General features: G+C 42.2%; 4 protein-coding genes and 1 pseudogene across 4 annotated transcripts in view; 4 read left to right on the top strand and 1 right to left on the bottom strand.

The window, feature by feature from the left end:
- Positions 1-13,651: 13,651 nt before the first annotated feature.
- Positions 13,652-14,896, bottom strand: LOC115550733 (uncharacterized; annotated as a pseudogene).
- Positions 14,897-35,292: 20,396 nt separating this feature from the next.
- Positions 35,293-41,631, top strand: LOC115550731 (uncharacterized). The gene is made up of 5 exons (XM_030366013.1): positions 35,293-38,055; positions 38,172-39,156; positions 39,399-39,557; positions 39,848-39,943; positions 41,344-41,631. Exons 2-5 carry the CDS (start codon positions 39,055-39,057, stop codon positions 41,629-41,631), a joined length of 645 nt encoding a protein of 214 aa, XP_030221873.1. The 5' UTR covers positions 35,293-38,055; positions 38,172-39,054.
- Positions 41,632-46,641: 5,010 nt separating this feature from the next.
- On the top strand, positions 46,642-48,110 carry LOC115551488 (interferon-inducible GTPase 5-like). Its single transcript, XM_030367271.1, is given in 3 exon segments — positions 46,642-46,909; positions 47,095-47,477; positions 47,647-48,110. Coding segments are annotated over 3 exon segments (807 nt in total). The 5' UTR covers positions 46,642-46,907; the 3' UTR covers positions 48,069-48,110.
- A 977-nt stretch (positions 48,111-49,087) lies between these two features.
- LOC115551487 (interferon-inducible GTPase 5-like) lies at positions 49,088-52,385 on the top strand. The gene is made up of 3 exons (XM_030367270.1): positions 49,088-49,841; positions 50,556-51,097; positions 51,354-52,385. Coding segments are annotated over exons 1-3 (1,209 nt in total). The 5' UTR covers positions 49,088-49,839; the 3' UTR covers positions 52,019-52,385.
- Positions 52,386-61,300: 8,915 nt separating this feature from the next.
- The window catches only part of LOC115550730 (uncharacterized), a 12,404-nt gene continuing 1,615 nt past the window's right edge, over positions 61,301-72,089 (top strand). The window contains exons 1-3 of the mRNA XM_030366011.1: positions 61,301-61,890; positions 62,132-62,710; positions 64,211-64,558. Of these exons, the coding sequence (XP_030221871.1) occupies positions 61,383-61,890; positions 62,132-62,710; positions 64,211-64,558 (1,435 nt within the window). The 5' untranslated portion in view covers positions 61,301-61,382. The remainder of the gene's footprint in view (positions 61,891-62,131; positions 62,711-64,210; positions 64,559-72,089) is intronic.

Raw genomic sequence — 72,089 nt, 5'->3', positions numbered from 1 at the left:
CCAGCCAAAGGCAAAGCCGGGCTTATTCCGCTTGGCCTTGCTACTTTCAGATAGAGTTACGTTCCATTACCGTGCCTTAAAGGTCAATTCCGGTATAAAATGGATTTGGGATATGTTTTGTATGATAACGAGTTGGAAAGTTCGTTTGAGTACAATAAATGCATATAGACACATTCTTCAGTTTGCTATTATTATCCGTGTCACGACACAGAACGGGAATCAATAGCAGATCAAAAAGGGTTTATTTCCATACAGTCCAGCGGGCAAATCAGATTCCAGGTACAGGCAGGGTTCGTAAACAGGCAGGCAGGCAGACAGATACTGGCGGACAGGTACAGGCAAGAGATCCAAAACCGATAGGCAGAAGGCTTAGTCCAAAACAGGCAGGGTTCAAAACCGGGAAGAACAGTAAACAATAGTTTCTCTTTAAAGAGCTTCACGCTAGTCGCACTCACGTGGCAGTCGGGTAGCAAACAGTACCTAACGTGACGATCTGACAAAGTGAGCAGAAAGGGCAGCGTTTAAAAACTCCACCAATCAAAGCAAAATGAGGGACAGGTGGACAGAGAAAATGGAGGGCACAAACAAAAGGCAGGAAGTCGCCCAAATAAGGACATGGGCGTCACCCCGGACACATGACCAACACATGGCTCCAAACATAAACGAAGTCCAGAACTATCACACTCCAACAGGTAGGGGGAGACAAAAACAACAGTCCATGCGAGGATCCTGACAGTACCCCCTCCTCTACCAACGCCTCCTGGCGTTGACCGAGGTAGGAGCGGGATGCTGACGGTGAAAGTCCTTGATGAGCGAGGGGTCAACAATGTTCCGGGCAGGGACCCAGCTCCTCTCCTCGGGGCCGTAGCCCTCCCAGTCCACCAGGTACTGGTGGCCCCGACCCCGACGGCGGACGTCGAGCAGGCGGCGAACTGTGTAAACCTCAGACCCATCAACGAGTCTGGGGGGTGGTGGGGGTTTGGGGCCGGAGTTGGAACCCGGACGGCAACCCCGGAAGGGCTTGACACGGGACACATGGAAGGTGGGGTGGATGCGGCGGAGGGCAGGAGGGAGGTTCAAGCGAACCGCAGAGGGGTTGACCACCTGGGAGATGGTGTAGGGGCCGATGAAGCGTGGATTCAATTTTGGGGAAGTCACCTTCAGAGGAAGGTCACGCGTGGAAAGCCACACCCGCTGACCCTGGGTGTAGTGGGGAGCTTTGATGCGGCGACGGTCAGCCTGACTCCTCATTCTGGTCTGTGAGCGAAGAATGGCGGCCCGGGTCCGCCTCCACGTTCTGCGACAGCGTCGGATGAATGTCAGTGCTGAGGGAACCCCAACCTCCTCCTCCTGGGTCGGGAACAATGGAGGCTGGTAGCCGAGGCAGCACTGGAACGGAGACAGACCAGTAGACGCAGAGGGCAAGGAGTTCATGGAGTACTCCACCCATGGCAGCTGAAGACTCCAGGCTGTAGGGTCCTGTGACGTCAGGCACCGCAACGCTGTCTCCATCTGCTGGTTGGCTCGTTCCGACTGGCCATTTGACTGGGGATGAAAGCCTGAGGACAGACTGACCTTCGCACCGAGAAGGTTGCAAAAAGCACGCCAAAAATTAGAGGTGAACTGGGGACCTCTGTCTGAGACCACATCCACTGGGAGCCCGTGTAGCCTGAAGACATGCTGCACGAGTAAGTCCGCTGTCTCCTTGGCAGAGGGTAACTTGGGTAAGGGGACCAAGTGCACAGATTTGGAAAAGCGATCAACGACAGTGAGGATTGTAGTGTTACCGTGAGAAGGTGGCAAACCAGTGACAAAGTCCAGGGCAATGTGGGACCAGGGTCTCCTGGGTACTGGTAGGGGTTGTAGAAAGCCAGCAGGTGGAAGGTTTGATGGTTTATTCTGGGCACATACAGAACAGGCTTCCACAAACTCACGCACACTCCGCTCCATAGCAGGCCACCAGAAGCGTTGCTTAATTAACGCAGTGGTACGTCTGACACCCGGATGACAGGCCAGCTTGGATGAGTGACCCGATTGCAGGACCTGGGAGCGGACGGATTGTGGTACGAAAAGACAGTTAGGAGGGCAAGCGCTGGGGCCGGACTCACCAGACAGGGCTGTGCGGACAATGGTCTCAATATCCCATCTAGCAGCTCCTATGAGGCACTGTGGTGACAGGACGGTGCTAGGTGCAGGAGCAGGATCCGAATCTGGGAACTGACGAGACAGGGCATCCGGTTTACCATTCTTGGATCCTGGTCGGAAGGACAGACAAAAGTCAAAACGGGTGAAAAACAGAGACCAACGAGATTGCCTGGGATTTAAGCGTTTAGCCGAACGTAGATACTCCAGATTCTTATGATCCGTCCAAACTAAAAATGGCTCCTTAGCTCCCTCCAGCCAATGACGCCACTCCTCTAGGGCCAATTTTACTGCCAACAGCTCTCTGTCGCCAATGTCATAATTGCGCTCAGTGGGAGTGAGTTTGTGGGAGTAGAATGCACAGGGGTGGACCTTCTGATCTGCCCCAGACTTCTGAGAAAGAATAGCCCCCACCCCAACATCTGAGGCATCCACCTCAACGATAAACTGACGGTCAGGGTCGGGTTGGCTCAAGATCGGGGCCGATGTGAAACGACTCTTCAGGTCGTTGAACGCCGCCTCGGCAGCTGGTGACCAAGAGAACTTCACCCTGGAGGAGGTTAGAGCGGTTAGGGGAGCAGCCAGAGAACCGTAGTTGCGGATGAACCGCCGGTAGAAGTTAGCAAATCCCAGGAATCTTTGTAGTTCCCGCCTAGATGTTGGACGTTCCCAGTCGGTGACTGCTTTTACCTTCGGGCCATCCATCTGGACCCCTCCAGCTGTGATGACATACCCCAGGAAGGAAACAGTCTCTTTGTGAAATTCACATTTCTCCGCTTTAACGAACAGTTGGTTCTCCAAAAGGCGCTGCAGGACACTACGGACATGTTGGGAGTGCTGGGAAACCGACGGAGAAAAAATCAAAATGTCATCTATGTAAACAAAAACAAACTTGTTAAGCATATCCCTCAGGACATCATTAATCATACCCTGGAACACAGCTGGGCAGTTGGTGAGACCAAAAGGCATGACTAAATACTCATAGTGACCTGAAGGAGTATTAAATGCAGTCTTCCATTCATCCCCCTCCCTTACTCGGACCAGATGGTAAGCACTGCGGAGATCCAACCTGGTGAAAATCTTGGCCCCCCGCAACAACTCAAAAGCTGAGGACATCAAAGGCAGAGGGTAGCGGTTCTTCACAGTGATGTTGTTTAGGCCCCTATAGTCTATACAAGGACGCAGGGTGCAGTCCTTCTTCCCTACGAAGAAAAACCCGGCACCAGCAGGCGAGGAAGAGGGGCGGATAATACCGGCAGCTAGTGATTCACAGATGTATTTGTTCATAGCTGCGGTTTCGGGGGAAGACAAGGAATAGAGACGGCCCCTAGGAGGTGACGTACTAGGTAGAAGCTCGATGGCCAGGTCATAGGGTCGGTGCGGTGGCAGGGAGGTTGCACGGGCTTTACTGAACACAGCCTTGAGATCCAGGTACTCAGGTGGTACTTCAGACAGATCCATGGAATCATCTGTGGCTGGTGAGACTGCAGGCGGGGGGGTAAGGGCACTCTTAAGGCAGTTATTCAGACAGAATGTGCCCCAGCCAAGGATGGTGTTATTAGCCCAATCAATGTGTGGATTGTGCTTTACCAGCCAGGGCCGGCCGAGGACGATGGGAGCAGTTGGTGAGTCTAACATATGGAACACTAGGTCCTCTTGATGATTGCCAGAAATGAGTAGACTCACCGGGGGCGTGACATGGGTTATCTGGGAGAATCTTGCTCCGGTTAGTGCTCTTGCCTCCAGAGGGGACTTCAGCTGGGCTGGGACGAGGTGTAGCTCAGAGACCAGGGAGGTGTCCATGAAATTGCCATCCGCTCCCGAGTCAATAAGTGCAGACACGAGGTGGGAATGAGCTCCTGTAATGAGCGTGACAGGGACAAGGGTACAGGTGGTAGCAGAGGGATGAAGAGGAGTGACGCTCACCAGTAATCCCCCTTCTACGGGTGAGCGTTGCCTTTTGCCGGGCATTGGGCGGAGTAATGACCCGGTTTACCACAATACATGCACGAATTGGTGTCCCTTCTTCTCTGTCTCTCGGCTGGGGACAGATGGGTACGGTCCACTTGCATGGGCTCTGGTAGGCTGGGGTAAGCTGGCGCAGGCAGGAACGCGAGAGGGGCCTCCGAGGCGGGTGACCTCGGAGGAGGGCGGAACTCTCGCTCCCCGGCGCGCTGCTTCAGGCGTTTGTCCACTCGGATGGCAAGCTCAACGAGGTCATCAAAGGTGGAAGGCAGCTCACGGGTGGCGACCTCATCCTTGATGGCCTCAGAGAGTCCATAGAGGAAGGCATCATACTGGGCATCTGAATTCCATCCACTGGTGGCGGCGAGGGTGCGGAAGTCTATTGCATAGTCAGAAGCAGACCTCTTGCCTTGACGGATCTGCAACATCACTCGGGCGGCCTCTCCCGTGCACCGAGCGATCAAAGACCTTCTTCATCTCATCTATGAATGACTGATAGCTGAGACAGGCTGGGGAGTTGGAGTCCCAAACCGCAGTTCCCCACTCTCTTGCACGGCCCGCCAAGAGGGTAATGACATAAGCAACCCGGGACTGATCCGACGGAAAGGTGGCGGGCTGCAGCTGGAACACCAGCAAACATTGTGAAAGGAACGATCTGCAGGTTCCAGGTTCCCCGGCATAAAGTGCAGGAGCCGGCAGACGGGGCTCTCGGAACAGGTTACCAGGTGGAACGGGGGGGTCGGGCGGTGTCGCCAGTTGAGGCTGGGGTGGCCGCACCAGGGCCAGTTGGACCTGCTGCAGCTGGGCCGCCAAGTCTGTGATGCTGGTTGCGATGGCCCCCAGAGAATCTTCAACTGTCTGAAGCTGGGCTTGATGTCGACCGAGAAGCGCTCCTTGCCTCTCCAGCACAGCTTTCACCTGATCCAGATCTGCTGATTCCATCTTGGTCAGATCGTACTGTCACGACACAGAACGGGAATCAATAGCAGATCAAAAAGGGTTTATTTCCATACAGTCCAGCGGGCAAATCAGATTCCAGGTACAGGCAGGGTTCGTAAACAGGCAGGCAGACAGACAGATACTGGCGGACAGGTACAGGCAAGAGATCCAAAACCGATAGGCAGAAGGCTTAGTCCAAAACAGGCAGGGTTCAAAACCGGGAAGAACAGTAAACAATAGTTTCTCTTTAAAGAGCTTCACGCTAGTCGCACTCACGTGCTAGTCGGGTAGCAAACAGTACCTAACGTGACGATCTGACAAAGTGAGCAGAAAGGGCAGCGTTTAAATACTCCACCAATCAAAGCAAAATGAGGGACAGGTGGACAGAGAAAATGGAGGGCACAAACAAAAGGCAGGAAGTCGCCCAAATAAGGACATGGGCGTCACCCCGGACACATGACCAACACATGGCTCCAAACATAAACGAAGTCCAGAACTATCACACTCCAACAGGTAGGGGGAGACAAAAACAACAGTCCATGCGAGGATCCTGACAATCCGATTCTATCAAAACGCTATAAACTTGGAATGATAGGGGCATGTGTTGCACAGAGCTTGCGTGTTGCGTGCTGACGGAGGGTCACAATCTCTGTGTTCGTCAATCTACCTATCGAGTCTTAAAATCAAGATGGCGTTGACGGGTGATCTACTGATGGTATTGCGTGTATAAAATGTCCTTATTAATAAACAATCTCTACACCGACAAAGTTATCAATGCCTCGTTTTATATGTAAAGACCCTTATTATACTACCAAAGAAGTGTCTGGCTACTTGTAGCCTTTTAAGTGGTTTCAAAAAAATTATTTAGTTTTTACCATAACACATGCCCCTATCGTTCCAAGTTTATAGAGTTTTGATAGAATTGGCTAAAAACAGCCAACTAAAGATGCGTCTGTATGTGGTTTTTGTGCTCCAAAAAGAATGTTCCAACTCGTTATAATACAAAACATATCCCAAATCCATTTTACACTGGAATTGACCTTTAAGGGAATCTCCGCTAAATAACCATGGAAATGTATCCAACCAAACTAACCTGGTCGGTACCAGGCTTACTGTCATGCTTACTTGATCGGTTTTTCAGAGAAGTTCATCTGTCGGAAACAAGTGTACCATCAGAAGTTTAAATGATGCAAATAAAATAATGAAATGAATTGCTATCGATTGTTATCTTGGATATTTTCTCAACACATTTTTATCAAAATCTATGTTTTAGACCCTAGTCGGACACCAGCAGTTGGGTGAGTCTATCGCTGCTGCTGTGGTTTCGGGCGATCCGAATTTGCGCCCCGAGTATGCCATTTAATTCTTGGCGTTGGCTTATTTTTGTAATTCCCTTTATGTCAGAGAAAGTAGGCCGAACAATTTACTTTTCATACAATAAAAATGTCTTACAATTTCAGTAGAACCCAAACATAACTTCCGAAAAACCCATGTTAAAGTCAATATTAGTATTAATGTTACTGATTGTAATAACAATAATAATTGATCCGTTTTTTATAACGCTTTTCTAAAAAAGGAATACATACAGACAGTACAGACACTCAAAGAAAAGGAGAAATAAAAAACACCACAACAATAGACAACACATTAAGAGAGAGAGAGAGAGAGAGGGCGGAAGATGACAGATGACGATTTTTCAGATGTTCTAGGACGGTGGTCCTGAAGAGATAGGTATTAAGTTGACATTTGAATGAACATAGTGTATCGGAGTTTCGGAGCCCGGGGACAGAGCCTTCACCATCGCCGCCCCTACCCTCTGGAACTCCCTCCCTCTGGCCATCCGGTCCATGGTGCGATACTCGGTCTTGGTGATGGGGGGGAGAAGGTTGGCATCAGCGGAGCGTAGGCGGCGAGTGGGGGAGTGGCGATGGAGAAGATCTGTTATGTACGACGGTGCAAGGTTGTTTAGCGCTTTGTAGGTGGTCAGGAGAATCTTGAAATTGATGCTTTGTTTTATGGGAAGCCAATGAAGTCGACGGAGGATGGTGAAGTCTTTGTCACAATGACAAAGACACTGCTGCATGGGAAATTGTCATCCACATAAATTCCATTCAGGTGAGTTTAACAGGTTCATTAAATGTATAAATTGATTGGTAGTATGGGCTGACAAGAGTACTAGGGTATATAAGCAGGTCCATGTATGTCCCCGTTAGAGTAAACAAACATCTGCAAGAATGGCATGCCCTTTTATAGATGAAGAGCCAATTTATCTGGGTGCTGAGATGATAAGGTTAATACAGTTACTAAATTGATAGCAGAATACATTTCCACTATGTACTTTTCCTTTCTAATTCACTATTCTGTCTGTTCTAGCGTGTTTCGCTGACTGGACTGGATGCCTGGACTCTCCTCATGGTTAACTGGCCAGCAGCACATCACCATTTTAATATGATGTGCATGCATTTACCTGTATGTCTATTATGGCACCCACTGCGTGTGTAAGAATAAGTACCCAGCCTGTCAAGAATCGGTGGCCGCTTCATTCCAACCATATTCCGACCTGTAAGCAGACCCACTGACGGTCAAAGTGAAGGGTTTTGTTCCCGATAGAGCATCGGCCCTGGAGGGAACGTCTCCCCTGTGCTCCTCGGTCTGGGCGCCGACAGCAGGAAAGGTGTAATGGCGTGTTCCTGAATCCTCGGATACCAGCCTTCCGAGTTGCGTTTTTGACCTCTCTTCCGGTCTCGGAGCATTTATAGCATGATTTATAGCCTTTTCGTCTTTGTGATTGTGTCATGGAATTGTCGTTGTTTATTGTTAGCTACATTAGCCTCTTAGAAAACCAGGTAAAAAACAAGCAACACAACTTTACATTGTATTGCACACACAGCAAGACCATGCAATGCATAAATTGGTGACCGGAATTAAGTAGCAATGTTAACAAGTGTGTAAGAGCATTCAAATTACATTCAAATGACCAACGACTACTTAATTACTAACTTACTTGCTTGGCTGTGACTGTCTGTTATTTTTAAAGGTGTGGCAAGGAAATGGTTCCAAGGGACGGTTGACCGGAGCTTCAAAATCATAACCTTTACACTCCACCTATGATTTTATCAACAAAGCTTATTTCTTTTGGATTCCTGATGGAAAGGTTTGTTGCTAGGGTTAGTAAGCAGAGAACCATTCTGCCCCATTGGCAATTTAGCCCACAATGCAATGTTTAGCAAATTGCCTTGTGTACAACCACCTAACTTAACACTTATAACGTTAATTTGGTTGCATTCAAGTCTTTTTTATGCCCACGCATTGGCCTTCTACTTGCCTATTTTGTGTGTTATGCTTCAGCTCATTGGTGTAAGCCACATTTTCTACTGCTGTTAGTGTGATCTTTAACCAGTCCTTGTGAGTTGTGCGTGCGTGTGTATGAGAGATAGATTATAATTAATAATAGTTAATAATTAGGTTGTGCTTATTTGTATATTTGTGTATTTGCCATTGTAAAAGTATATGGTTGATCAGTTTTCTGGCAATATAATTTCTGGGCTGCTTTTTGGTTGATTGGGAGGCTTTTTGACTGTAGTTTAGCTGGAAATATCCGATCCGATCGGGCAACACCAGTGTAGTGCACGGACACACTTTAAGAGCGGCGTTCATTGAACACGCTCATATATTTGATTAAAGTGAACATGAGTGACGTTCACTCTCGCGATATTGAACGATGATCACCAATTGTTGAACGGCACCCAAGGATTCACTAACTCTTAAAACAATAACAAAAACTAGCTCCCACTGAAGCTAATAGTGCATATGTATATTTGAAAGAGTTTTATAAACAGACGAGTGCAGGTTTGAATGGGAAAAAAAAAAGATTTATGCAAATTGTGTCTTCTGGGTCTGAGGGGAACAAGTCTGAACGTCAGCCACATCGGCAACAAATTCAAAAGACATATCGAATGGAAGCATCCGACCAGTCTGGGGAAATTCACAAGAAGAGTAAGCCATCACGCCAACAGCCGCAATGGTCCTCCACCTCAGTCTAACTGACTGCACAGATGCAGTTAGCTTGGTTTTTCACTTTCTGCATAATATAACACAATGTTTAACATTCTTGCTTTATTCTTGGCTTTTAAGAGTAATCTTGATTATTTGGTAGGATACAGTAATTCATTTACTTTGGGCAGTGGAAAGTGGCAATGATTGGGGGCTCGTGGATGGGTAGGAGGTTCTACTGAATAATAATAGAATAGAATAAAGATTAAGAAATTAGCGCCAACAGTTCATTTCCTGGAACTGTGTGCTTAGTTCCAAATTCTAAATTGTGAACTATGAACATGAACCAGTTAATTTTAAACTCTCTGAACTGAACTTTGAACTAGCTCAAAGTTCAGTTCAGAGAGTGTGAACTTGCACGTCACTGGGCAACACTGACCTTATCTGCTCCCAACGAGCTGGCTGTCGCCATTAGTCTGAATGTGTGTATTAATGGTTGTGAGACATTGATCTCTCAGAATAGTTGCTAGACTGTGTCTGTGACATTCTTTGTAAGTTGTGGTGAGGAAGTGGGAGGATTGATGGCAGCTTCCAAAGGAGGTTTTTTACAATCACCTGCACATTCCACCTTTGAATGCTTTGGCTAACATTAATTACCTACAGTATTCCTGATAGACAGGATGATTGCTTTTGGTAAGCAGAAAACAATTCTGCTCTAGCCATAGCCAACAATGGTTGTTTTTCACCTGTTCTCTACCTGGTAGGCAAACATTCAAAACGTTGAACTCCCCAACCTAATGTGTAAGAACTATCGCTAATCGAAACAGCTGTGAAAATCGATACCGCTAGAAACTCTAGAACAGGCCTATTCAACCACCGGCCCGTGGGCCAAATGCGGCCCCCCCCTTTTTTCTGGCCCGCAAGAGGTTGCATGCAAAAAATAAAGGAGAAACATAGTTGCATGCAAATCAGGTTTCTGTGTGTAGCCGGTGATACTAGCCAGTATCAGTACCCAACAATCAGGAACTTGCATCACTTATTCTGACAATGTTTGGCTCAACCGATATGTATGAGTCTAGTTTTTTGTCATATGAATGCCATTAGAACAAGGGCACGTTGCCCGATGACCTATGAGAAGCTGCATGAGTGTCTCAGGATGAGCCAATCTAGGCAAACAAGGCAGTGCAATCTTTCTCACTGACTCACTGGCTCAAAATGTCTCATATGTACAGTAGTTCTGTTTTGTGATGATTCAAACAACATTGTTGAATTCTAAAGACGTGTCCAAAATATGTGAGAACGAAATCTTTTATAATGATACGATTAAAAGTGAAGAAGGAAGGAATGCGTCTGACAAGTTTATTCCATGTCGATGTACTATATATATTAAGTTAACACTACTTTAAGTACGATTTATTTGCAGCGATTCATTGACGTAGCTTTACTCTGTGTGGCCCATGAACCCCCAGTGGTTTTCCTTTTCAGCCCACTTGTTAAGGAGGTTGAATAGCCCTGCTCTAGAATATGCTGATTATCCAGATACATCCGATTTCCCCAAAACTCCTAACCATTGTTGCCAGATTGGGCGGTTCCCTGCCCAATCTGGAACCACTGACACTAACTGCTCCCGATGATCTGGCTGTCGCCGTGGGTTGTTGACACCAACATCAATCTGAATGACTGTATGAATGGTTGTAAGTCGCTTTGGACAAAAGCATCAGATAAATGCCCTAAATATACTGTAGTAACCTGACCAAAGACACGGACAACGGAGAACGATGTATCCACAGGTTTTTTTACTCATGCATTCACAGGACAGGGGAAATGCATAATGCCAGTGTCACTTTATAGTAGAGCCCCGCCTGGTGGTACAACAGAGAACTACTATCTTAAACATTACAACACTCCTCCCCCACTAAATTCCAACATTCTCCGAATACAAATCAACTTGTTAATTTAAGCTAAGTTAGTGTCATTGTCTTTTACCCCTTAACTTTAACAACAATTATTTTAGGCATATACACTTACAACTAGCAAACTAAACAATTCAGCACATACAGTGATTAACTATAAATCAGTCTGTCTGGTGGTTTTCGAGCACGCCTGACCTGCGCACCATCTCCGGGTCTGTAGCTGGCAATGCTGGAGTAGGTGTTTGGGGAGGTTCAGGTGGCGAGGTCACAGGAGGCGCCTGTGAGTCCATAGTCAATTGACCTTCCTCTCCAAAGGGTGCAGACTCTTCCCCGAGTGCCCTTCCCCCTGGTGACACTCCCACAGTAGCTTGGCTCACCATGGGAAACTCTGAGGTGCTGATGAACTCTGGGCTGATGTCATGACGTAGGCGGACGTGATCTTGATGTCTGCGGAACACTCGACCATCCGTTAGCAAAACCACAAATGAGAGAGGACCTCTCTGCGCCAGGATAGCCCCAGGTAGCCATTTCTCATTAGAGTTACTGAAGTTTCTCACATAGACATCGTCACCTGGTTTCAGCTGTCTCTCTTGTGCATGTTGATCTGGTCCCTCCTTCTGCTTTTCCTGCTTCCTCATCAACGTGGCCTTCATGTCTGGACGCAACAGGTCCAACTTTGACTTGGGCCTGCGCCCCATCAACATCTCTGCGGGAGCACGTCCCGTAGTGGTCTGTGGGGTAAGACGGTATTTAAACAGGAAACGTGAAAGTCTGGTGCTTAGAGACTCACCTTTCATTCTCTTCAAACCCTCCTTCACCGTCTGGACAGCTTGCTCCGCCAATCCATTCGAGGCTGGGTGGAAAGGAGCTGTGCGAACATGGCGAATTCCATTCTGTTCCATGAACTCACCGAACAGCTCACTGGTGAACGTTGGGCCATTATCCGTGACCACCGTATCAGGCAGCCCATGAACTGCGAATATTTGTCTGAGCTTGTCTATGGTTTTGGGGGCTGTTATGTTGCTCATGATGTGCGCTTCTATCCACTTGGAGTGGGCATCCACCATGATGAGAAACATCTCCCCCATGAACAGGCCAGCAAAATCCAGATGTAGTCTAGACCAGGGGTGGTCTGGCCACACCCAGGGATGCAAAGGGGCTGGTGGTGACAGGTGCTGATTTAACTGACATTGTGTGCAGGACTTCACCTTGTTCTCCAGGTCTAAATCAATCTTTGGCCACCAGACATAGGACCTTGCCAGGCTCTTCATTCGTGATACCCCCGGATGGGCCTCATGTATCTCCTCCACAATCTGTGAGCGACCTGGGGGAGGGACGACTACCCTTGCACCCCAGAAAATGCACCCATCCTGTAGGCTGAGTTCAGTCCTGCGTTTGGAATAAGTTTGCAGGTCCTCACTGTCAACCACACTGGGCCAACCCTGTAGCAGGTAACTCTTTACTTTGGCCAGCACTGGGTCTCTCTCTGTCCACTGCTTGACCTGGGCTGCTTTTACAGGTGTCTGTGACAACTTTTCTAACGAAAAAACAGTCTCTGGAGGCACATATGTTGAGACCGGTGTCTCAGGCAATGGCAGGCGACTCAACGCATCAGCATTGGCATTGTCCTTCCCTGCTCTGTACACAATGCTGTATTGGTAGGCTGACAAGATAAGTGCCCAGCGTTGGATTCTTGCTGACGCTAGCGGCGGAATGCCGCGTGTTTCACTGAACAGGCTCATCAATGGCTTATGGTCGGTATAGATCTTGAAAGCCCGGCCATACAAATACTGATGGAACCTCTTTACGGCAAAAACAATGGCTAGACCCTCTTTGTCCAACTGTGAGTAACCCTTCTCTGCAGCCGTTAATGTTCTTGATGCAAAACCAACAGGTTTCTCTGATCCATTTTTCATGACATGGGAGAGGACTGCCCCCACTCCATAGGGCGAGGCATCACACGAAAGCACAATGTCTTTTTCTGGATCATAATGCACTAGCAGCTTTGCTGAATGAAGGAGTTCTTTTACCTCTTTAAACGCTTGCTCCTGCTCTACACACCACTGCCACTTGGTGTCATTGTGCAGCAGCTTATACAGTGGGGCTAACACCTTCGATAAATCCTGCAGGAATTTCCCATAGTAATTCACCATACCCAGGAATGAGCGGAGTTCTGTGACGTTCTTAGGGCTTGGAGCTTCCTTGATAGCCCTCACTTTGTCTTCCACTGGACGGAGACCCTCTGCGGTGATGGTATGTCCCAGGTAAGTCACCCGTTCTGCCATAAACACACATTTTTCCCTTCTCAGGCGCAGCCCAGCGTCTGAGAGTCTCTTGAGCACCTGCTCTAAGTTTTCAAAGTGCTTAGCCTCAGTAGCCCCTGTGATTAATATGTCATCTAGGTACACGGCTACATGTGGAATCCCTTGCAATAGTGTGTCCATCGTCCTTTGGAAAATGGCCGGGCTGGATGCCACTCCGAACACCAGGCGGTTGTACTTGAATAATCCTTTGTGGCTTTCAAAACAGGAACAATGGGCGCTGCCCACCTTGAAAACTGGACAGGCTCCACAATGCCCATCCCCTGCAAACGTTCCAGCTCTTCCTCTACTCTGCTTTTCATTGCATAGGGGACCACTCTGGGCTTTAAGAAACGCGGCGCTGCATCTGGGTCAACATGAAGCTTCACAGTCACGCCCTTAAGTGCGCCCTCTCTGTTCCTCTCTGAACACATCACTGTAGCGCTGCAGAATGTCCTCTGTGGTGTGAGCATACTTAATCTCATGCCAATCCAGCTTGATTTTGCGAAGCCAGTCACGACCCAATAAACTAGGTCCCCCACCCTTGGCTATTACAAATCTGCCTTGAGCCCTCTGACCTCCAACTGAAATGCTCACATCTAACACCCCCAAATGAGGTATAGCCTGACCTGTATATGTCCTCAGTCTGAGCGTTGATGGCTTAATAGGAGGTGGCTTGTTTCCCCATGTCCTCTTGTAGGTCTCCTCGCTTATGACCGATGCCGTAGCCCCAGAATCAATTTCAAACATTATGTCCTTTCCTTCAATAGCCACGGTTGCATAATAGGGCATAGACGGCTCCTCATTGGTATCCACAGCGAACATGTTGAAGGCACAAGCTGCCTCTCCTTCATCTCCCTCAAGATAATGTGTGGGCGCTTGATTCTGCTGGGCTTTCCATTTTTCATTCTTTCCCCTATTTTCCACACTCCTGCATTTTTTAGCTAAGTGCCCCTTTTTATTACAGGTATGACACACTGCTTCACGAAATTTACAATCATTAGCATAGTGTGCCCCTCCACACCTAAAACATTCCACTCTCCTTGCTGGTTTTACAGCTTCTCTCTTTACATGGTGTACAGCCTGTGATGGCGCTCCTATCTGACAACTTTGGATGTCTTTGACATTACTTGCCGCCATTTCCATTCCTTGTGACATTTCTAGCGCCTTTTTAAAAGTCAATGGTGGCGTTTCCGCCAGCAAACGGCGCTGGAGTCATTATTTATTCCACAAACTAATCTGTCACGGAGCATGCATCTAAGTATGCCCCAAACTCACAATTCTCTGAAAGCTGCCGCAATTCTGCCACAAAGTTAGCTACAGACTGACCCGACTTCCTGAACTGGTTGTGGAATTTGAAGCGCTGGACAATTTCCGATGGCCTTGGATTGTGGTGGTTCCCAACGAGCCTGACTAGATCCGCATATGGAACTTCCCCCGGTTTCCTCGGTGTGGTTAAGCTCCTTATCAGTCTGTAAGTCCTTGCTCCACACACACTCAGGAGAATGGAGCGCTGTTTAGGCTCCTCTGTTACTCCATTAGCAGCGAAAAAGTGTCCCAGCCTTTCCTCATACTCCGTCCAGTCTTCGTTCCCCTCGACGAATTCCCCGATCGTTCCAAACGTAGCCATCTGAACGCAAGGCTCTCCTACCACAATCTGTTGATTCCCGTCTTCCAGCTCCTCTTCACTGGCTTCACTCATGAAGATAACGCAGGCTAGCTTGCACACTTTTTCTCTTTTCTTCCTTTTTTCAAACAAAAACGGAATGTAAAAAAAAACTCTTCCAATTCATCCTCATCGCCAAAAATGTAGTAACCTGACCAAAGACACGGACAACGGAGAACGATGTATCCACAGGTCTTTTTACTCGTGCATTCACAGGACAGGGGAAATGCATAATGCCAGTGTCACTTTATAGTAGAGCCCCGCCTGGTGGTACAACAGAGAACTACTATCTTAAACATTACAACATATACGTTATTTGTAAGCTGTGGCGAGGAAATGGTTCCAAGGTACAGATGAAGGTAGCTTCCAAATTAGTTTTTGTGATAGCCCTCTTGGAATGGTGCCGGTGACGTCATCACGCTCTAAGCAGGGCTCAATGGAACTCAATGAGACCAACTGAAAATATAAAAAGCGGGTTTTAAACTAAAACGGTTGAATTCAACAAGGTAATTATATCTAATGTAATTGTTAGTTTTATTATTCCTCCACGTTTGACTGACAAAGCCTAAACCGCTCGGACGCTTTTTATGAAACTTTCTACAGTTGTTTGACTTAGGATCATGAAGGTTTGTTCACCCATATCCAACCTCAGACTATTCCAGCGTTGTCAACCGTATGCAAACTAAAAACCTCTTTATGGTCTTTGTCAGGGTCTTAACTCTTAATAGTCTACGTCAGGGTTTGAATGGTCTGTCAGGGTCATAATGGTCTAGATCAGGGTCTTAATGGTGTAGGTCAGGGTCATAATAATCTGTCAGGGTCTTAATTGCCGGAGTCAGGGTCTTAATGGTCTGCGTCAGGGTCTTAATGGCCTAAGTCAGGGTCTTAATGGTCTAGGTCAGCGTCTTAATGGTCTGCGTCAGGGTCTTAAAGGCCTAAGTCAGGGTCTTAATGGTCTGCATCAGGGTCTTAATGGTCTGTGTTAGGCTTGGCCCCCTTAAAATGCTGCTTGCAGCTTTAATTAGGGTGCGAAGCAACCTATTGTATTTAGGGTGCCTAGCACAAAGTGCGAAGGCACCTAATTGTTTCTGTAACGTTTTATTTTTTCCTTAAATTCTGTAAAAGTCATACTGCAGCTTATACCATAAATCGAGAACTCTTGAAATTTTCCGTTGACCAAAATCGGCACGTAAAATCTTTAGACCTAGCCTATCAAAAATCATCAAACAGAATTTGTTTAATTTGGATCCATTTGAGAAATATTGGCCAATAAAGTTCGAGCAGTTAGCCCATTTTTCTTATATGAACATTTTGTTATTGTATAAAAAAACATACGACTATTATTAGGTGGATATCAATACCCCCCACTACCCATAAACCCAAATTGTGGTACTGCGCCCAAAGGTGAAAAACTAGCCTTATTTCTCCTTGACCTGGACTCAAAGTTCTTTCATCATATTAATCTCTAAAATCAGATGCATCTTTTTCACCCAGGTCTTCTGCTCAAATTTTTTTTACTTTTCACACAATTTCTTAGAAAAGCCAAATGTCCACAGTCTCAACCCATTATGCCCTTATGTCCATTTTGTTATTCTATAACTACCATACGGCCATCATTAGGTGGATACTATTAACAGTGCAAATTTTCAGATCTGTACTAATTTAAGAAAGCCCTTAATTCTCTGTAGTTTGGCTCATAGCTACAGACAGCCAGTCTGAGACAGTCTGTGAGGTGTCTGTTAGTGGGTTGGCTCCTGTGCTTAGATTTTATTATTTAATCAGGCATATTTATATTTTATATTTGTATTATATTTTCGTATGTTGTCACATATATGGTACTGAAATGTATTTTACACCATTGCAGGTATTTTACATATTTGAAAAGATGAGACTACGGCAAACAATCTTTATCCCGTCCTGCATCCTTTTGGAATGCAGAGGACAAGGACAGAGACCAATGTCTGATGAGACATATGACGTAGTTCTCAAGGCACTGAAGGGGGTATTCACTGTTCCAGTAGCAGAGAGGTCAAGGATTCAGTGCTCTGCACTTATTCAACTGTGGCGGAACAGAAAGCATTACACCCTTAGTGAAGATGGTCAGTCCATAATGTTTAAAGGAAAATTGGTTCCCCGAAAAGCCACAATCTCCCTGGTGGTGAATGAGGCACTGGACATTACAAAAGGCTATGGTGTATGAAAAATGTATATACACCTCAGGGATAAGTACTCTGGCATCAGTAGTGCAAGGGTGAAAGAAACCTTGGACCGCTCAAGGAGGTACCAGCTCCACAAGGCCTCATTCCGCAACAAGCCTGCACCTAAACCTATCATTACCAAAGCTGTTCAGGATCGTCACCAGGTGGACCTTGTTGACATGGGCGAATGGAGGGTTAAGTATGGCAGAGTCACTTATAGGTACATCCTGACGTTAATAGATGTGTTTAGACGATATGTATGGCTTAGACCACTGAAAGGTAAACACAGTGAAGACACTTCTAGACACCTTGAAGAAATTTACAATGAGCATGGCCCACCAAAGATCTTACAGCATGACCAAGGGAAGGAAGCTGGTCAAAGGTGCTGTACATCCCCAGAGCCAGGGTAAAGACGAGAGAAGCCACCGAGTCCTAAGGAAGAAGATAATGTATGACCTAGTCCAAGGGTGGGCAAACTTTTTGACTCGGGGGCCACATTGGGTTCTAAAATTTGACAGAGGGGCCGGGCCAGGAACAGATGGATGGAGTGTTTGTGTGAACTAATATAAATGACGTGTAAAAATCATCACACGAAAGGATTTGGCCTTTAACAGGTAACATTTTTTATTTGCAAGAACATGAACAATGCAAAAACATGTCGTAACGTGACTGATCAAACATCTGAGGCCTGCGCCCAAACAAAAATTGTAAATAATAAATAATAATAATAATAAAAAAAAATGTTACCTCACTGCGCCCAAACCAAAATTGTAAATAATAAATAATAATAATTAAAAAAAAAAAATGTTTTTACCTCATCTTTATTATTTACATTAACAGCCACGCAGGCTGTGTGTAGGAGATTTGGCTCCTACCTCGCTGCAGCAGCACATCATCTCTTTCAGTTTCAGTGGGAACAGTGTTGTTGATCTCCCAGTTTTGCCAGTGCATCCAAGTCTGGAGTTATTTTGGTTGTGGCAATTCTCAGGATAGAGCTGAGGTGCTGATCCGTTAACCTCGATCTGTGACGGGATTTGTTGGCGTTCATGACGCTGAATGTCTGCTCACACACATAAGTCGAGCCAAACAAAGTCAGCATCTTCTGGGCAGCCCTCCGGAGGTTTGGAAATGTGGCTTTGTTAAGTGAAGCAAAGTCATTCAGTTTAACAGAGTTGAACTTCTCCTTCAGGACGGCGTCAGACTGAAGATCTATCAGTTCCAACTGCAGCTCCTCTGGTGCTGTGTCAGGGTCATGTGACAGGGGACAGGACACCAACTGAAGTGATGGTTCAATTTTTTCGAAATCAGAGAACCTACGGCTGAATTCTCCATGCAGGTCCTCAAGTGATTTGCAGTATTTTTTTGCGTTTCGCGGTGCCTCTTCCTCCATGGCAAGTGTGGGGAAATGAGCGAAAGTTTTGTTCGCAATTTGTCTGGAGAACAAAGTGAGCTCTGAGATGAAGGCTTTCACATGTTTGTACATGTCGTGAACAAACAGATCTTTCCCCTGTAGTTTCACATTCAGCTCATTCATGTGTGACAATATGTCCACAGCAAACGCAAAGTCACTAAGCCAGTTCTTGTCGCTTAGCTCAGGGAACTCGTCAGATTTCCCCATCAACTCCAAAAATGCAATGATGTCATCTTTCAGCTCCCACACTCGTTGTAACACTTTCCCCAAACTTAACCAGCGGACGCGAGAGTGGTACAGCAAGTCCTGATGATCCACATCAGTTTCCTCCAGGAACGCGATAAACTGACGGTGCTGAAGTCCCCTTGCTCGTATAAAGTTCACGAGTTTTACGACTGGATTCACGACATGATTAAGCTGCAATACAGACTTGCACAGGGATTCCTGATGGACGATGCAGTGAAGGAAAATAAGATCCTGGTCAGGGTTTTCCTCTTTCACTTTATCCGTGATTCTTCTCAGCAGCCCAACATTTTTGCCAGTTAAATTTGGCGATCCATCCGTTGTGACATTGACAAGTTTACTCCAAGGAAGCTTCATTCTTTCGATGACAGCAGACACCTGGTTATACAAGTCCTCTCCCCGCGTTGTTCCTTTCATTGACTCCATGGTCAAAAACTCCTCTGTTATTGTAAAACTGTCGTCAATGCCTCGGATAAAAATGAGGAGCTGAGCAGTGTCTTTTACGTCCGTACTTTCATCCAGTGCTAGTGAATATAACTCAAAGGAATCAGACTTTTGTTTAATTGGCTGACTATATTTTCATCAATCAGTTCCACACAGCGAGTCACAGTCCTGCGTGATAAACTGACATTTTCAAATTTGCTTTTGTTCTCCGGGCACAAGATATCTGCCGTCTGTACCATGCATTCTTTCACAAACTCGCCTTCAGATAAAGGCTTGCTAGCCTTTGCTATTTCGTATGAAACCAAAAAACTTGCCTTGGTAGCTGACTCTTGAATCGCAGTTTGTCGGTGAAAAATGTTTTGCTGAGTCTTTAAATTAGCCGCCAACCTCTGAGCCGTAGCCACCCGTTCTTGCGTTGACAGATTACTAGCGTAGTTCGCATGTTTCGTAGTAAAGTGACGGCTGATATTGTACTCCTTGAAAACCGAGACAGTTTCTCTGCATATCAGGCATACAGCCTTCGATTGGAATTCAGTGAAGAAGTATTTTCTTGTCCACTCCGTGTTAAAAACTCGGCACTCATTGTCAACTTTTCTTTTTCGTGATCCACTCATTTCACAGCAGGGAGAAATATAAACAAACCCTGTAACTGGCGCTACGGCCCACACATGCATTGCGAGATCATGCGCCATCTAGAGGGGAAATGGGGGCATTACAGGAGAAAGGTAAAATGTAATTTAATAATAATAATATTAGGACAAGTTCCGCGGGCCGGCTTAAAAAGCCCAAAGGGCCGTATACGGCCCGCGGGCCGTGGTTTGCCCATGCCTGACCTAGTCCAATCTCAACGAGGAGGAGTCAATCGGGTTAAGCATTTGAAGAAGATAATGTATGACCTAGTCCAATATCAACGAGGAGGAGTCAATCGGGTTAAACATTTGCCAATTTATGCAAAAGTGATGAATGAAGACCCAAAGGAGGTTTTGAGTTGGATGTCACCTTTTCGGGTTTATTACGGAAGAAAAGTCATGCATTATCCAACCGGTTAACTTCTTCTCAGGACGTTCCTATAGAACACTGTCCATCAAGCAACAAAAGACTGCCCTTCCAAAAGCACAGATTCTTGTTTCAGGTTGAACAAATTAACATCAGAAAAAAAGCACAAAAGGCTACACCAGTGGTTCCCAAACTTTTTTTCAGGGGACCCCCTTTTGGACTTGAGACTGTTTTCGCGACCCCCCGCCCCGCGCGACAGCACCCCCCCCCCCAACTTAGTGCATTAATGTTACTATGCATAATAATAATGTTCAAAATCATTATTATTATTATTGTTATTATTATTATCATTATTATTATGCAGTAGTAATCATCACCATTATTATTATTGTTATTTTTAATAATGTTATTATTACTATGTAATATAAATCTTCAGAGACAGCCATGTAAATATGCAAATATAGCCTTTTGGCTTAAGTTTTATTATAAAACAATAAAAAAATTATTCATGACAGTCAATGATAAACAGTACCCCCACAACCCATCCCAGAACATATAATATTTTTCACCTTGTAGCAATATATGTATATACCGGTATATTAAAAAATATATATATATATATATATATATATATATATATTTTTTTTTTTTAATATGCAAACTGGCCCATCTCTCCGCGACCCCCCTGACGGTGCTCCGCGACCCCCCGGGGGGTCGCGACCCCCAGTTTGGGAACCGCTGGGCTAACCAACGCTGTGCAGGCCGACAGAATCTATATGGATGTTTTAAACCCTCTATATATAGGGTAGACGATAACATGTTTGTCAGGGTGAGGAGTGGCCATCACAGAGTCTCACAAAAACATTTTGTGATACCAGGTGTATTGAAAAGAAGCTTAGAGTTGCAAAAATACAAAACTGAGTTTCAAATGACAAATAGCCCCACTCCAACACAAAAATGGATCTCCGTTTCTGACATGACCAATGTGACAAGACAAGAGGAAAAGCAACGCCCAAAGTCCAAAAGAGTTGTAAATATTGACCTGCGAATGCCTTACTCACATGAGGACAGATTGGAGGATTTGGAATCCATCAACCTGAACATTCGCTTTGACCCTATCCGGGATGGCTGCTGCCAATTTGCTGCTATTTCTGATCAATTGGCCACTATCGGAATTTTCCGTTCTGCAGAAACATTGAGTGGAGAAGTAGTTGCTGACCTAACATTTCATCTAAATGGAATGGATGGCACACCCCTTTCGGAGTAAGTTGAGGAAACATAGGAGGATTATTTACAGAGCATGGCACAACTAAAAAAATGATTTGCAATTGTTGGACTAATTATAGTTTTCAAGTTAGTCAGACTCCGAAATAAGGTTTTGCTATGTTTAACTACCGAAACAGAGTCTGGCCAGCAAACTTCCCCCTATCGTTGCCTCAAAAGCTATTTTCATAACACTACAACTAAGATTTTGGAGTTGCAAAAAGGTAGACGTATTTTTGTTGGAAACCCCGTGGATTTCGTTTCAGGGGTGGGGGCGGGGCAGTCTGGGCTGCGCTCGTGAGTGAGTGGATGTCAGTTTGGACAGAGGGAATCTCATTGTCGACATTGGTGCCAGATCTTGGTGATAACGAGCATGTTTGGGGGATTCGTCGAACATTTGTTTGGCTAAAAAGGTAAGTGTTTTTATTTTATTTTGTTTTCGAGATGAGGGATGTTAACGGCAAAGTGCACTGTACTATTTTAATGGAAATATTGTGTCCAACTACTTAAGTTAGCTTTGCTAGCTAGACTACTGATGTATGGAGTCAGTTTCCTGCCATAATTCAAACCTGAAAAAAAAAGTTTCAAAGGCTTGTAAGTCTGGGTTTGAAAACTCAACACCTTGTAAAAAAGGTTTTGCAACACTGAAAAAAGAGATTATAACCTGAAAAAAAATAAAAATAAAATTCAAACATCTGTAAACATGATCTTGTGTTCGATTTTATCTTCTTCATCATTTTCACCAACACATTTTCAAAGTTCAAACAATTTCACCAGCGCATTTGCAGAGTTTCAAATCTGGCACTGTTCTAACAGTGTATTTCATTGTTGCCCGGTTTTGAAACCTTGTAAATGGGATTCTGCAAACAGGTGTTCATACATTGAGAAATACGTTTTGAAAGGTTGAATATTTAGTTTTAAAAACTTGTAAAGGTGTACGTTTACGACATTGCAACGTATTTTTTCAGAACTGGCTTTTCAGCACTGACTTTTCAGAGATTTGACCACACAGGCGCAAGCTTTGAGTCACGTGAATATTGGCAGTGTTCTGACGCCACTCGTTTTGAAACTCCTGACAGTCGAATCTGAAAAAGAAAAAAACGTTCCTGGGGGCGGGACCATTTAGCTCTAAACCTATTGGTTGCTCTCGGCTGACGTACATTCCAATCACATGTGCCGTTCAACGGGCTGTGCGTGATTGACAGTGCTCTGCCGATGACACGAATAACAATCAACTTTCGCGGTTGATTTTGATTTCCATTTTCTGGAACCATGGCTGTTTCCCAAAGTGAAGGCTGCAGCCTTGCTAGGACGCGTCCTTGCTAGTCGCGTCCTATGGAGATGAGACTCTTTGTAGGGTGTTCGAATTCTCAGTGGTCCACTATATAGTGGACTTAAAATAGGGTACATACGATGTTCCCTACATGTTACTCCCGTATACCACAATGCAATGCGGTTGTATTTTTCCAGGGGAGAAGAAGAAGCTGAATAACCGCGAAAACGAATGCATTTAATGATGGAGTCTCCGGCTTGTGTTTAGAAATGTCAACAATTCATTTGGGATTTAACATTCAAAATTAATTTAAAAAAACTTGAACAAGGAAATGTAACATTCAACATCAATACAACCTCCAGCCCGGTTTGTTTAGATGATGTCGGCGCATCACGTCACACAAATACCAGGCGCATTTACTGACGCAAATGACGTTTAGAAATGTTAGGCGTAGTGTCCGAATTCTCGTTCCCTATTCCCTATATAGTGCACTATATCATGTACACTATATAGGGAATAGGGAACGATTTCGAACACAGCTTCTGGTTCCAGAAAATGGAAATCAAAATCAACCGCGAAAGTCGCTTGTTATTCGTGTCATCGGCAGAGCACTGTCAATCACGCACAGCCCGTTGAACGGCACATGTGATTGGAATGTACGTCAGCCGAGAGCAACCAATAGGTTTAGAGCTAAATGGTCCTGCCCCCAGGAACGTTTTTTTCTTTTTCAGATTCGACTGTCAGGAGTTTCAAAACGAGTGGCGTCAGAACACTGCCAATATTCACGTGACTCAAAGCTTGCGCCTGTGTGGTCAAATCTCTGAAAAGTCAGTGCTGAAAAGCCAGTTTTGAAAAAATACGTTGCAATGTCGTAAACGTACACCTTTACAAGTTTTTAAAACTAAATATTCAACCTTTCAAAACGTATTTCTCAATGTATGAACACCTGTTTGCAGAATCCCATTTACAAGGTTTCAAAACCGGGCAACAATGAAATACACTGTTAGAACAGTGCCAGATTTGAAACTCTGCAAATGCGCTGGTGAAATTGTTTGAACTTTGAAAATGTGTTAGTGAAAATGATGAAGAAGATAAAATAGAACACAAGATCATGTTTACAGATGTTTGAATTTTATTTTTATTTTTTTTCAGGTTATCTCTTTTTTCAGTGTTGCAAAACCTTTTTTACAAGGTGTTGAGTTTTCAAACCCAGACTTACAAGCCTTTGAAACTTTTTTTTTCAGGTTTGAATTATGGCAGGAAACTGACTCCATACTGATGGCCCCAAAAATAATTATTTCACGAACAGGAATAAATGGTCTAGCACTGAGGGCGTTTAAAACGTGATTTAGTGTGACTATGGCATAATGTATTTAGCAGAGAAAGGTTCCACTCGTGCGCTGTAAAAAGACGGGGGAAAGGTTTCGGTCGGGACTGTCAGTCATACAAGAAGCGTAGGGAACGTGTTTGACGGTGAGGCTCGCCACCGGAGCAGAGACTGTTAACAGGTTGTGTGTTTAAGTCGAGTTATAGTTTGCCACTGTGACGCTAAGAGTCAAGATTTTGACCGAGGTTAAGTGTGTGTCATGTTTGTAGCCTTGTCTCAACCCAAAGTGGCGGTCGCCGATGCAATTTTCCGTCTCGTAAACGGTCGTTGCCATTTGAAACGGTCGATGCCATTTCCGACCATGTCCGATTGCGTCCGCTCTCCGATCTTGAATTCCGAATGCTTTGTGAAACGGTCGATGCCATTTCCGACCATGTCCGATTGCGTCCGCTCTCCGATCTTGAATTCCGAATGCTTCGTGAACGGAATTAAAACATGGCGGACGTAGAGGAGCCAGGACCTGCAGCAGGTCACTTGGAGTCAGTTAAAAACAGCACAGGGTGGAATGTTTTTTTTCCGCTCAGTTGCCGTGAGTAATTATGAAACTAGTTAGCAACCATTTGAATTTAAGGGATGATATTTGAATAAAATAAACTTACATCTGTCAGCTATTCATCAATACAATTTAAGGATGATTACCTTAAGTACATTATTCACAGTTGGCCTTTGAATGTAAGATGCCAACAGCAACTGTCCCCGTAAAGACACCCATGATAAAAACTGATATGCTAGCTTATGATGTTCACCGTTATCAATGCTAATGGATAGGGATTCAAATGCCCTGTATGCCGAATAACACATTTAGAAAGGACAATATCACAAAAACAACATTGAGGGAAAAATTACCTATTCAAACTGCTAACCCAACTCACACACACGTATGAAATTGTTAGGGTGTTTGTGACAGTCTTTCGTTTGTTTACATCTACAGCCAGCTGTCATGGCAGAGCTTGGAAAGACCTGGGGCCTCATGTACTAAGGTTGCGTACGCACAAAAACGTGGCGTACGTCCTTTTCCACGCTCACGTTCAGATGTACAAAACGTGAAATGACCGTAAAAATGTGCGGTCCCCACGCCAGCTCCAGAGCTGTCGTACGCACGTTTCTACAGCTATTGTTCCTTTGGCGACACTTAGAGGTGATGCTGGGAAGCTGGGAAAAAAGGTGAAAACAATGACTCAGAGTGATTTGCACATCAGAGACACACTAATGAACAATTAACACACCTTGCAATTATATGGGTGGCTATAAAAGCATGCGCAATGGATGAAGAAAATTGTTTTAAAAATGGCTGCGTTAGGGTTGTTAGAGGACATCGCAAATGGTCCAATCCGAAGGGCGCTGGAGACGCCGGGGCCGACGGAGCAATCCGTGCCCTCTCCTTGCTTGTCTATTCAAAAATAAAAAATGTAAGTTAATAAACACGAGTCAAAGTCTTTAATATCCTGGCATCTTTACGCACGACTTATGTGTATTGCAAGCAGCCAATTGTATGACCAGTATAATTACAGCATTTATGACTTCAGCATATTTACCTTGGGGATGATCGGTGTCCCCTTCATGGGCTCCCACCACTCCGGTGAGAGCTGTGTCACCGATCAAAGCGGCCACTCTCAAATCGAAGGGGGAGAGTTCCCCCACTCCCGTCCCCCCACCTGTTGCGGTCACGCTTCGGCGGTGGGCAGAAACCCTCCGCTTCACCTCCACCTTGAGGTCTGACCACTTTTTTTTAATTTCAGAGTGTGTGCGCTGCTGAGACCCCACTGCATTGACGGCCTCGCAAACACGCTCCCACTCACTTCTCTTTTGTTTTGCATTTATCCCTGTTGACAGGGTTCCAATAGCATATGCTTGCGCATTTCTACCTCGTGGAGCAAAATCTCGAGCTCAGACTCCGTGAAGTTTCGTTTTTTGCCTCTGTTCATGGTGCCAGGTGATCGGATTAAGAGGTGAATCTCAGGTCCAGAGGCCTATTTAAATGAAATTGCATATTTAAATGAGGGCGTGGACAGGGAGGAGTTTGGCACCTCGGCATGTGCGCTCAATTCCACGTTGATCGAGATGTACAAAAGAAACGTGCTTGGATCCATGCGTTCGCACACTTTGATACATCTGAATTTATTTGTGCGTAAGACAATTTCTGGGTTTTGGCGTACGCCAAGTTTCAGTATGAAATCCACGCAAGTCTTAGTACATGAGGCCCCTGGGGTCTCATTTATAACCGTTGCGTACGCACAAAACGGGGCTGAAATTGGCGTACGTGACTTTCCACGCCAAGGTTGTGATCTATAAAAAACCAACTTGACGGGAAAATGTGCGCAGCCCTAAGCAAACTCTGACCCATGCGTACGCATGGTTTGGAGGAAAAGGAGAATTTGCGACACAGATGGTGTGGTGGTGAACTGAAGTCAGACCGAAGAATTGTAGAGTGAGAAGAACGATTATGTTTTATCATCGCCCTTCATAAATTTAATTTCAACCCGTATCATGCGTTAAATCTATGTAATCAGAATAATTTAAGTCAACTGCGTTATTTCTCAGTTATAACTCCAGAAACATCTCCATAGAATAGAAATAAAATAAAAAATCTCTATATTTAGTCCCGTCACTCCATACTGTCCACTGACGGCGCGACTGCATGGAATAAAGCATCCGTCCAACATGTGTCAATAACATAATATTTTTATGTGACACTGTAAACACATAATCAAATGTCAATTAAATCCCATGTGTGGAAAACCAAGCCACACTCCTCATCACAATCGTTGTCCGTTACTCTTGATGCTTTTCATGACAAATCAGGCATTAAAAGGGGTTATGTTCAAGAACATTTTACGTGGATGATTACAAACTGATTATCCAAGGTGTTCTCGGTCAGTCTTATTACCGTAACCCTATAAATGCAGAGGTGAGCGCCGTGGTTAATGCTGCACCATATGGCACTTCTGGCGGACCATGCAAATGACAGGTTTCGGAGGGAGATGGTCTTTAGGGACCATAACGATTTATTGGTAGGCTACATAAAAATATGTAACTTTATGTCAGACCACTTCTTTTTTAATTCTGGGACTGTGCGCTACTGCGCTCCTTGCTACTGACAGAGTTCACTGCTGCAGCAACATGTTGCCCCTCACTCTGCTTTTTGTTGTTGGCGATCCCAATCCCGTGACCGCCGAATAAAACTACTTTTCGGGCCTCCATCTCACCCACAAGTGTCTCCACTTCAACCTCCATGAAATTTCGCTTTTTTGCTTTTCTCAGTACTTCTGCCATTGTTTCCGACAAGACATAATACTTGCATCTGAGTCTGTTTTATATGCAGATCGAATTCATGAGGTCATTTGCATTGACCATTTATGGTTAAAAAGGGGCGTGTACAGGGCGGAATGTGAAGCTGATTCAGCTGCACACACTTGTAGGCAGTCTGTGATTTATAAAGCAAAGATTGCATACGGTGTGCGTACGCAGGGTTTTATAAATCTGAATATTTTTGGGCGCACGCAAAACTTGGCGTTTGGGCGTACGCACATTTTTAGTTACGATTCCACGCACAGTTTTATAAATGAGACCCCAGACCAGTTGGACAGGTGTCCACTGTAGTGAGCAAAATGTGGAGAAATCTACCAGCTGGCAGGCGAAAGGTTTGTGTATAAACTATTAAATGTAACTATCGAATATATATCCACCTTTTTCAAACCTTAATCACATTTGGTAATTCATTGGTTACATATGTCTGCTTACATGGGCATTTTTCATTGGTTACATATGTCTGCTTACATGGGCATTTTAGCTTCACAGTAAGATCAAGGTTTTCAACCTCCTTGGTAATATTAATATAAACAACAACCTTCTCCCCAAAACTTTCTGAGCTAGTATTAAAGTTACCATCCTGTATTTTGAATGCTTTCAACATAAAATTCTGTCCATGTCACAGTTATACATTGCTCTTTGCTATGTTTGGCTGATTAACAACAAGGAGCATCATAACTTTCAAATTGCACCCGCAGCCATCTGGCATATTTATATAGAATGTGCTTATGCAAAATATATTTCTATACTGTACCTTCCTAGGACTGGGAAGCAAAGGCCCAGCGCCAAAGAGAGGACATGGACACAGGACTGGCCGAGCCAAAAAGGTGTCCCACCTGCAACGTACAGTACTCCAGGGAGAAGGACTTGAAGTACCACCAAAAAAGTTGCCACCCGTGTGTATGTGATGAATGTAAAGTGACTTTTAGTCATGAGCAAAAACTAAAAAGGCATATTGCCAAAACTCACGGAGAGGGATTCAAATGCCCTGTATGCAAGAAAACCTTTGCGGAGAAGAGGAACCTCAAGAGACACCAAAAACTACACATAAAAAAAGTAAAATAGCAAAATAGTTGGCCATTAGATCACAATAAAAACATTTATTTTTCCTGCATTCCACTTTGCTGTTGTCTTCTTTATAATTGTACACTATGTTATGTGATTTTCATGGCTATGTACCAGTGTTTAGACCCCAAGGATAACAGGAGGGTTAAACACTTTCTCAAACAGGAATAAAAGTTTACCCCTGGCAGTAATAATCAATGTATATAGTATCAACACTCAAAATAGTAACATTCAATGTCTGATAATGATACCTCACAACACCTGACAGATTTAAACCACAGCGGTAAGCACACTTCACAGTGGGTTAAACGAGAACATGAAGTTACATGAGAGCGGGACACATTATAATCAACGGGACCTTTACGGTAGGGAGTGGGCTGTGCAGCGCACAGTAACGTGTGTGTGTGTGTGTGTGTGTGGCGGAGGCTTGCTCACGGCTCGACAGTCTCTCCTTATACCAGTGTGTGTCTCTCATTTCTTTGCACATGTCTTGTTTTTGATTTCATCACATGAGACCCTGACTTTTTGCTTGTATTCGTGTTGGCCTGTACAGCATTAGCCAGATTGTGGGTACGCTTTTGCCTTTTGTGAGGCACCTCCAAACTTAGTTTTGTTTCCTGCAGCTTTGTAGGCCTACCCTTTGAAACAGCTTGGCGGCAGCCATTTCCACATGCCCTTTTCCTATTGGGCTGAACCCTGATTTTTTTTCCTGAGCCTGTTTTCTGTAGCTCATTTGTGCCAAAGTTATGAAGTGCTGCTATGAGATTTGATTGCATTGTTGTGGGTCCAGTTAAACTTGTGACTCGTTTTGAGAATTTGATGATAGCTCTTGCCAGATTTGTGTCGTTGGTTGAATGGAGTTTCTGTGTGATCTGCTCAAAAGACTTGTGTAGTAGATTTGATGCTGATTCAACAGCTGGGTCAGTTTCTATGTGTGCTTCCTGTCCTTCGTAGGCCTGCCCCTCAATATCTCTGGTTTCTGTGCACAGCTCAAAATCATCATCTGCATGTGCAACAGCTGGTGCCTCTGTAGTAGTTTGAGTACCCATGCATGAGGCAGTTCGCAAATTGCTGTAGAATGACAGTGGCAGTGTTTCCCCAATGGCAATCTTAGCTAGTTTCTGTCTTTCTACCGAATCTGTGACAGAAACAAAATTGGGGCAATGAGCTTTCTTTGCTGCCCATAACACATACTGGTGCTTGCAGGGACTGCCATCCTTTCCAACTGCACAGCTGCACACTCCAACGGTCATGTCCACGGTGTTGCTGTACAAACAACAAGAGTAAAAGGAGTTGTAAACAAATGTGTAAATTGTATGAAAAAAGGGAGATTCCAAGGCACTCTCATACAAAATTAAAAGGCCTTAATTCTATTGTCTTGGTTACAATAACCTATTAAAAGACCCCAACGCATTTCATCAGGGAGTCAAACAGTTCACACAAGAAGGAAGAGGGTTTTTAAAAAATGTCCACCAATCAGAAACTTCCACATTACAGATGAGGTGTGCTTCTCAGGTAACAAGTGTCATACAAAAAAACTCCACCATGTGTCATCCTTACTAAAAAAGAAGAAGAAGAGACCTTCTTTTCTTCTGTTTTGTTTGTCAATATGAGATCCTGAATTAAGCAATGTTTGAGTTTATATCTCATTGTTTTTGCTAAGGATGACACATGGTGGAGGTTTTTTTGTATGACACCTCTTACCTGAGAAGCACACGTGTTGGGATCTTTAAATAGGTTAAAAATAATAGTACCTTTGCTCTGGGCTGGATCCACTTGCAATTGTGAAGACGTTGTTGTCAAACTGTTGTACAGATGAGAGGTAGGTGCTCTGTTGTTCAGGTGTTGGGGTTGGGAATCCTGTTGCACCATCTTTGCCCTTTCCCATGAAGCGATGTCGATAATGGCCATCAAAGCTTCCATCTGCTAGGAATAGCAACTTGGTTTTGTAGTGGTCTTCTAGGTCTGTTGTTATCCTGTCTAAAAGGCCCACTACATTGTATTCCTTCACTCTCCTTAAAATGGTGTCTTTCAGGACAAGAAACTGGGCCTCCACGAAATTGTTTGTGTGGTTTCCTCTTACTGGCAGGTGAGTACGGAAGCAAAGTGCAAATGCCTCCTTCTTCTCGCAGAGGTTGGACACATAACTTGTCAAATTTGCATACTGTTTTATGTTGTGGTTTTTGTCATGAAGCCACCTCCATACTTGTTGTAGTACATGAAATGCACAGAGCAGAAGGGTGGCGCCTGGCCATGTTTGGGTAAGAGCGTTGCGTTCTTCATCACAGTTATCAGTTAATATGACAGCAGGTCCTTCATCAGGTCCATGCCCGTAAAAGGCTTGGGGGGGCAGAATTGACTTCAGTGTCTGGAAACCCTGACATAAAGTGCTTTGTTTTTCGTCACTTGTTATCAGGATGCCCAATGGTAATGCACCGGCCACATGGTGTGTGCATAACATGAAGACTTTTAAGTTGTGTTCTTCTGTATTGGAAGTGGCATCTATGAAAACAAGTTCTCCTGATTGCTGTACTTCTTTATGCACCCTCTTCATCAACGGTGTCACAAGTGCAATTATGTGTGGTTGACTGTCCCCCTCATAAAGCTGGTAGCTGGTGCTGGCCTCGGGATTCTCTTCTTCATATGACTTAAGTCTTTCCACGAGTTTGGCAAACATCTGTTTGTCTTTCCCCCCATACTTGTCCTTTGTGAACTGACTGTACAGATGACTGAAATCCCTTCTCCTGGGTGTTATGGAGCGATCTGCTTTTCTTTGGTGGTAGGTGATGTCATCTTCACAGTCACATCTGATGTCTTTTAGGAACTGTTGTCTAGCTGTCGATGGAGTATGGCCTGATTCAAAAAGATTGTTCACTTTGGCGATAGTTTCTTCAGACAGATCTTTGAAGTTAGAAGCCTCCAACGTGCAGACTGAATGGTTGTGCTCCCAGTGGATGTCAATTGTGGTGCAACCTTCTGTCGATATCTTCAGGACCAACTGGAAGGGACCGTTTGTGTTCTTCACCCTGGCTGTTGGATTTGTGGCTAGGTTGCGCTGAGGGTCTTTGCTTGGGGACCATTTTCTTGTATTGTGCTGGCATCTGTAGTCATTTTGCACAAAATAACCGGACGTCTGGCTCTTGATAGTTTTCAGCCTCATGCAGGTGTTGTTAATGGCATCGTACTCGGCTAACCAGTCCTTATAGTTGTATTTGGTCAGGTCAGTTGTTGATATCCTTGCCCGAAACTGTGTTGAAGTGCCACGAAGAGATGAGATGTTGTAGGTGTAATTATCGGGCAAAGTGTCAAGCAAAGTTTCTTTATCCAAGCAGTTGCTGTCATATAGTTCCTCCAAGCCGTCCACCTCACTTATGGCTGATTTGATGAGTTGTGCATATGGTGAGGTAGAGTCTTGTTCACTTTCACCTGGCACCTGAGCAGAAATAATAATAAAGCTATTAGTCATTTATATTTAAAAACAAGCAGGCTTTAACCAAATTTTTTTCACCATGCAGTTCTGACTCATTGTACCAAGACATATTACAATCTACACCAGTGGTGTGTGGCTGGTAGTCTGTCAAACAGGGGAGGCTGGTCAAAAACAATATGGCAGATTACAAAGAAAATGAGCAAAAAAATATTTCAATTTTGACATTTGCAACACATTTGTGTGAAAGTTTATGTTTCTAACAGGTAAATTGTTCTTAATGACAATCATTTGAATGCAGCTCTTTTGTAAGAAATACTTCAGCAGAGTTTTCTAGAATAACCAGACCTGTGGTGGGGAGTCTAACATAGAGCTGGGTGCGTGCCACTGTCACACATTTACACTGTGCAGAATTATTAGGCAAACATGTTTTTTGACCATATGGTCTTTTTTATGCATATTTTCCAACAGCAATCTATATGAACATGAAAACCTATTGGATTTAAGCATTCCACATCATGCATATTTGTATAATAAGATGGGGTGTGGTCAAAGGAGCCATGACAGCTGGCTGTAGATGTAAACAAACGAAAGACTGTCACAAACACCCTGACAATTTCATACGTGTGTGTGAGTTGGGTTAGCAGTTTGAATAGGTAATTTTTCCCTCAATGTTGTTTTTGTGATATTGTCCTTTCTAAATGTGTTATTCGGCATACAGGGCATTTGAATCCCTATCCATTAGCATTGATAACGGTGAACATCATAAGCTAGCATATCAGTTTTTATCATGGGTGTCTTTACGGGGACAGTTGCTGTTGGCATCTTACATTCAAAGGCCAACTGTGAATAATGTACTTAAGGTAATCATCCTTAAATTGTATTGATGAATAGCTGACAGATGTAAGTTTATTTTATTCAAATATCATCCCTTAAATTCAAATGGTTGCTAACTAGTTTCATAATTACTCACGGCAACTGAGCGGAAAAAAACATTCCACCCTGTGCTGTTTTTAACTGACTCCAAGTGACCTGCTGCAGGTCCTGGCTCCTCTACGTCCGCCATGTTTTAATTCCGTTCACGAAGCATTCGGAATTCAAGATCGGAGAGCGGACACAATCGGACATGGTCGGAAATGGCATCGACCGTTTCACGAAGCATTCGGAATTAAAGATCGGAGAGCGGACGCAATCGGACATGGTCGGAAATGGCATCGACCGTTTCAAATGGCAACGACCGTTTACGAGACGGAAAACTGCGTCGCCGATAGCAATTACCGCTAAATGTAAAGCTAGTCATTTTCTGTCTGGGCTAAAACCATAGATGGTATATAAAATGCTAAAACGAGGGTAATAAATGTTCATAGCTATGTATGGTTAAGACATGGTGGTGACGATAAATTGTGTGAAGCATTGTGTATTGACAGACTAGCTAATCCCAGCTAGCATGCTAATGCTATAGCGGGAATTTCCTCACCGTCATGAAGGTAGAAGTTGACTATTTTGAAAAGAGACTGCCATAGCCCGCCTTTTAAATGCTTCATACGTGTGTGTGAGTTGGGTTAGCAGTTTGAATAGGTAATTTTTCCCTCAATGTTGTTTTTGTGATATTGTCCTTTCTAAATGTGTTATTCGGCATACAGGGCATTTGAATCCCTATCCATTAGCATTGATAACGGTGAACATCATAAGCTAGCATATCAGTTTTTATCATGGGTGTCTTTACGGGGACAGTTGCTGTTGGCATCTTACATTCAAAGGCCAACTGTGAATAATGTACTTAAGGTAATCATCCTTAAATTGTATTGATGAATAGCTGACAGATGTAAGTTTATTTTATTCAAATATCATCCCTTAAATTCAAATGGTTGCTAACTAGTTTCATAATTACTCACGGCAACTGAGCGGAAAAAAACATTCCACCCTGTGCTGTTTTTAACTGACTCCAAGTGACCTGCTGCAGGTCCTGGCTCCTCTACGTCCGCCATGTTTTAATTCCGTTCACGAAGCATTCGGAATTCAAGATCGGAGAGCGGACACAATCGGACATGGTCGGAAATGGCATCGACCGTTTCACGAAGCATTCGGAATTAAAGATCGGAGAGCGGACGCAATCGGACATGGTCGGAAATGGCATCGACCGTTTCAAATGGCAACGACCGTTTACGAGACGGAAAACTGCGTCGCCGATAGCAATTACCGCTAAATGTAAAGCTAGTCATTTTCTGTCTGGGCTAAAACCATAGATGGTATATAAAATGCTAAAACGAGGGTAATAAATGTTCATAGCTATGTATGGTTAAGACATGGTGGTGACGATAAATTGTGTGAAGCATTGTGTATTGACAGACTAGCTAATCCCAGCTAGCATGCTAATGCTATAGCGGGAATTTCCTCACCGTCATGAAGGTAGAAGTTGACTATTTTGAAAAGAGACTGCCATAGCCCGCCTTTTAAATGCTTTTATTATAATGTTAATGTTAATATTGTGAAATATTACAGCAAATAAGCTGTTTTAGTTTGCCACTGTGACATTAAGAGACATTGCATTTGACCTTGGTTTATAGGTTAAGCGTGTGTGTGTGTGTGTGGCCCCCCAGTGCCCTAGATGGCAGGCCGTGATTAAGCACATGTGTCGCCTCCCCATTGCCGAATGGCGGGCGCTGCTAGCAATGTCTCTGCAAAATGTAAAGCTAGTCACTTTCTGTGTGGGCTAAAACCATAGATAGTATATAAAATACTAAAACGAGTGTTATACATGTTCATAGCTATATATGGTTAAGACATGGTGGTGACAATAAATTGTGTGAAGCATTGTGTATTGACAGACGAGCTAAGCTAATCCCCGCTAGCATGCCATAGCCGTAGGCCGGGTATTTCCTCCCACTTGTTCAAAATGTTTTGTGATGGTACCAGAGTCCGTGTTTTAATGCTTTTATTATGTCTGAGAATACTGGAAGTATTACAGTAATTGGCTGTGGGTTACAGAAGTAATACTAAGTTAATTCAGTTAAGTATTAGTTAATACAATGATTCATTCTGAAGTAATGGTGTATTACTGAACTGTCATTTTCGTGTTTGATGTAATTCGAGTTTTTGCATTACTTACCTGCAGTGCACTTAAAGGGGTGATTCTACACTAAACAGACAGTGTTTCCATAGCTAATGTTACTTGCCAATACTTACCCGTAGGCCCTGTTGAGCAAAGTTTACATGTATTTGAGTACTTGCATGGGTATTTAGACAATGTAAAGTGATATAATACAGAGTATGGTACTAAGGATAGCTTGTGGAGGATATGTCTATGTGCAGTGTAGCCTTATACGATTTATGTGTATTATAAGGTGTATGGAGTATGTTTAAAATAGGGGTGGGGGGGAAAAAAACAATTGTGAATTATTGTCTCTGCAGTTAAATGTTTTTAGTGAAACTAAATATTTCCATATCTTGTGTTTCAGGGGAGGATCACATGCAGTGCAAATTTTGCAAATTCTCAAGCTCCAGTCAAGAGGCTCTTCTGAAGCACTGCCGACTTCGTCACGGAACAGGTGCGCACTGGCCCTGTGTTCACACAGACTGTGTGTGTGTATTTAAAACACTTGGTGCATTAAAGTTGCACCTCTCAAGATCACACAGAACTGTGAGAATCCAGGAAAATTCCACATTTCAATTTGAATTGTGTGATTTTAAAGAGATTTGCAGTGAAAAAGCTTTTTGGAACCACCTCGGGCATCATATAAAGCAACGAGAAACTGTACCATGTCCCATTCTAAGATGCAACTTTAAAACAAACACTTGCTCAACCTTCAGTTCTCACAGAAGTCGAATCCATAAGAATTGTACGCTTAGGGATTTTCGATCAATAGCAAGAGCCGATACTGAAGATGTTGGAAATGATGGCGAACAATCTGATGGTGAAACTGGGACTGCATTGGACAATAGTCTGAGACCAACAGAGGTTGAAGAGATTCCGGAAGATGTGGATAGTGAGACACTTCAGCATAAATTGGCCTCTCTTTTTCTATGTATGCAAACTGTTTTACATGTGTCAAGGAGTTCAACACAAAAGATTGTAGAGGATTTGCATAACCTGCTGTCTTTTTCTAACATTCATACTCTCAACAGTGTGAAAGATATCCTTTCAAAGCATAACATTGAAGTAAATGATTCTGTTCTGCAAGAAATTTCTAATGCTATAGTTCAAACTAATCCACTCCTTCTAACAACATCAGAGAAAGGTTTGCTATCTACAGATTACAGAAGGAATTCATATTTCAAGGAAAATTTTTGTGTTATAGAACCCATAGAATATCTTTATAACAGAGATCATAAAAATGCTTTTGTTTATGTTCCTGTCACTAAGGTACTTGAGACTTTACTAGGAAGGGCAGATTTTGGACCAAATTGTATTTGATCAAGAAAGTTTATCCGGACACTTTAAGTCTTTTCAAGACGGCATGTATTACAAGGACAATAAGTTACTGGGACAGCAAAACATATGCATAAGTTTGGCATTGTATATCGATGATTTAGAAATTTGCAACCCTCTGGGTACATCTAGAAAACTTCATAAAATAACTGCAGTATATTGGGTTGTTCTAAATTTACCAGCCAAATACCGTTCAAGTCTCACTTCAATACAATTAGCTCTCTTTGGTAAAAGTGAGGATGTCAAACGACATGGTTATGAAAAGTTTCTAGAGCCATTGATCAAAGATATACAGTGTCTAGAACAAGAAGGAATCTTTGTTGAAATTTTAGGTCAGTTTGTTAAGGGTGCAATATTTTGTGTGTCTGCAGATAACCTTGGAGCACATAGTCTTGCAGGCTTCTATGAAAGTTTTAATGTTGAAAAGTTCTGTCGGTTTTGTTTGATAAGTCGGGACAAAATTGCAACCACTGAAGTGAATGATTTTCAATTGAGGGATATTGATGAACATGACACCTTTTTGGAAGAGCTTAGGCAAAATGACAACCTCCAAAGCATTAATGGGGTGAAACGGGAATGTGTTCTGAGCAAACATCTGGCGTTCTTTCATCCAGTCACTGGATTTCCTCCAGATGTCTTGCATGACCTTTTTGAAGGTGTCATACCTGTCGAATTGTCTTTGTGTTTAAAAAAGCTGATCTCAAGACGCTTCTTTACATTTGATGCATTAAACGACTGCATTAAATCATTCCCATACAAGGACTCGGACAAAGTTAACAAACCACAAAAAATTCCAAGAGCGAGCTTTGTTAAAGGAACTGTTGGTGGTAACGGACATGAAAATTGGACTCTAATGCGCCTACTTCCTTTGATAATTGGATGTAAGATACCAGAACAGGAGCCTGCATGGGAGATTTTAATGGACCTTAAGGAAATTGTTGACATTGTTGTGTCTCACAGACTCTCAGAGGAAGCATTGTGTTATTTATCCTGTAAACTACTGGATCATCGCAAGTTGCTCACAACTACCTTTCCGGACTTCAGATTGAGGCCAAAACATCACTTCATAGACCACTACCCACATCTCATTCGCTGCTATGGGCCTTTAACGGAGTTGTGGACGATGAGGTTCGAAGCTAAGCATAGCTTCTTTAAAGAAGTTATCCACGACACTCACAATTGGAAAAATGTGCTGCTCACTCTTTCCTCAAAGCACCAGCAAATGATGGCCTACCATCTGGATAATGAGAACCTTTTCAAGACAAAACTGTATGTTGAAAAGGTGAAAGTCATCAGGGTCTCCGAATTGGATCCACTACTAAAGTGTGCAATACAAAAGAAGTACCCACATCTAGTCAGTGTGTCTCTGTCCAAATCTGTTCACCTGCATGGAACACAGTATGCGGAGGGCATGATTTTAGCTGCTGGGCAGTGCAGTGGCCTCCCAGAATTCCATAAGATTGTGACTGTTCTTGTCAACTCCAATGATGTGACATTCATTTGTAAATTACTTTCATCCTGGTACATTGAACATCTAAGGTCTTACGAGCTTGTTGAACCCCACTGTGCAGAATTAGTGGCCCTTGATCCAGATGTGCTGACAGATTACCGCCCTCTTACAGCGTACAAAGTTGGTGGAAAGCTGAAGGTCACTACAAGATCATTCATTCTCCATTAAAGAAGCCAAAAATGGTATGCTTTTTGTTTACACTAAAATGGTCTATTCAATAATGATTTTATTAAGGATTTATCAAGTAAATGTTCTAACCCAAGTTTTACATATATTTTCCACCTCTTTTCTCTTTCAGACTTTGTTACTTCGGGTCGTTGTCTCTTCCAAAAATGCCAGAAGAATCCAGCTTTTCGAAGTACCGGAATCTGTGAACAATCTGATCGAAATACTAAGAGAGAGACTCGAACTTGAAAGTGACTTCTCACTACAGTTTGAGGACCCAGAGTTTGGAAATGCACTATGCAACTTGACATCAATGTCTGAGTTACCAGCTGAGCGTGCAGTCTTGCATATTGTCTGGGACAGTGATTCATCTGTTAACCAGTCCTCTATTGCTTCAGTCTCCTCTCTGGATACAGCCAGTGTTCACTCTGAAGATTTCCAGGATAGGTCTCCAGATGATATCCAGAGCAATTTAAGGCATGTTGCTAAGTGGCCCATTCCGTTTATTATCCCTAAGTTTAAACAGGATGTTGAACTGAAATTGCGTAAAGGCAATGCAACATATGAAAAGTCCAACAAGGGCTTTGATTTGACAAGAGACATAAAAATGGAAATCTTGGATAAATCGCAGAGGCGATTATTGAAATCAAAAGCTACCCTGAGAAAGTTGAAATTGAATCGGTTGCCTCTTCACTGGTTCTCAAGTATCCGTGCCTGAAGGAGCCAGGTAGCATCACAGGCTACGATGGTTGGAAAACAAGCATCAAGTATAAGCTCGGAAACTTCAGGTCAAAGCTGCGCGAGGCGGGCTGTAATGAAGTGGATGTTAACAGGAAAAGAAAAGCAGGAGATGAGGATGACACTCCATTCACCCTGAAAAGGCCCAAACGTGGAGAGGTCAACCATGTTCCAGATTATCCACAACACCATGACGATTCTACTCTTGAAGGGGAAAGAGTTGCTCTGGTCGATGAAACAAAAAAGAAAAAAAGAACACGACATTGATACGGCAGAAGATGGAGCTGAGATTTCCCCTTAGGCGGAGAGAGGTAGTAGAGGTGCAGCCTATGGTATCCGAGGTCCAGCAGAGATGGCCTGCACTGTTTTCCTGTGAAGAGGTAAGGCTGTAATTTATTAAGTAACTGTCTTATTAATATGTTCATTGCATTGTATTTAATAGGTGAAGGAGCGTATTACATTGATACATATATTGACACACTCTACTATTCCCTGCATTACCACTCCAATACATGCTCCTCCAACACAACTATACCACTATACCATCAGTCCTGAAATTTGAAGTCAAAACCTCACATTGTGATTAAAGTTAAACTACATTGTTCCGCAGATTGTTTTTCAGATATCTGAAGAATTTCGTCGAATCACCAGCAAAGACCTCCTGGAGACTTTCAATGCGTCCCTTGACAAATATGTTCCTCGCCTGCTCAGACTGTACCGGACAAGAAAGGGAGCTCTTGGTCAGCAAATGGAAGACATCCTGGATAAGCTTGATGAACAGGTGAGTGATGGACAGTAAAATGGATGTTATGAGTCATTGCTTTATGTTCTTGGTTTTTTACATTTGATAATTCTAACAGTATTTTTAATTTGCAACACTAGAAAATGAACTAGTCCGAAGGCTTGCTGTGTTTTTATTTCTTTCTTTTTTTTCTTTTTTAAAGCGTGCGGCTGATCAGACCTGCACTTTATCCTCCATTACTAAAAATAATTTCTGATTTTGCAATTTGTATAAATCCACTATGGCACTTATGTGCCATATGCTTATATTTTCCACTGTATACTCTTTAGACATCAGACATTCTGTCTCACCGAAAGACTGCAGCACTGAGATGCCTCCCTGTTTTTGTCCGGTATGACACAACCAAGTTTTTCCTGCAGCCTTTGGTAAGTAAGAGCAACAATAGGAAATGGACATGTTCTGACTTCAATTAATCGTTGTCAAAAGTGTTTGATTCATAATATCGTCTGGAGGCGCACACAGCTTTTGGCCATGATAATATGTATCATTTGATATAGATATCTATGTATTATATGATATTATTTAGATATAGAGCTCCAGGACTGTAACGCAAGAGTTGTACACTTCCTTGTTATTTGGATAACCGTTCTGCTGTTGGTGTGATGGCGCATAACACGTCGGACTCTCGTCTCTGGTATTTCTACAATGAGACTCGTAGTGGGGGTTATCTCAGCCATGGTTGAGAATGAATTGGGGGAAAGGAACTTTGGCTTTGACTCCCTGAAGTAGGTATGAACCACGACATGGAGGAGAAAGGGATTGTTGGCCGCGAATGTCTCCCGCTTTAGCCCTGCTTCCCGCTGCCGAGGGACCACCGCCTCGGCGCTGCAGGAGGCGGTGATAAGCGCTGACCGCTGCCGAGGCGGTGGTCCCTCGGCAGCGAGGCTCCGGCGGGAGACTACCGCGGCCAACAATCCCTTTCTCCTCCATGTCGTGGTTCATACCTACTTCAGGGAGTCAAAGCCAAAGTTCCTTTCCCCCAATTCATTCTCAACCATGGCTGAGATAACTACGAGTCTCGTTGTGGAAATACCAGAGACGAGAGTCCGACGTGTTATGTGTCATAACACCAACAGCAGAACGATTCCTCCATGTTGTGGTTCAGTCTACTTCAGATTGATTTGGACGTGGAAGAACCAGAGACGTCGGAGAACCCGACGCCGTCGTTTGAGATTCATAATAGCCTATCGTCTGGAGGCTCACACAGCTTTTGGCCGTGATAATATATATTATATATTATATCATATAGATATCTATGTATAATATGGGTTTCTAAGAGCCATTGCGATACATCCACTGTAAACGGAGCGCATTGTACCGTGGCTACAAGCTGCTCAGGGCCAGGTGATAATATATTATATGATATAGATATCTATGTATAATATGGGTTTCTACGAGCCATTGCGATACATCCACCGTAAACAGAGCGCATGGCTACAAGCTGCTCAGGGCCACACCCCTACCCCCCTCCTTGACCTGCTTTGACACGCCCACCGAAACAGCGCATTTGGGGGAAGCTCAATGTGCGACTGGCTCGGAGTGGCTGTAACTGCACCACGGCTGAATTTCGGGGACGTCTTTGAATACTGTGTTTGTGGCCCACTAATACCTATATTAAAGCATCCATAAAATAGCATGGCATGGGATCTTTAAGGGTTAAAAAATATTTTTTGGAACATTTTTAAAAAATCCATATCAGTCGGGGCCTAATTACATCCTTTTGTTTGACTTAGCTCTCAATCATGCATCTGTTACTTTTCCTCAGGAAACTGACCCTGACGAAAGAGTGCTCAGAGGCGTGTCTGTGGGCCTGCTTGCTGTCCGTGAAGAAGATGATCCTGCTGTTTCACCAAACGTGCGGGACTGGGCTGTTGTGTTGGAAGGTTCCATCGTGCTACATGACCTGCCAGACCTCGGCACTGCCTTTGCATACCTCTTTGGCCTACTGTATGCAATGAGGTACACCTTTGAAGCAATTCAGACCATCTTTTTCGAACTTGGCTCTCAGTGCTCCCAGCGCACAAGGTCTCTAAAAACAAAGCTTTTGCTGTGACTCTTAATGTGGACGCCAACCTTTGTTTTATGCCTGTTCTAGTGCAATGTGGTTGGTGCTTGTAAATATTCACAGCCAGTGATTTAAAACTTGCAAGTCCTCACGGAAAACTTTAAATAATATATTTTTATTTTCAAAATTGTTTCAGGCACCAGTTTGCAAGAGGTGCATATACCCACTGTAAACTGTTCAAGTTTGTGATTGCTTTCGTAACAGCTCCGTGTCTGTACACGCTTGCATGTGTTCTCATTTTAAGCATGCCGTTCTCCTCTGCCTGTGATATAGAATGATAGAATAGATGTGTGGAATAGATGTGTGGGATTATCAGTTGCCAGTCCACAAAGCTCTGGATTCTCATTGGTTTTATAAAGTCAAGTTCCTTGATTTAATGTGCTACAATGTTTCATGTTCCATGGTGGTGTTGAACATGTTTCTGAACAAGATAAATACAAAGTTTTCAGATACCTTTTGATGTGTGCTATTTATTCATTTAGCATTTCTTAAATACAATTACAGCAACATTAATATTTACTTAAGTAACACGAATATCTGAGTTTGTTGAAGGTAAAAATACATTGAATTGAAGCATGGATTTTATTGTTGGTCCAACATAAATATCATAATTAGGTGAACAAGATCGAGTTGGCATAACTCGTATATAAACTCGGAAATCTTAGTTAAGTCAACAACAGCAGTCAAAGTTTCAACGAGAATTTCTGAGTTTGTTGAAGGGTAAAAATACATCGAATTGAAGCATGGATTTTATTGTTGGTCCAACATAAATATCATAATTGGGTGTACAAGATCGAGTTGGCATAACTCGTATATAAACTCGGAAATCTTAGTTAAGTCAACAACATTAGTCAAAGTTTCAACGAGAATTTCTGAGTTTGTTGAAGGTAAAAATACATGGAATTTAAGCATGGATTTTATTGTTGGTCCGACGTAAATATCACAATTAGGTGAACAAGAGGATCTAAGTTGGCATAACTCATATGTCAACTTGTATTTCTTAGTCAAGTCAACAATAGTAGTCCAAAGTTGAGAGAACTCAAAAATGTGGTTGCATCAGGTTGCCTTGATAATTTGCGTTTTCTCAACTTTATTTTTTTTGCAGTGCACATACGGTGACCACCTAACTCTCCAAAGAGCATTACAGATATATTAAATGTTCAGTTCCTTATTGTGTCGACTCTTGGTTTGGATAACACCTCTGTAATATCACCGTCTGGTACACTGGAAAAAGGGTTTTAAGCCGTACTTCATCTGATTATTATTTTGTAATTCAATTCAAATAAACATTTTTTGTTTTATTTTTAAAATAACTTTTTTTTATTTCAAAATACTGTGAAATATAGATATTTTTAATTAGGAGCTCAATTAAGAAATATCCATTTTGACAAATGTAAAATTTTAAGGTTGTGTATTCAACTGATTAATAATTTTGTCATTCAATCCAAATATTTTTTTTTGTTTTCTTCCTAAAACAGTTATATTTGATTAGGAGCTCAATTTAGAAATATTTGTTCAGACAAATGTACAATTTCAAGGTTACGTACAAGCCTGCGCATGCGCATTAAATACAAAGACGCTTACGACTACTGGACCAAACCGCAGTGTTGCCAACTTAAAAAAAACAACAACTTTTGTCGCTATATTTAGCTACTTTTCAGACCCCTTTGGCGACTTTTTTTCAAAACAGCGACAAGCGACAAATCTAGCTTATTTTTCAGCTGCTATTGGTGACTTTTGGCGACTTTTTGAGGTGAAAGCACTAGCCTTGACCAGAGTGACGATGACTCACTGGTTCTGTGAGCTAGGACTGTCTGTCTGTGTCTGGAGGGAGGTCTGGAGTAGGTCTAACTCTGCCATTTAGATTGTTAATATATATTGTAAATTGTGTGGCGGCAGTAGCTCAGGTGGTAGAGCGGGTTGGCTGATAACCTGAAGGTTGTTGGTTCGATCCCCGGCTTCACCAAGAAGAGTATCGAGATGTCTTAGAAAAAGCACCTAACCCTGACTGATGTCGCGATGCGATGTCGAATCCAGACAGAAGCGCCCTAAGGCCATGAAGCGGTGAGAGCCGAGCGGGAAAAATTGATGATGATGTATACAAAAATATGTTATGTTTAAAAATGTTCATGTTTAAATGAGAAACAATTGTTTGATTAAATTGTATTCTTTTTGATTGGATAAAACAAATTATTTCTGATAGATATTTCTTAAATGAGAAACAATTGTTGGAGTGATTCAATATTTTTTTGTTTAGGATTTAACATACGATTTAAATTTATTAACTTCATTCAAAGAATAGAATTATACTTGGTGCCAAGTTGTATTATTTTGTTTTTATGAACATAGGAAATATTGTTTGAGGCAAGCTATATATTTGTCATTGGCTCAAGTTATGTAACATAGATGTGAACCATTACCCTTGTTTTTTTTAATTGGTTCAACAGAAGGCTTTTTCCAGTGTACTTACTCTGAAAGCTTGCCTCTTTTGGTTCTTCTACATTTAGCTGAAGAACAGGGAGAACATTATGTGAGTTTAGATGGACCTACTCTCCCTTACATTCAAGCAATTCAGGAAGCAGAGATACAGAGTGTCTCAATCTGTCCCTCTGTCTGATACTGAACCTGCCTTTCTGTCTGATGCCGAACCTGCCTCTTTCTGTGCTGAACCTGTCTCTATGTCTACAGATGAACATTATGTCTGATGAACCTGAATCTCTGTCTCGACTTGAATCTGTATTTCTACCTGATGCTGATGTTTGGCCTATGGCTAACCTTTTGGTTGACATTGTAGGGGATGCCGGAAATGAGCCGGGAGTTCAATACCTGCCAACAGAGATCTTATCGAGAATAATTTAATTTTCTCTCAACCAGATATGTTAATGCTTAGGACGTTCAATCAAGTCTCAAACTTTTTCCGTGAACTACGTATACCATTCCACCCCGTCTGTATATAAGAGAAGCACTTAGAACTGTGTGAGCCTAGAACTGGATAAAGAAAATGACTGTTCAATTAGTATTATGAAGCTCTACAAGGCCGCTGGACGCAGCTTGGTCTTAGCATGCATTTGTAAGACTTGTTTAGTAAGACCAGCTGCTGGATGAGGGCGTGGATTATTCTCAGGCATGTAGCCTTAGGGCAGCTATTAATTAAGGAATTATACTGGAAAAAGTAGGCTTAATGTCAATGTTATGTTAACGTTTTTTTGTTTTAAGTTCCAATTAGAGTTCACTCTCTTCAGGCTTATTTCCCCTTTTTTACATTTGTAAAGAAGTGACAGCTACTTTTCATTTGACTTTGAACGTTTCCTCCAGCCTAAGTTCCATTTTGATAACTTTGCACTATTAGAGTTCAATCTCTTCAAGTTTATTTCCCCTTTTTTACATTTGTCAACATTTGTCAAATTAGATCAGACCCTATCTCTCCCAGTACCCAGCCCAACTTCTCGTTCAGACCATGGTCTTGTCAAAACTCGACTACTGCAACTCCGTACTGACTGGCCTCCCAGCATGTTCCATCAAACCACTCCAGATGATACAGAACGCAGCAACCCGCCTCATCTTCTCCCAACCAAAGAGGGCACATGTAACACCTCTCCTGGTCTCACTGCACTGGCTCCCCATTGAAGCCAGGATTAAATTCAAATCCTTGACCCTGGCCTACAGGGTTCTCGCAGGGTCCGCGCCATCCTATCTCAGCGAGCTTATACAGCCCTACACCCCTGCCAGACCCCTGTGCTCGTCCCAGGAACGTCTCCTACGCCGCGCCAACACCACCACAAAGTCCCAGGCGAGACTGTTTTCCTTCCTGTTGCCACAATGGTGGAACGACATCCCGGGCCCCATCCGCTCGGCCCCCAGTCTGGACACTTTTAAAAAAAAACTTAAGACTCACCTATTTCAGCTGTTCCACCCTGCCTTAGACGCTTAGGGTCCAGATCACTCAGTCCTTCTAAAAACAAATGTTCACTTCCCCTTCTTTCAGTTTGTGCTATGTTGGCACTTACTGTCATGATGTGTTTTTTATATGTTGTATGTCGCCTTGGATAAAGGCGTCTGCCAAATGCCGCTAAGTAAGTAAGTAAGTAAAAGTTGGCCGGGGTCCCAAAATAAACACACTGAGCCGTACCTATTTTTTGGTACTGCTCCTTTGGGGAACCAAGCGGTCAATTTTTTATGACCAGGTCACTGATACCTTTGCAACACAAACAGCGAGGAGGATTGACTTGGCTTAACACCATGACCAACATTCTGAAACATCCATTAACATCCACATTTGCCTCAAACAATGTTGGGCTTACAGCCGATGTAAATAGTTGCGAAATAATGTTCTTGTTGTTCATTTACTTGTTTGTTACTCTGATCGTTCCGTTTGATATTGTGGATAGGATATTAGTGAATGATAAAGAGCATGGTGCATATTAAATGGCATCACTTTTTGTCTTGTGTCTTCATTTTTATTAAAACAATTCGTAAAACACAGCTTCAGTCATTGAGGGCAAAAATATGCCCAAGGATAGGCCCACATTTTTTTTATTTTGTTTTACAAATAAAGAGTAGGCCTGATTTTACTAATTGGCTTTGCATCCTTTCCTTCTGCCCTTGCAGTCAATTCAAAGACATGTTGCCCACCATCTTTCAAAGTACAATGCTGCCCCTGGTGGATTTGTATTAATTTTATTCACGCAATTATCCCTCCCTACTATTTTGTAGTTCACCAAAACACCCTGAAACAACTTGAGTCTCATATACTTATGCCACCGTATGCAATCTACATTGCAAGCAGGCCAATGGCAACCAAGCGCACAGTCCTTCCTCCCTCACTTTAAAAACCACAAGCCACCACTGGTTGAAACTGATTCTTGATGATGCAAATCAAAATATCCCTGGATGTCATTCACAGAGGCCACACCCTGGAAAAGAAGGCTGCACTCTCTATCAGCTGTTACGTGGGAACATACTAAAACAACATAATATGGAACCAGGCTCGTTCGGCTGCATATTATTAACCATGGCGGACTGGCTTGAAGATTAGGACTGAGCTGCATCTCACACGACATTAAAAAAAAAAGCTAATCCAGGACGGTTTCTCCCTCCAGAAGTGGTTTCTTTTAAACCACGTGTTGACTATTAGTGTGTCAGGGCCACACCTCTGGGTAAGTAAAGAGCTACATCAGGCAGGTCGCTCTTTACTTACCCTCTCCTTTAGCTGACGCCTACAACCAAATGGACTTCTAAAGCATTAATACTGAAGCAACAACAAAATGTAAGTGCTGCACAGCCAAGTGCATTTATGAAGGAAGAATATCTAATGGAATTATATATAATTAAATATTGTTATTGTATTATAGACCATATTGCATATTGTACAGTGTTAAAAATGATATAGAGTTTTTATAAAGGTCAAGGTTGAACAACACCATCACTAACCAGTTTTTCGTACTTTTAAAGGTGTGCCCTGGAATCCAAAGTGATTGAAGATATTAAAAAGGCCCTGGAAAAAAATGACAAGGACTCGGCTGCATTAATAACCCAAAAATATTTAGGAGATATAAATAATATTTCACTGAACATTGCTGTCACAGGAGAAAGTGGAGTTGGAAAGTCCACCTTTGTTAATGCCTTCAGGGGGATAGACAACAGAGATGAGGGAGCGGCCCCTACAGGTGTTGTGGAAACGACCATGAAGCCTGAGCCTTACCCACATCCAAGACACCCCAATGTTACATTATGGGATCACAAGATTGATAACAACCTAAGTGATGCAAAAAGGTGCCAGAGGGAGTACGGTGAATAAAAGACACTTCAGGAAATCAGGGAGAACTGCATTCAAGGTTGGCTTTTTCGTTGTTACTGAATTATTTTATAATATTTAAAAATTGAAAATAACAATGCAGTCAAAGCTGTTTCTATCTGAGTCTCAGTACAGTCCGATAAAGTACAGTTTAAACATGTATTCCCACACGCCTTTCTAAGTTCAACCTGTGTTCCATTATCCAACAGGACTTGAAAAACAGGGTGTAGAGTCTCCTCAGGTCTTCCTGTTGTCTAGTTTTGATCTCCATTTGTACGACTTCCCCGCCCTCCAGGACACCATGGAGAGAGAGCTTCCCTCACACAAGAGAGACTTTCTGATCTTAGTCCTTCCCAACATCTGCAAAAGCACCATTCACAAGAAGAAAGAGGTTTTCCGTTCACGAATAAAGTACTATGCTATTTTGTCTGCCCTCGTTGCAGCTGTACCTATCCCAGGGCTTTCCATTGCTGCAGATTCAAGCATTGTGGCTAAAGTTCTACAGGACTATTTGAATGGGTTGGGTCTAGATGAAAAATCGTTGGAGAAAATTTCCAATGCTACAAAAGGGTCTTTTTCGGATGTAATGGGCAGGGATGAAATGTCTTTGTTCTGGAAAGAATGTAACTAAGGAGCCTGTTTTGTTAATGCTGCATTCTCTACCACTTGTTATGGGTGAGGCAGCAAAGGTAGGTTCCAAATGTATTCCTAATTTTGGATTCACAATAGGATAACAATAAAGTATGTTATTTCTGTCTTTCTCTTTCATCCCATCATCAATATCATATTACGATGAAATTACCTTGTACGTTGTATATATTGGGAAATAAAAAATAAAATCATTATGCCAAGTTCCATTGTAATTCCTTACCATTGGAAAATGGTAAGGAATTTATTATTTATTTATTATTTATTTTAATGGGCATGCGATATCCAGGCCTGCTTTATCCAGAGCAGGGCCAAAGACAAAATAGTAATAGTATCAGTATCAGGGAGTGGCGTAGCAGAGAGAGTGAATACATTTTTATTTATATATTTTACACAAAGTCCAACTTGATAACAATTACATAATGTACAATATAATGGATTACAGTAACATATTAATTCAAATTCTTTTTTCTCCTTCATCTCATCAATACGTAATACGTTGAAACAACTTGTACCGGTACATTGTTAAATTCCATTATTATTTTTAATTGATTCCAAGTTAATTTGCAATTCCTTAAGCCAATTTATGGAATGATTATTTCCTTATGTTTGTTTTATTTTAAAGTAGATTAAACGTCATTTAAACGTGACTAATAACAGGCAGTTCTGTAAACATTCTAGAAAGTCTTTATCTAGACGTTCACGTTTGCTTGGTACGTAGTTGGCAACACTGAAACAGTTCAAGTTTGTACTTGAAGTCCGGACTTGCCAAGTGCGAACTTCCAAGTCCGCGAGTCCCTAGTTCGCGTACTTGGTATTGGGAAACGCCAAAACGGCCACTCACGCGGCAGGGATTATTTAAAATAGTCACCTTTAGCTTCAACTTTTACAAAAAATGTAAAGAGCACCAGATCAGAGACGGAGAGGGGGAGGGGTTAGAGCCACTGCAGCTGAGCAGCAGTCCAGCGCAGACAGGGGGATCGAACAGCGCCCTAGCAGCGCTGTTCCCCTTTTCCACCCTTCCCTCTCCTCCGGGAGACCGAGGCTAAAGCCACTAATGTTTTGGGAATAGGCACGGATCATGTAAAAATAACTGTTTGATGGTTGCCTTATTATAAAAGATGCTCTTGTCTAGGTCCCACTGATTCTTATAGGCGCATATATCTTAGTATTTGTGAATGTGCATAAATCATAAATGTACCACGGAAGCTGATGGTCCAGGCCTGCCCGAGTTTGTACTCGTGTCTGATCATCATACACGCAGAGTAGAATTTTCAACTGTGTGATTCGCTATTACCATTGTTTCATGTATTCATATAATTATGTTATTGTAGTTATAATCATAATAATTATAATATAATACACTTAACATTCAGGGAAAATACACGACCTGGCCCTTAGACCAATATATTATCATCAGCTGTATTGTTAAAATAAATTATTATTTAATAAAAAATTGGAGTATTATTATATAGAGGTTCAGGATTCCGTTTCCAATTTTTAGAACAGTTAGGCCTATACAGCGTCATAAACTTATGCATGAGCAAATGTGAGCAAATTAATTCCAGTTGTGTTTTCCTCCTCCAGCCGTGGTTTCTTGGAAACCACTTGTGTTGACTTCCATCTCAGAGGCCCCTCCTACCCTCTGACTGCTGTGAGGGCTGTGAGTGCTTTCCTGCACGCGCACATTCAGTATTTTAGAGACGCTTGTACCAAATCAACTTCCAAAGCATCGACATCAACCAAGCAACAAAATGTAAGTGCTCATACAAGTGAAGAATATCTAAACGAATGATATGTATTGATATTGTATTATATTGTAAGGGGTTTCTTGATGAGCTCCACTGCAGTTTCATCAACTTCAACAGAAGAACCGACATAAAGCTATTTAATAATTGTTGTTTTATATTGCAGGCTGTATTAGTTAGCTTAGTAGTAATTACATTGAGGACATAAATGCATAAATCCGTGGATAAATGTATCAAACCAATTAAGAACTGACTTAATAACTGAATAGGTCGATTTTTTATATTTTACTCTTAATTTGTAGATATTTAATTCTATATTTACCAGTATTGTGTTCACTTCTACATTTATTTCTGCAATGAATGCTTGAATGAATATGGACATTTTCTATATTTGTGTATTTCTACATGTATTTATTCCTGTATTGTAAGAAAATATGTTGCAAGCATGGCGAAACACAAACACCAGCTTGTGACAATTTAAACCGTTGTGTGTGGGCTGTTACAATCATTTTTAGAATGAATATGAATCGAAGAAAGTCTGCATTGTGTAAATGGGAAAATGAACAGCCTATTGATGAACATCTTATAGCTCAGTATGTGACAGAAAGTAAAATGAGAGCAACATGACTGTGGTTCCCTTTCTGTGTAGGTCAGTGTTTCTGACCAACCTGTCGGGCAAGAATGAGTATAAAGACTGAATTTTGTATTTCTTATTCTTAAAGGAGTACCCTGGAATCAGAAGTGTTTGAAGATCTTGAAAAGGCCCTGGAAGACCTTGATTTGGTCTCAGCTGTATCGATAATCAAGTATTTGGAAGATATAAATAATATTTCACTGAATATTGCTGTCACAGGAGAGAGTGGAGTTGGAAAGTCCACCGTTGTTAATGCCTTCAGGGGAATAGACAACACAGATGAGAGAGCGGCCCCTACTGGTGTGGAAACAACCAAAACTGAGCCTTACCCACATCCAATATACCCCAATGTTACATTATGGGATCTCCCGGGAATTGGGACCACCAATTTCCCAGCTGATCAGTACCTGGAGCGCTCTGGGTTTGAAAATGTAGATTTTTTTATCATTGTATCAGCTGGTCGCTTCAGAGAGAATGATGCCAAGCTGGCTCAGGAGATCAAGAAAATGGGCAAGAAGTTCTACTTTGTTCGCTCTAAGATTGACAACAACCTAAGTGATGCAAAAAGGGGCCAGAGGGAGTACGATGAAGAAAGGACACTTCAGGAAATCAGGGAAAACTGCATTCATGGTTGGCTTTTTTATCAGCTAGTGATATATTGAACAATATTTTACTCAATGTTTCACCACACTTTTTTACATATTTAAAAATAATATCTTTGACAATAACTGATGCAGTTTTACATGTGTTCATCGATACAGTTGAAAAATGTTGACATTGGAATGGATATGCTGAGTCCCAGAACAGTCTGATACAGTACAGTTTAAACATGTATTCCAACCTGCCTTTCTAACCACAAGTTCAACCTGTATTCCATTTCCAACAGAACTTGAACAACAAGGTGTGGCGTCTCCTCAGGTCTTCCTGGTGTCTGGTTTTGATCTCCATTTGTACGACTTCCCCGCCCTCCAGGACACCATGGAGAGAGAGCTTCCTTCACACAAGAGAGATGTTTTGAACTGGGGCATTCCTAAAGTCTGCAAAAGCATCATTAACAAGAAGAAAGAGGTTTTCAGTTCGCAAATTTGGTACTATGCTTTAACTTCTGCAGCCGTAGCAGCTGTACCTATCCCAGGGCTTTCCTTCGCTGCAGATGTAGGGATGCTGGTCGGTGTTCTTACAAACTATTTGAATGGATTTGGTCTGGATGAGGAGTCCCTAGCGAAACTTTCCAGTGAAACAAAAACACCTTTAGATGATCTAAGGGCAGAAATGAAATGTTTTTGTTCTGGACAGAATGTCACTATAGAGCTTGTTTCGTTAATGCTGCATTCTCTACCACTGCTTACGGGGGAGGCAGCAAAGGAAGGTTCTAGATGGATTCCTTTTCTTGGAATCCCAATAGCGGCTTCAATTTCTTACACTTTCATCACCAGCTTTTTGACTTCTACTCTTGACAGCCTATCTGTAGACGCAGAAAGTGTTCTGATAAAGGCATTGGACATTAGCGCCTTAATAACAGGTTATTCTGTAGCCGTTAGCAATGAGTAACAATGAACACTTAAACAAAAATAAAGAATGTTTAAAATCGCAATAGGGAAATAAGTAATTAAATAGTAAGTAATAGTAAGAGTCTTTGTTCATGTCTGTTGAGTTTATTTGAATTACTGTTGAAACATGACGCTGGGAAATTGATTGATTCAATATTGGTTTTAATGGCCACGCTATGTCCAGGCCGGTTTAATCCACAGCCGGGACACTATGAATACCATTTTTTCCTTTTATGCCTAGAGATTACAACTTTACATTATTGCATTGTACTTACAATAGCATATTACTCTGTCTTTCTCTTTCATCTCATCAACAATATATCATATTACGAGGAAATTACATGTTGTATATAATGGGATATAAAAAATAATTTGTTTAATGCAAAGTTCCATTGTAATTCCTTTCCATTGGGAAAATGATTGCCTAAGTATTTATTTTAATGGGCATGCGATGTCCAGGCCCGTTCTACCCAGAGCAGAGCCAAAGACAAAATATTAATGAAAGTAGATATTTTAACAGTCACCCATAGAGTGGAAGAGAAAGCCAATATTTTTATTTTATTTTAAGCAAAGTACAGCTTGATAACAATTACAGCAACTGTAATGTACAACATAATGCCTTACAGTAACATATTAATTCAAATTCTGTATTTTTCATTCATCTCATTAATACATAATACGTTGAAACAACTTGAATATGTCGTGAAATTTACTTTTCTTGTTTCACTGATTCCAAATTAATTTGCAATTCCTTTATCCAATTGACGGAACGATTATTTCCTTCTGTTTTTTTAATTCTAAAGTAATTTAAACATGACTAATAACTTGCGGTTTTGTAAACATTCTAGATTTAAGTCTTCTTGGTACTGTCACGATCCTACTGTTGGGTAATGTTAAGCTGGTGGCAGAGCTATAGCTGGTGGGTAACCGGTGGTCATGGTAACTGTTGGAGTGGCTCCCCTGATTGATTATGTCATCTGAGGGATCCAAGATGGCGACACAGAGGCAAGTTGGTGTCTGGATAGCTAGAATTCACTTGAACTAAGTCACTTCAATTAACGTAATGTGGGATACCTGCGAGAGTATGCTGCGATCTTTATAGCTCCATTGTTGGCAGTGCACGCGGTGGGTCCCAGTGTAATTTGAGAAATGCATCCCTGCCGGCGATTTTCATTGGATTAGGAAATTATGGGCGGAACTATTTTGTCCCGCCCACGGACGCTCTGGCATCTACGGATACGAATACTTTTGCTACACATTTACCACCTAGACGTGATGCAAAACTACCTGCAAAAAAAAACATAGCTGTGACTTGCAGGAGCAGATTCGAGCAGTTGTAAAATGGATTTGTGCTCTCTCATTAAAATGCTGAATTAACATAGCGTTCTTTATCATTTTATTTGTGAGGAAATTTTTCACAGATGTGCAACTTCTGATGCATTAATTCAAATTTGGGTTTACAAATGCACACCTTTTGGGCATGTTCTCAGATGATGAAACACGGTGGTGCGAATGTGTTTTGCACCAACTGCGCTGGAGTAATTGTAGCAAAAGGATTTGTGCACCTGTAACACAGATGTGCGTACTCGTAGACCCTATTTTGTGTTTACAATGTTATAAAAAATATTTACGACTACAAATGTACTGTTACACATTTGTGACTTTGGAGTACACATGCAAAATAAATATATACGACTTCAAATTTACTGTGACTTTAGTGTACGCATTCAAATTCTGCAGTTACAGGTGCTAAAGACTTTTGCTTCAATAATACCTTCATAGAAATGGTCCCTATCCGTATTTACCGTAGGGTGTGAATGGGCCTGAAGATACTCCGAAACCGAATACATCGAAACTAGAACGGTTTCGTCCGTTTCGGCTTTGTGTGGACTGGGCCTAAGGGCGTTGTTAAAAAGTCTTTGTTATGGAAAGAATGACACTAAAGAGCCTGTTTTGTTAGTGCTGCATTCTCTACCACTTGTTATGGGTGAGGCAGAAAAGGAAGGTTCCAAATGTATTCCTATTTTTGGATTCACAATAGGATAACAATCAAGCATGTCATTTCTGTCTTTCTCTTTCATCCCATCATCACTATCATATTACGATGAAATTACATTGTACGTTGTATATATTGGGAATTAAAAATTAGTTTAATGCCAAGCTCCATTGTCATTCCTTTCCATTGGAAAATGATTGCTTAAGAATTAGTTTTAATGGGCATTCGATGTCCAGGCCTGTTTTATCCACAGCAGGGCCAAAGACAAAATAGTATCACTCAGAGTGGCGTAGCAGAGAGAGTGAATACATTTTTATTTATATATTTTACGCAAAGTCCAACTTGATAACCATTACATAATTTACAATATAATGCATTACAGTAACATATTAATTCAAATTCTTACATCTCCTTCATCTCATCAATACGTAATACATTGAAACAACTTGTACATGTTGTTAAATTACGTTTTTTTTAATTGATTCCAAGTTAATTTGCAATTCCTTAAGCCAATTAATGGAATGATTATTTCCTTATTTTTGTTTTATTTTAAAGTAGATTAAACGTCATTTAAACTGACTAATTACAGGCAGTTCTGTAAACATTCTAGAAAGTCTTTATTTAGACGTTCACGTTTGCTTGGTACATAGTTGGCAACGCTGAAACAGTACATCGTCTGGCTTCTGCGCCAAACTTGCAAGACCTTCCGCAGTTGACAAAATTACCACGGTTTATTACAAGTGTACAGTATATGATAATAACATTAAATGACTGAGAGATTTTTAAGACAAGCGATTCAGTCAGTGGCAAAAGATAGCCTGTTTGTTGAAGCCCCTGCTGCAGAACTATCCCCCCGGCCCCCCATTTTAATCAGTCCCACTCATCTTCGAAGCCCAGGTAAGTCAAGAAGGTGGCGTGTGGCGGGGTCATCTGCTACAGCCAGACTAGTAGTCCCGTCACCTCACGCCACCTTGTTGGCTTTAGGCGCCTCCGACGACCAGGTCACAGGGTGTGGATGTTGTAATCTGTGATTTGCAGAGTTAAAGGTTTGTTACAGTAAGAAAAGGTTTTCCATTCTTCCATGTTAGAAGCTCTTTCTCAATCGGCGTTCTTGTCTGTACTTGTGTTATAGAGGACAGGGGCAGCCCAAGTACTGTTCAATTCAAAAGTCTGCATCAAGCCAGGTGCACTCCAAATGCCCGGATGGGTTCTTGCTCCGCTTATCTTATTGAGGATGCATCGAGGAGTGACTTGGACTTCGGACAGCCGAAGTATCTCCAAACTTTTGCAACAACAAGTTTCCACGGGTTGTTGTTCCACTGGTTCCACTAGTTACCAAGTAAGCAAGTTCGAACTTGGCATACTCGGTATTGACAAAGGCCAAAAGGCTGGTTTAGCCTGTGTGGATTCATTTCTCAATGCACCACAGATGTGCAGCCTCACCCTTCCTGGAATGTATTCAGTCGGACTCAGGCCAGGTGAGGCAGCTTAAGATAGCATCACCATACAGGCTCCACATTCCAGTACCATTTCCTCCTCCAGCAGGTGTTTCTTGGATGTGTGTTGACTATTATCTCAGAGGCCCCTCCTACCCTCTGCCTGCTCTTATAGGGGCGTTCCTTTATCTTTAACATTCAGTAATTTGGCAGACGTACCCAATCAACTTCCGAAGCATTGACCAAGCATTGACCATTGATCAACAAGGCAACACAATGTAAGTGCTGCACGGCCGAGTGCATATACGAGTGTAGAATATGAAAAGCAATGGTATGTATTGATACTGTATTGTATATTTTATATTGTAAGGGGTTCCAGGATGAGCACCACCACTGCAGTTTCATCAACTTCAACAGAAGGCACTGACTTACCGTGAGTAGTGGTTGAAATAAGCCTAACATCTCTCTGACTCTCCTGAGGAGGAGCACTGGGGCTTCCCCAGTCCAGGACTCTGGTTTATCACAGATATTTACGAATTGTGGTTCGTAAATAAATAATTTAATATTCTAATATTGCAGGTTGTATTAGTTTCCTCCTCGCTGCCCTGTGCGTTGAGGCCCTCCAGACTGGGCCGCTATAGACCCGACCACAGGTCACTTTGAGCGAGGTGGTTCTCCTTGCCGCTGGGCCTGTGCCAGTGAAGGGGCGGTCCACATGGAGCAACGAGTCCAGCAGAACTTGTGGCTCCATGTGGACCGTCCCTTCACTGCACTGGAAATGGAATAACACAACCAAAGACACAAGAGTGATTGTTCACAACCCAGTCTCACACCAAAATGTAGCATAGCTAATTTGGTTTACAGCGGTAAACGTAGTAGTTACACAATAACAGCTAAAATGTCCAAACACATCGTAGCGGCATACAATAAGTTCCCGAAAATATGAACTTTCTCTCGGACGCCCCCATCAATCTCTGCCCAGAGAGGGCTCCACACACAAACCACGCCACCGCTGGGCCTTATTAATCTAAATTGGGTTTAGATAAAAATCAATTATTTCAGTAACAGTGATAAATAGAATACTATGTTGTCGATCATGTAGTACGAATTACCATGTAAATGCTCCACACGTTTTGGGTTCATTTTCTCTTTAACTTTACGTTTAGTGGCATTGGGTGGTTCTATTGGAGAAGTTTTAGGAGTACGCAAGCCCAGTATCGGGCCCGGGTACTGGTATCGGTGCATCTCTACCCGCAGGACATGTTCTAAAGATAGCACTAGTCACCATGAGTCACATTTCTGTTGTTCTTTTTGAATCAATGACACTTGCATTGATGTATATTTAATTTTATTGCTCAAAAAGGTTAGAAATTTATAATTATTATTTCTTTATTATTATTCCTATCATTGAAGGTGAAACCTGCAAAAAAATTATTCAGAAAGTTTGTATCAAACAAGTTTCCCTTCATATTACTCAGTGCCCTTCAAGTAGCTCTCAGGTTGAAAAAGGTTGGCGAAGGTATGCTAGAATGTGCTCTACTTATAATTCAGAACTCCACACCTACAAATAAATTATTATATTAATTATATTATAACTTAACTTAACTAAGCCATTATAACTAAACCGTATAACTTATAGGCTTTTCCTTCTAGAAGTCAAGCAATGCTGTGGTATCACTACTTTCGCAACCCCATCTTCCAAAGGCAATGTCCTGCGGTTACACACACACACACACAATTCTCCCGACACAGCGTTTCGACTATATAAAAACAAAGTAGACCAAATATCTTTGCATCAACAACCCCTATCGTCAAACAATCAAGGTCACCCATGGGCTACTTCATTTACATATATTTATTGGTTGTATTCCCCAGACTAGAATACATTTTGAGATCAGGAACAAACACAAACGCGTGCCTGCGACGACTCAACCCACATTGTTTGTGTTGTGACATTTATTTTCAGAATGAATAGAAACAGTTTAAGGTATATGTTGCGTATATGACAAAGTGGCATGCCTATGGACTACACAGCTCATATCTCAGATATATGCCCAATAGTAACATGCAGCAGACAATGACTTTGTTTAGATTTCATTATAGAAGGGGTTCTCAAAGTTTTGACAGCTGAGGGCCAATTTAGGAACCCAAAATTTGACTGAGGGCCGCCAAAGAAAAAATAAAACAGAAAAAAATCAAATTTTTAATAATTTTAATGACCAGGTTGCTCTCTCTACAAATCTCTACAATTACAAATAATTATACAATTATGTATTTGTCTGCATCCAGTATAAACACATTTTAAATAACAAATTAGGCAAAACCTGGCACAACTTCAGAAAACCTTAAGAAACATTCTAACACACAATCCCTGGGGTTCTCTTCGAATTTTGGATATAACAGTCCTGTGTGCATTTCAGAAACGTATTTAGAACAGTCGGTCTCATCTTGCCTTCCTTTCTTGTCAGTATGGAGCTCCTTATTCTGGAGCAATTCCAGCTACCAAATCACCACAGGAAAACCTACACGCGCGCGCGCACACACACACACACACACACACGCATACACAGGGAGGGGGAGAAAGAGAGAGACTTTTAAAATAGAAGCTTACCAAACAAGTCATCATCATCACTAATATCTCATTGCCTGTCATCAATAAGCTTGTCATTAAATCACACAATATTTGTTACTAGGTCAACGTACCTTTTTTTTTTTGCCGTGGGATTTGTGGTGCTGTTTTCGGTTGGCCACGATTCCTCTGATGTCCGGCGCCGTCGTTGCAATATGAAGGACATCATGTAGATGGCCATCTGTAAGCCTGGATCTCAGCTTGGATTTGTTGATGGCCATGGTGGAGAAGGTCTTCTCACAAATATATGTGCTCCCGAATAAAGAGACCATTCTGATGGCATGCTGGAGCAGTGCAGGGTATGTCGCTGGGGAAAGTGCTTTGTAGAACTCAATGAGATTCCTGTCACAATATGCTGCTCTGGCCTCGGAGCTCTCCTGTAGGTCGATGAGCTCAAAATGCATTTCTGCAGGCTCTTCCGCAGGGACACACGAGAAAGGATTTTGGAAGAGGTTGATTGACTTCTCGTGGTTTCTGAAGTCGGAGAAGCGGTGTTCGAATTCCTCTCTTTATTTTTTTATGAGGTTTTGGTTGTGGTCTGAGCGCAGGTGACGCAGAACGTGGCGCCCATCTGTGTCTGTTTCATCTACGAGCGCCTTTCAGGTGGGAAAATGGGTTAGAACTCCCTGTTTGAGCTGTCCCTGCAGCAGTTACATTTTTCTCTGGAAAGCTTTGACGTTGTCAAATAGTGTGTAAATAAGCTTCCCATGGCCCTGCAGCTTCAAATTGAGATCGCTGAGACAAGTGTTCACATCAACAAGGAGCGCTAGGTCACAGAGCCATTTAGTGTCACTTAGCTGTGTGAAATCCTGTCCTTTTGACTCCATGAACTCTCTTATTTCCTTCCTCAAGTTAAAAAAACGCTTCAATGTGGCACTTCTGCTCAGCCACCTGACAGCAGAGAAGTATATAACGTCACCAAAATCTGCCTCCGATTGCTCCAAAAAAGTCTTGAATTGGCGGTGATTCAGACCTCTGGACTTGAGGAAATTATCTGTCTTCACAACAATCTCCGTGACATGTTTCATTTCAAGCGTTTGAGCAGCGAGGGCTTCTTGGTGTATTATGCAGTGATATTTGATTAGTTTCTCCCCTCCGCTGTTGGCCACTTTCTCAGAGAGCAGAGACACGGCACCTGCCTTTCTTCCGACCATTGCCGGTGCTCCATCTGTTGTGTTTCCGACCATAGACGGCAGCTTCACATTGTATGCTTCGAGACTACGACACACAGCACCACAAATGTCGACTCCCCTTGTTCTGTCTTTGATACTCTCCAAACTAAGCAGCTCCTCGCCTATTTCAAAGTTCTCCGTGACCGTTTGGATGAAAATCAGCAATTGCGCTGTATCGGAAATGTCTGTGCTTTCATCCAGTGCGATAGAAAAGGCTCCCTTTCCTAGTCCCTCCATACGTTGTCCCAGTTGCTCTTTGAGATCTTTTGCCAGATCTTCGATTCGTCGTGTCACTGTGTCATTCGACAAACTTATGTCACAGAGCTTTGCTTTTTGCTCGGGGCATACAATGTCGGACACTTTCAAAATGCAGTCTTGCAAAAATTCTCCGTCACTGAAGGGCTTGCTCCGGCGGGTTATTTCTTGAGCTACAACATAGCTAGCCTGTGTTACAGCTTCACCGGATTTGGTTAGATTTGTGAAAACTGCCTCTTTTAAGTTGTTCAAGATTACCGGTGCGCTCCTCGCCGGTAAATTTGTCGTAGGTTTTATGATTGGTATCATAATGGCGTTTTATGTTGAAGTCCTTCAGCATTGCATTAACATGCTTGCAGATCAGGCACATGACTTTATCCAACCCGTGAGGTATGGCAAAGTAAGCGTATGTCCACTTATCTTGAAACCGCCTTTTCTCATCGCCAAAATTACGTTTTGTTCTCGAGGGGCCCGGCTCCCGCTTCGACTCCCGCTCCGACTCCATTATCACAGCTGCAGTCAAGGTGTGACTGAGGCGGGAAACGCCGTAAGCATCGCAGTGGTGAAAAAAAACATTGCACCGTGGTCGTGGACCTCTGGGAGTGAGGTCAAGTGACGTCTAAATCACGAAACTGAGGTTCATCCTTTCAAAGTAATGTACGGATTAAAACGAACAAATGTAACAGCATTTAATTGAAAGCTAGAGAGTCGACTTTACTCCTTATATTTATTTATTTTTGTTTAAATTAATATTGAGATAATAATAATAATAAAAATATATATATTTATAATAATAAAAATATATATTTTTTTTTTTACTTATATCTGTATGTCATTGCGGGCCGCCAGGAATGTTTCTGCGGGCCGCCATTGGCCCGTGGGCCACACTTTGAAAACCAATGCATTACCCTGCGTTCACACCAAAAGATGCATTTGCTGCCCGAACGCGTTGTCGCCGAAGTTTTGCGGCGCAGCAAATCAAGTTTTGCGGCGCAGCAAAGGTTTTGCGGCGCAGCAAAGGTTTTGCTGCGCCGCAGTTTTGCAGCGCGGGAAGTTTCGCCCGCGGCGCTTCTGAATTCATTCACGACCATGGCCGACATTACGAGCATTGCATGTCTTTACCTGTTGTGGAAGAGGGAGAGACGTCGGAATGCCCGTCGTTTATGGGTTCATGAGACCATTCGGAGCCTGGAAGGCTGGTGCTGCCTGGCACCCAACTGGGTTTTTTTTTGGGGTTGTTATTCTAGCCCTTTAGCATACTCATAGTTTAGTTTATCTGTGAACACAACTACACTACAGAATGCTGATTTGTGTTTTTTTTCGAGTTACTAAATAAATGTAACGGTAGTGAACTCTAGGTCACTCCAAGGGAGTAACACTGATTGGCTGTTACGGCATGTCACTCAGTGGCAACGCTGTTGAACGCTGATTGGCTGTCATCACGTGTTTGCTGCTGAAAAGTTGAAATATTTCAGCTCGAGCAGCATTTGTCGCACCGCAAAATACGTATACGCCCGCCGCCCACGCTGCTGCGCTGCAAATCAAATTTTTTTCGCGCCGCAAATCAAATTTTGCTGCCGGTTTTCTCAGTAGCAAGTGCTCCGGCAGTAAACCTGCAACGCGTCTCTACATTCACTTCGAATGGGATCTTGCTGCGCGGCAACTTTTTGCATCTTTTGGTGTGAACGCAGGGTTTAATGTTTCCTTTTATGTGGCTGCAGCTGTGTGTTGGCCAATTACGCTGCACGCCAGTCCAGTGTGATAACTATCAAGTCTAAATTAAAATGTTCAGCCCTTGCCTTACCTGCCAGGCAAGAAAGTGAATAAACCCTTCATTTTGTATTTCTTATTCATAAAGGATTGCAGAGGGATCAAACATGATGGAAAACAATGATACAGACTCAGCTGTATCAATGATCAAGAAGTATTTGGAAGATATTAATAATCCACTGAACATTGCTGTCACAGGAAGGAGTGGAGTTGGAAAGTCCACCTTTGTTAATGCCTTCAGGGGGATAGAAAACAAAGATGAGAGAGCGGCCCCTACAGGTGTTGTGGAAACGACCATGAAGCCTGAGCCTTACCCACATCCAAGACACCCCAATGTTACATTATGGGATCTCCCGGGAGTTGGGACCCCCGAATTCCCAGCTGATCAGTACCTGAAGGTCGTTGAGTTTGAAAAGTTTGATCTTTTTATTATTGTATCAGCTGATCGCTTCACTGAGCATGATGCCAAGCTGGCTCAGGAGATCAAGACAATGGGCAAGAATTTATATTTTGTCCGCTCTAAGATTGACCACAATCTAGAAGCAGCGCGAAAGAGCCAGAGGGAGTACGATGAAGAAAAGACACTTCAGGAAATCAGGGAAAACTGCATTCAAGGTTGGCTTTTCTGAGTTAATATGCCTGTGAATATGAATTATTTCTCAATTTTCTCAAGGAGCACTACTCAATGTTTTCAAGCAACGTGTATATATATAAATATATACGTTGCTTGAATTAGATCAAATATATGTGTATGACTATACTACGCTGTGTCCCATTACAGTCCGACAGTTTAAACATGTATTCCAACATGCCTTCCTAACCGCATTAAATTCAACCTATATTCCATTTCCAACAGGACTTGAAAAACAGGGTGTTGCGTCTCCTCAGGTCTTCTTGGTGTCTATTTTTGATCTCCACTTGTACGACTTCCCTGCCCTCCAGGAGACCATGGAGAGAGAGCTTCCCTCACACAAGAGAAATTACCTGATCTGTAATGATCTTCCACTGCACATTGCTGTCACAGGAGAGAGTGAAACTGGAAAGTCCACCTTTGTTAATGCCTTCAGGGGAATAGACAACACAGATGAGAGAGCGGCCCCTACTGGTGTGGAAACGACCAAACCTGAGCCTTACCCCCATCCAATATACCCCAATGTTACATTATGGGATCTCCCGGGAATTGGGACCACCAATTTCCCAGCTGATCAGTACCTGGAGCGCTCTGGGTTTGAAAATGTCGATTTTTTTATCATTGTATCAGCTGGTCGCCTCAGGGAGAATGATGCCAAGCTGGCTCAGGAGATCAAGAAAATGGGCAAGAAGTTTTACTTTGTTCGCTCTAAGATTGACCACAATCTAAGTGATGCAAAAAGGTGCCAGAGGGAGTACGATGAAGGAAAGACACTTCAGGAAATCAGGGAAAACTGCATTCAAGGTTTGCTTTTTTATCAGCTAGTGATATATTGAACAATATTTTACTCAATGTTTCAGCACACTTTTTTACATGTATTTAAAAATTATATCTTTGACAATAACTGATGCAGTTTTACATGTGTTCATCGATACAGTGGAAAAATGTTGACATTGGAATGGCTATGCTGAGTCCCAGAACTATGGGGTCAGAACAGTCTCATTAATAATGAATGCACAGAGAAGGATTCACAAATGTATTTTGTGATTTATATATAAATTACTCTCTTCTCACAAATACATTTCAATGCACACACAAATGGATATCGGTATGTTTAAATGTAAAATAAATCCTGAACAAAAATAAGTTTCACAAACACATTTCTGATCCACACACAAATGTACCTTGTTTTAAATAAATGTAATATAAATCCATAAATATATTAATTAAAAAAGTATTTGCATTTTTCATCAAAGATGTATTTGGATGTTTTTACATTTTTATATACAAACTGTTAAACTTGAATTAACAAGACGCTTTTCTTTTGTGAACTTGTTTGCATTTATGTGTGAACTGGACTGTATTTAAATGTGGATTTTTGAGACTCTCCTGACGTCGCTATATTCACAAATGCATTTTTTTCAACAAGGAACTCTCTGTAGCCAATCAGATGCTTCCCTCGTTTTCTGCCAATCACATGACTGCAGTTCCGACCTATGAGTCCAGCCTCCGAGCCTCCCGGTTCGCTTGGTCAAATGTCTATGGGAAATAACATGAGTTTTTTGAATGATCGTACATAGCAATCTCTAGGAGGCGAAGTAGTAAAAGCTGCGTCACGTTTTGAGCTACACACTTTTTCCATCTAGTTTCGACTGGGTTTGGGGATTGTCGGTGCTGTTCAAGTAGTAAACGGCACCGACAATGTAAAAACCAAGTCACTGCAGTCATGTGATTGGCTTAAAACGAGGGAGGCATCTGATTGGCTAAAGAGAGTTCCTTGTTGAAAAAAATGCATTTGTGAATCAAGCCACGTCAGGAGTCTCAAAAATTCACATTTAAATACAAACCCATTCACACACAAATGCAAACAAGTTCACAAATGAAAAGCGTCTTGTAAATTCAAGTTCATCAGTTAGTATATAAATGTAACATCCAAACACATTTTGATGAAAATTGCAAATATTTTTTTAATTCATATATTTATGGATTTATATTACATTTATTAAAAATGTAGGTACATTTGTGTGTGGATCAGAAATGTGTTTGTGAAACTTATTTTTGTTTATAGATAATGTTACACTTATGCATACCGATATCCATTTGTGTGTGCATTGAAATGTATTTGTGAGAAGAGAGTAATTTATATATAAATCACAAAATACATTTGAGAATCCTTCTCTGTGCATTCATTATTAATGAGACTGTTCTGACCCCATACACAACAGTCTGATACAGTACAGTTAAACATGTATTCCATCATGCCTTTCTAATCACAAGTTCAACCTGTATTCCATTTTCCAACAGGACTTAAAAAACAGGGTGTGGCATCTCCTCAGGTCTTCCTGGTGTCTAGTTTTGATCTCGATTTGTACGACTTCCCCGCCCTCCAGGACACCATGGAGAGAGAGCTTCCCTCACACAAGAGAGATGTTTTGAACAGGGGCATTCCTAAAGTCTGCAAAAGCATCATTAACAAGAAGAAAGAGGTTTTCAGGTCACAAATTTGGTACTATGCTTTAATTTCTTCAACTGTAGCAGCTGTACCTCTCCCAGGGCTTTCCTTCACTGCCGATCTAGGGATCCTAGTCAGTGTTCTTACAAACTATTTGAATGGATTTGGTCTGGATGAGAAGTCACTAGCGAAACTTTCCAGTGATACAAATACACCTTTAGAGGATCTAAGGGCAGAAATGAAATGTCTTTGTTCTGGACAGAATGTCAGTATAGAGCTTGTTTCGTTAATGCTGTATTCTCTACCACTTCTTACGGAAGAGGCAGCAAAGGTTGTTGAAGGTTCTAGATGGATTCCTTTGCTTGGAATTCCAATAGCGGCTTCAAGTTCTTTCACTTTCATCACCAGCTTTTTGACTTCTACTCTTGACAGCCTATCTGTAGACGCAGAAAGTGTTCTGATAAAATTCAAATACAAATATACCTTTAGATGATATATGGCCAGTGTTGAAATGTCTTTGTTCTGGAAAGAATGTAACTAATGAGGTTGTTGTCTTAATGCTGCAATCTGGATTGCTAGCACCAGCTTTAGTAGCAGAGGAAGGTCCCCGATGGATTCCTTTTATTGGAATCCCAATAGCTAGTACCCTTCCTTTCACTTCCATTTACAGGTTTTTGAGTTCTACTCTTAACAGCTGTTGACGCGGAAAGTATTCGGACAAAGTTCCTGCTCATTACGGCTCTAGCCTTTAGCGATAAGGAACAATGAACGCTTCAACTGAAGCAAATCTTTGAAAATGCAATAGGGGAAAACTCAATTCAATAGTCATTAGTAGAAAGTGTTTTTGTTTTGTTTTGGTTATAACGGTTTTAATAGGCATGATATGTCTAGGCCTGTGTTAGCCACAGCAGAGCTAACAGGGCCTGAACCCAAAGGCCAATGTTAATATAATAACTTTATAGTGATTAATAGATATTTGTACAGTCACTTGAGGAGAGAATGGATACATTTTGTTATATTCAAGGATAACAGCTTAATAACAGGGAGGCATTAAAATAACAAATCTTATTTCTCTCTTTTTATTTCATCTCATTATCAATACCATGATACATTGAACTTACTTTTTTTGTTTTTACTTTTAATGGGAAGGCCATCAAGAGCATGAGCAAAATAGCGTCTTAATTTTCTACGAAAAAAGTTACAGGACACTGAAAGCTAACAGCATGCAGCTTGCTAGCAACAATGGAAAAGCATATGCAAACTCCAAAGCAATGTTATAAACGCAATAACCACTGGTTGATAATTAATTGATGACATGTTACATGTTCCATCAACCAAGCCAAAGGCAAAGCCGGGCTTATTTCGCTTAGCCTCGCTACTTTCCGCTAGAGTTGCGTTCCATTAACGTGACTTAAAGGACAATTCCGGTGTAAAATGAATTTGGGATATGTGGTCTGATAATGAGTTGGAACGTTCGTTTTGGAGTACAAAAAACGCATGTAGACGCATTCGTCAGGTGGCTATTTTTAGCCTATTCTTTCAAAACGCTATAAACTTGGAACGATAAGGGCATGTGTTATGCTAAAAACTAAATCGCTATTTTAAACCACTTAAAAGGCTAAAATGAGCCCGACACTTCTATGTAGTATAATAATAATCTTAACATATAAAACGAGGCATTGATAAATTTTTAAGTGTACAGATTGTTTATTAAAAAGGACATTTTATACACACAATACCATCATTAGATCACCCGTCGGCGCCATCTTGTTTTTAAGACTCGATAGGTAGATTGGTGAACACAGAATTTCCGTCTAGCTGACGGATGTCACAATCTCTTAGGATCGTGAAAGTTTGTTCACCCATCACCATATCGAACCTCGGACTATTCCAACCGTATGCAAACAAAAAACCTCTTTATGGTCCGTGTCAGAGTCTCAACTCTTAATGGTCTACGTCAGGTTTTGAATGGTCTGTCAGGGTCATAATGGTCTAGGTCGGGGTCTTAATGGTGTAGGTCAGGGTCATAATAATCTGTCGGGATCTTAATTGCCGGAGTCAGGGTCTTAATGGTCTGCCTCAGGGTCTTAATGGTCTAGGTCAGCGTCTTAATGGTCTGCATCAGGGTCTTAATGGTCTTTGTTAGGCTTGGAGCACGTAAAATGCTGCTTGCAGCTTTAATTAGGGTGCCAAGCAACCTATTGTAGTGGTTAGTGTTTTTATTATTATTATTAGGATGCCAAGCACAAAGTGCGAAGGGAACCTATTGTAATTGTCAGTTTTATTAGGGTGCCAAGCACAAAGCGCAAAGGCAACCTATTGTAATTAGGGTGCCTAGCACGAAGTGCGAAGGCAACCTATTGTCATTTTTTTTTTAGGGTGCCAAGCACAAAGTGCGAAGGCAACATATTGTACTTGTTAGTTTTATTATTATGGGTCCTCCAAAATCCGTAGGAACCCTATTGTAATCGTGAGTATTATTTGGCGTCCTACGAAATCCTTAGGAACCTTATTGTAATTGTAAGCATTATTAGGGGACCAAGCAGCAAATCTGCTTGGTCCACTATTGTTTCTGTAATGTTTTATTTTTTCGTCGAATTCTGTAAAAGTCATACTGCAGCTTATACTGTGAGTCATGAACCCAAAATCGCCATATAAAATCTTTAAACTAAACCTCACAAAAATCATCAAACAGAATTTGTTTAATTTAGTTCCATTTGAGAAATATTGGCTAATAAATTTGGAGCAGTTAGCCCATTAGTCTTCTATGATCATTTTGTTATTGTATAAAAAAACACTACTATTATAAGGTGGATACCAATACCCCCCACTACCATGGGTGGATTACTGCACGGGCACACCAGGCACATGCCCAGGGGCCCAAGGGCTCAGGGGGGCCCTTGGGCCCCCCTGAGCCGCCCCACAAGTTATTAACAGTTGGGTCCAGGGCCCCACAAGTTACTAACAGTGGGGTCCAGGGCCCCACAAGTTACTAACAGTGGGGTCCAGGGCCCCACAAGTTACTAACAGTGGGGCCCAGGGCCCCACAAGTTACTAACAGTGGGGTCCAGGGCCCCACAAGTTACTAACAGTGGGGCCCTGGACCCACAAGTTACTAACATTGGGGCCCTGGGCCCCAGCGTTAGTAATTGTTAATGTTGCATTGTCGAAGCAACCAGTAGAGAAATACAAAAATTCAAGCGAAAACAGCAATAGTAGGCCTATTACTACTGAGTAAATAAATTAATAAAAAGATCAATAGGGGGCACTATTTCAGTTTGTGAAATTGAGACCATTCACGAACAAGTCACTGTCATTTAAACATGGAGCAACGGCGAACTCTAAGTGGAGCGTTGAAGCAATGAATTTATTCAGTTCAGATCATTTAACAAGCCTGGAGATGATGCAACCCCAAAAGGACTGCTACGAATTATACTCGATTGTGGACTGCAATCTATGTTTCCAAATGTGTATGTAGCGCTACGGCTTTTTCTGACTCTGCCCGTCAGTAATTGCGAAGGGGGAGCGGTCATTCTCTCCTCTGTCCAGGATAAAAAATGAACAGAGGACGAAAATGTCAGAAAAACGCCTCAAGGCACTTTCTCTCATGGCAATTGAGAGCGACCTTACCAATGCACTGGAGTTTGATGATATCGTGGAGGATTTTGCACGGAACAGAGCCCGGAAAAAATGCATTTCATAGGTGAAACGCATTACTGTCAATTAATGTAAGGAACTGCTCGTATTGAGTTGCTTTAAGTCGTTTTTATTTGTGGTTGAAAGCGGTGCATTCGAAATGAGTTCAAATGTAAAAAATTGCATCAATTATGTATTTTTTTTATCATGTTTTGGTTAAATAAAGATGCATTTATTTGTAATAATTATTGTGAGGTTGCCTTTCCTGTGCTACAAATCCTGCTGAGTTGCAGGTATAGGCCAATGACTTATTCTCGCCAATAAGTGTGTGTGTATTCTGGGTGCGTGTGTTTATGTTGGAAGGGGGGGGGGGGGGGGGGGGGAGGCCCGCGGAGTCCACGTGCCCAGGGGCCCGATATGTCATAATCCGTCTATGCCCACTACCCATAAACCAAAATTGTGGTACTGCACCCAAAGGTGGCGTTATTTAAAAAAATCATGACCTAGCCTTATTTCTCCTTGACCTGGACTCAAAATTATTTTTTGTTATTGTATAACTACCATACGGCTATCATTAGGTGGATACCATTAACAGTGCAAATTTTCAGATCTGTACTTTTTTAAGAAAGCCCTTAATTCTCTTGTGAAACGTGAGCTTGGAGTTTTCTTGATGTGTGCTTACCAATCAACATTTTCACAATGTGAATGAGGCTTTATGCAGTTCACGAATGTGTGAACTTCGTGAACAGTGGCTCAAAGGGATAATGCTGTGTACTGGTGATCATTAGGTTGAGAGTTTGAAACCTGATTAGAGCATTATGAACAAGCTGAACATGACATTCTGTCATTGCCACTCATTCAAGAAACATTCCGGCTCATTAGTTTCCAAGAATCGGAAGGCCAAGACACAGTATGGCGTTAAGGGGAAATTCTTCAATTTTTCCTTCATAATTAAATCTGTCGTATTTATATTTCTTCCATTAGTGTGCTTGACTACAAATGTTCAATTTCCCCAGAATTTCAAAGATTTTTCAGGTAAATGCTTTGAAGAAAGCCCTTAATTCACTTCAGAAATGTGTACTCTTGAGTTTTCTGAATGTTTGTGTGTGTAACCGGTGCATTGATAGTTATGTTATATTTCACCAATAATCCTTTTATTCCTTTAAATTATTATTTTTTCATTATGTATAAATGTTGTTTTGAACGCTTTTATTTTGGTACGTTGGTTTGTGTGTAGTCACTTCCTGTTTGCTTCACGCCGTCCTCTCCAGTCGGAGGGTTGGCCTGCTGGAGAGAGAGTGCTAGTGAGACGGACAGCAATCACAGCACTGGTATATATGTTAATGTCTTCCCACACAGAATAAAAGCTCCTGTGGCAAATCAGCAGTTGTTTCCCGACTCATTGACACAACGCAGAATTTGCCGATGCAAGTTAAGGCCGACTACAGTGGTGCCGTGACCGGGATCCACATCGCTTCATCGTCCTGTGGAGCTGAGGATCAACACCAGCTTGGTCACTGGAGGTTGCTTTTTTTTTTTATCAGACCCTCCAGAAAAACGAGATTATGCGATCGCATAATTCATCACATAATCAGCCGAAGACCGCATATTCATGCGGGGGCCGCCTTTTTTCAAATATGCCGCAATTTCACTGCATAACTTGCCAATTTCCGCACAAAAAATGCGGGGCTTGCATGTTTGAGAATCCCCGCAATTTTCGTTGCAAAAAAGTCACATATTTTAGCAGAATGTTGCGTTTACTTCACACAAGAGCAGCCACTTCCCCCTGTTGCCATGGGAACGTTATGAAGTGACGTAATTTCGCGACGTGAACGTCATCGAAAAGCTGAATTTTTTCGCAAGTTCCCGCATAATTCCACAAGTTCCCACTATTTGTGCAAGATCCCGCAATTTCATCTCATAAAATTGCATAACAATGCGATGAAATTGCGGGATCTTTGACACTGATCTTATGTGGCTCATTTTTTAAGAAAATGTGCTGCATAATAAGGATTTTTTTGCCGCAACAATCACAAAAAAACGCCTAATTTTTCTGGAGGGACTGTTTAATACACACATTTTGTAAATATATTTTATAATTTTTTGTTTGTGTGATTGAAAAAAAATAACGATTTTTTTGGGGTTTCAATCATACTGTATCTACTGTAAAAAAAAATCTGAAAAAATGTATCTACTGTTTTTAAATACGTTGCGTTTTATTCAGATTTTATATTTGATTATTATCTTATTTCTCGAAAGTTATTTTACTTCTCGTTTGGAAAAAATCAATTAAGAAGTGAGCGTGAAGATAGGGTTATTAATGACACACAAGCTCAGAGCAGTGCAGACCAGGTACCCAGTGAACCCTCTTACCTTAACTTGACTCATGCAAAGTTTGTCCTACAGTCAGATGTCAGGGAGCCCCCAGTCTTCAGAGGGGATGGATCAGACAAAAACACGGTCTCTGAGTTGCAACAGCTAATGGAAGTGTACTTCAAGAAGCAAGCTATACCTGAAAGAGCAGTATTCTTCTGATATAATATCTAATGTCATAGGCAAAGCTAAAGACATTGTACGGATAACTCTGTGAAGCAGTCCATCCGCAAAGCCCCAGGATTATCCTAAAATCATCTATGACATCCTTCGTCATCATTTTAACAACAATAATAATAATAATAAACTTTATTTGTGTAGCACCTTTCATCACAGAATGCAGCTCCAAGTGCTTTACAAATTAAAATATGCAACACAATCAGGAACATTTAACACAACACTAAAAGAAAAAAAATAATACGAATTATCCAACCTGTCCTCTGTTGCTAAAAGCTCTCATGTATAGGTATGTTTTGAGATCTTTTTTAAAGATATCCACTGAGCTCGCCTGCTTGATGCACAGAGGTAGGGTGTTCCATAGCTTTGGTACGTAATGGAGAAAGGCAGCTTCTCCGCTTTGCTTGTGGAGCACTTTGGGTACAGTTAAAAGAATGGCGTTTGAAGATCTGTGGTTCCTTTTCGGTTTATAGGATTTAAAAAGCTCAGATATTTGAAGGTGCTATGCCATTTAGAGCTTTATAATTAATCAACATATCCTTAAAATCAATTCTATAGGAGACTGGGAGCCAGTGGAGTTTAGCCAACACAGGGATAATGTGCTCTCTCTTCTTGGTCTTTGAGTTCTGTATGAGTTCTAAATTCTTAAGATGTTTTTTGGAAGAGCAGTAAATAGAGCATTGCAGTAGTCTAACCTACTGGTGATAAATGCATGGATTCGTTTTTCTGCGTCTTGTTGAGTTAAATAGGGGCGCACTTTGGCAATGTTCCTCAGGTGAAAATAAGCCGTCTGGGTAACTTTACTAATGTGGGGCTTAAAGCTTAGCTCTGTATCTAAGATGACGCCTAGGCTTGTTGCTTTGTTTTTTGTTTGACCTGGTGTGCCAGATTCCCAAGCTTACTAAGAACGGTGTCTCGCTTTGATTTTGGTCCAACCAAAAGTACCTCTGTTTTGTCATCATTTAGCTTTAAGAAGTTTTTGCTCATCCACTGATTAATGGAGGTTAGGCATGCCGTAAGGGAGGAAAGGCCATCTAGGTTGGTCGGTTCCACAGAGATATATAGTTGGGTGTCAACTGCATAGCTGTTGAAGTTTACATTATGCTGATTTATAATCTTTCCTAACGGAAGAATTTATAGGGAAAAGAGCAGAGGACCAAGACAGCTCCCCTGGGCCACACCAAAAGTCAAGTCATGTTTTACAGATACATGATCTCCTAGACTAACATAAAAATCTCCATTTTGCAAGGCGGTGAATAAGAATCTCATGATCAATAGTGTCGCACGCCGCTCTCAGATCTAAGAGAATGAGGATTGAGACTTTGTTTAAGTCATTGGCAAGTCTGAGATCATTTACTATTTTTACAAGGGCCGTTTCTGTGCTGTGATTTGATCTAAAACCTGATTGGAACTTTTCCAAAATACTATTTTCGCTGAGGAAGGTATTTAGCTGATTGCAGACAACTTTTTCAAGTACTTTGCTCAGGGGCCACTCTGTCAAGCAGAACAGTTAATTCACTATTGAAGGCCTCTACCATTTGGTCA

The sequence above is a fragment of the Gadus morhua genome, chromosome 9 (assembly GCF_902167405.1).
Source record: "Gadus morhua chromosome 9, gadMor3.0, whole genome shotgun sequence".
NCBI classification, from domain to species: domain Eukaryota; kingdom Metazoa; phylum Chordata; class Actinopteri; order Gadiformes; family Gadidae; genus Gadus; species Gadus morhua.
This window is presented reverse-complemented; position numbering and strand designations above follow the sequence as displayed.

Excerpts from the sequence above, each read along its gene's own strand:
- LOC115551487 (XM_030367270.1), top strand. Across the intron at positions 51,098-51,353 it reads CAGGGAAAACTGCATTCATG|AACTTGAACAACAAGGTGTG; the intron begins GTTGGCTTTTTT and ends CATTTCCAACAG.
- LOC115550731 (XM_030366013.1), top strand. The coding sequence starts at position 39,055 with ATGGAGCTGAGATTTCCCCTTAGGCGGAGAGAGGTAGTAGAGGTGCAG. Across the intron at positions 39,157-39,398 it reads CACTGTTTTCCTGTGAAGAG|ATATCTGAAGAATTTCGTCG; the intron begins GTAAGGCTGTAA and ends ATTGTTTTTCAG. Across the intron at positions 39,944-41,343 it reads AGTTTTTCCTGCAGCCTTTG|GAAACTGACCCTGACGAAAG; the intron begins GTAAGTAAGAGC and ends ACTTTTCCTCAG.